The 72,089-nt window shown below is 37.8% G+C and overlaps 1 protein-coding gene across 1 annotated transcript; it reads left to right on the forward strand.

Moving 5' to 3' along the window:
- Positions 1-19,255: 19,255 nt before the first annotated feature.
- On the forward strand, positions 19,256-58,194 carry LOC141638485 (uncharacterized). The gene is made up of 2 exons (XM_074447899.1): positions 19,256-19,397; positions 57,659-58,194. The coding sequence occupies exons 1-2, from the start codon at positions 19,256-19,258 to the stop codon at positions 58,192-58,194; spliced, it is 678 nt and encodes a 225-aa protein (XP_074304000.1).
- Positions 58,195-72,089: the final 13,895 nt, after the last annotated feature.

Below are 72,089 nucleotides of genomic sequence, written 5' to 3' on the forward strand. Positions count from 1 at the left end.
TACAATTAAAGGTCTCCAGCTTCTCGACATTCTCAATCATGCTGAGAATGTGTGGGCTAACTAGTTGGCCCTTCTGGAGTCTCGCATCAAAGAAGCGAGTGGTATGCTCATAGGTCACGATTCTCGGTGCTTTCGAGAATTCCTTGGTGAGCGTGGTGAAAATCTTGTTCGCACCATGGGCTATGAAGCGTTTCTGCAAATTGGATTCCATTGCAAAAATGAGTACGTTTTTAATCGCACCCGCTTCCATACAGAAATCGTTAAACTTGGCGATTTCAGCAGCTCTAGCCGTGGGACCTGGGTTTGCCGGGAGGGGCTCCAATAGATATTTGGGCTTCCCATCAGCAGCGGCAGCATTCCGTAATGCCGCCTCCCAATCCGCGAAGTTTGATCCATCATTCTTCAGTCGAGTGGACTGATTCATGAAGATCCGAAGCCAGGACTCACGGTCCAATGTGGCACTTGGCATTGGGTTATCAGTAGAACCAGCCATTTGTTATTAGCAGTTTAAATTAACGTGATCTACACTGAAAAAGAAAGAAAAACAAAAACGAAATAAGCAACTCATCGAGGTGATGTAAGTCTATTAAAATTCATTTTAATCGTGTAGACTCATTGCACTTGTATAATTGATCTCCCTCAAGAATAATACAAGTGATCCCAAGACTCAATTTCCGTAAATTGATAAGCCAACTGTTTAGCTAATTCTTCCGTAAGAACTCTTGGTCGATAGATTTCCGTAAATCCTATCTATAGTCCACCATAGTCACAGGATCGTACGAGTGACCATAGTGTTGAGATAAAATAAGTCAATCAGTTCCAAATTACCCGACGTAGAAGGGGTCATATTATGCCTACCGACGAAGAAGGGACTCATTGGAGTTTGACCTATAAAGACCGTTCTCAATTTTTGTTTATACGAGGAAGATCCCATCAACTAAATTATAATTCATATTATGTGAACGAATAACTAGCGTCTGCGTGAATGAATTTATTTAGGTGATGGCTTAAAAACGTGTGACATGAGAATGTCAATGAAAACTAACTCGTGACCTCTATATGTGTCAGTTTTCATGCAATAATTAGGTGGTTTGGTTTTTAGGCGGAATATGATGCATATTATCGTTACGAAAAATAAATAAATGAATGCAATACGTAAATAAAAATTCCTTGTGTGGCCTATCCTAGTAAAATAAAACATAAAACAACTTTGGAATCCACCGTTGGACCCGAGAAGCTTGTCTTGATGTTCCATCTTGATCCATGTAGCGGGAGTGAGCATCCGGTCTCCATCTTTGGTCTTCTCAAAAATTACAATTTAAAATTTACAAATATAAACCTATTTACATTCTAAATAAAAACTGTAATTAAAAGAAATAAAAATGGAGATACGAGATCTCAAAATACAACCAAGACCGTGTTCCATCATTACGGTAACACGTTCTACTAAGGCCACAATAAGTTACAACCGATTGCAAAAATAAATAAATACGTAATTAAAAGCATTCAAAATAAATAAGAACGATAAATAAAATGCATCAACTAAAAATAAAATTTATTCGTGACATAATTCCGTAATTATGTTAAATTTATCCAAACCACCAAAGATAATTAAAATTATGTGACAAAACCGCTTCATCAACTTAATTTTAATTCGATATAATCCGTTACTTTAAATTGTTTTAAAGTAATTTAATTGTTCGTGGGTGAACCGTTTCACCATCAAGCGAGAGCATAAAAAAAAACGTTTTATGCTATAAAGGCCGAAAAAAAACTTAAAAAAATTTTTTTTTTTTTTTTTTCTCTGTACTGCTGTACGTGAACAGTACAAAATTTTTTTTTTATTTTTTTTATTTTTATAGGGCAGAAATGCCGAGAGCATCAAATGGCCAAAAAAAAATAAACGGCTCAAAATCGTGAGCAACAAGAGATCAAAACAAAACGGTTTGAAAAAACACAATTGCAATTTTAATCTAATCCGTATAGAAATCAAACTACAATTGTTAATCTTCAACATATTGCAATAATTATCGGTTAAAATTACAACATGTGAAGAACGAATGAAAACAAGAGATCGATTGATCTAACAAAATTGTGTAGCACGCAAAACGATGCAAAAAAAAACAGAAAATCAGGCCGTGAACATGAAGGCCAACACGGTTTTCCAAAAAAAAATTTGCCGAGACAAAAATTTTTTTTGCCACACGAAATTTTATGCAAACATTTGATGGATCTTTCGCATATTGCAATGAATATCGATTACAAAACATTATGCAAAGATCTAAATGAAAACAAAAAAACAACCAACGTCGTGTATACAAGACACGGTTCCCCATGAACCCAAAAAAACGCAGCAACAACAAAAAAAAATTTCTGCCGTGTAAAAAAAAAAGTGGCTGCCGAGACAATTTTTTTTTTTTTTTTGAACAAAAATACATCGATTCATTTCGTTTAATGAAAATTACATAGAAAAAATTACGTGGCCTCGCTCTGATACCACTTGTGGGGTAATATCCGTATAATACCCTTTAATTGTAGGATTATAATGCAAATTTCATATGTAATTTATAGTCATAAAACGAAAATAACAAGAAAACGATAAAGATTAGAAATAACCTTCGGTCCTAGTGCAAAATGGCAATGAGAGATCAAGGTAGATCTCCTCCTAAACGATGCACCCAAGATGGTCCGAGAAATGCCCTTGTGCTAGAAGGAATCCTCTAATTGCCTTGCAATATTGAGAGGATTGTTATTGTGAGTTTTGTTGGATGAGAGATCCGAATTCTGAGAGGCACAATTCCCAAAACCCTAATTTTGTTTAGCAAATGACAAATTAGGTTAGACAAGAGGAGAAGCTCTCCTTTTGTCTATGAAGGGCTCGGCCAAACCGAGTGAGAGGAGAGCTCGTGGGCTTTTTAATTTCCTCTTCACTTAAACTCGTGGTACGACCCGAAATGCGCTAAATGTATATGACACGGTTTGATTATAAATCGTCATCGGTTATCGATTATTAAAGCATCAACTAATAAGACGGGTTAGTTGAATTATTAATACATGTCCGACAAAGACAATATCGTATAATTATATTCAATATACATTTAATTAAATATAAAACGTTTATATTCAATTTTACGAATTAACTGCTTAATTCGCCTTAGCCATTATTATTTAATCCGTATTAAATAAAATATCTCAACATCACAATTTTGACTTATTATTAGTCAAATAACTCGGACTAATTGGTTAGTCAATTTTGGCATCTACATGACTGTATTTTCATACCGTCACATCTCTCAAACATATCCTATAGGTGTGACTTTTAGGGACCAGTTGATCACCGCCATCTGTATGACAATAACGTCAAACTTATCTAGCAAGCCAACCGTTATTGATAAACGTGGATCAACTGATAATAATACCAAAAGTATGCCCTTTGATCCTTTTAGAGATTTATAAGTCCTTGCACTAACTGTTAAGGACACCAACCCCAACATAGACAACAAAGAAACTTAAGCAACATGTCAGGGTGTGAGACTAAAAGAGTCGAATCATAAAGATAACTAGTTAACAACCAGTAAGAGATATTAGAATTAGGGAGGTATTCAAGACAAGGAAATAACGAGTAAACTTTTATACTTAAGAATCAAATCCAACCAAGGTATGAACGAAAGGGAGGAAAACGATTAATGGTACGAAAGAAGATTTTAAGGCTTAATCCATACGCTTCCTAAAATTTAAGGTTCTCTCTAACAAGGTGACGCCTATTAGGGTATTGTACCTTCATGACAAAACGACCAAATCACATTCCCAATCTCTACGGGATTGTTAACATCTAAAAATGGGTTTTCTTCCAAATTCATATTCTAAACTTATCTCATGTTTACTCCTAAGGTGACGACGCTCAACCTACTAAGCTTTCAAATCCCAAACATAACCAACAAAGCCAAGTTCTATAACTTTAATTACATAGGCAACTCATTCCTAACACAAAGAATCCACCAATCGATTATACTCACTTTGTCAAGGAACTAGGTTAAAGAATCACTAAGTATGTCTCATCACCTTACCTAAGTCTTTCTAACATCACGACTTCTCAAAGCCAGGGTTAAGGGTCAAACACAAACAATCTCCTCAAGAGTCAAGTTTTCCAACCAAGGTCAACATTCCTCACAAGAAAGAGTACTATCAAATGGCGTTAAGGGAAGATAAGCAAGGAACAAAAGACAAGTTAGGAGGATACAAATGTAACTTCCTAGGAAGAAGAAAAGAGAGTTTAGAAAAAGGATAGGCACCAAGAGGTAAAGAGTAAGGCAAGATACACAAAGAATAAGGAACATCTTCAAGGAAGAAAAAGCATTCTTCAATACTTGAACAAATCTTCAATCTTCGGCAGTAGGCACCAAGTCTTGATCTTCGTAAAATATAAGTGTCCTTTCAATGGAACGGAGATACTCTTGGCGATCACTCAAGAACATCAATATTCCAATTCAAAGACATAAAAATACATTTTTACACCAACAAATGATAAAACTAATTATCAGACGTCTCCAATAACAAGCTTTAACACTAATTGACGTTAAAACCAGTGAAAAACATTAAAATATTTTCAAAAACTTTAGTTCAATTTTTTTTTTTTTAATAAGGGTAATAACTCCATTAGCTATAGATAAGCTCACGGTCATTGATCCAAGAACGCAACAATTTTTAAATGACAATCAACAAACAGGTTAGTACCTAACAAAGAGCAAACACAAAGAGACTACAACATAAGATCCTAAATCTACCCATCCTACCCATCTCTCAAGTTTATTATTTTAAGGTCAAGTTATTTATATTGGGGTGCACAAACGTGCGTCGGGAGCAAATATGCTCTGATACCAACTGTGACACCCTCATATATAGCGTTAAATAAACACGTAAATTCTACAGAAAAACTGACAAGATATGTTTGTAATTGGTTCAACTAGATAAAACCTGTAATTTTTAAAACTTTTCTAAACCATTCACAAACATTTCCAAATGAAGAGTGCCAAAACCTGCAAATACTAACATACTAATTTACATAACTATGCTAAAGCTGCGAGAATAAAGTGATACAAACCAAAGAAAAAGAGGGAGACATATGTCCCTAAAATGTATGAGAAATAAAAAGGGTTTAAGGGTCACAATAAAATAAAACCAGTCTAGGTTCCAGGGTTACTTTACTCGCTAGCTCGTCCGTGTACCCCATATATGCATCACCTACCCGTCAATCGCATTTTATACAAATACGAAAGCCACAGTCAGTGGGGAGTAACTCCGAGTTCTCCCAGCCACGAAATGTCGTAATTAATATAACATGTAAACATAAGAATATGAATACGAATCACACATAGCCTTAGCATATAGCTGCTAGACAATAGTGCTTATCATGTGGACAACAATATAACAACACATAGTTCTAGCATGCGAATACTAGACCGACTCATATTACACGATCATGTGAATCACATAACATCCAGGAATCCAAACTCTATCAACCATAGCCGGCTTGCATCTCACCTTCTATGATTCATAGAATCATCAAACAAGAAAGGGCAATATATCAAAGACAGGCATAAGTTCTTAGCACCGTCAATAGTCACTCTGTAACTCGAGTCTATACCACGAGGTAGGGAAGGTAATCGAACCGGTATCTTGGCTTAGAGGTTCTATCACAACATGGCCAAGACACAACACAACCTTAGCCTAAAATCTGCGCAGACCTAGACATGCGGATACACACCACCGCACCCAAGACCCACAATTTTTCTAAAACAAAGTGAGTACCCTAAGGAGTCCACCAAAGGGTTGGCTAGTACTTAAGCTGACCACTTACTCTCAAAATAAGTAACGAGGCCATGCCCCAACTTGGATATAAACCCACCAAGTCAGGAACACAAAGGCTATTAAGCAGTGAACATATACTCGTCAAAGACTATAAAGACCTATCTATGATGAAGGCCGAAATACTCACCTAGGACCTAGTCCCAGCTAGTACCAGTTTGAATACTTTAGCCCACACCACACAAACAAGTAAGACACCCACTTAACTATAAGAGGACAAAGAGTCCAACTTACCAACATAAATGCTAACATTCTATCATGTGAAAGGCTATATAAATGTCTATTCAGCAGACAATCCAACAATATCCTCAATATCAATAATAATCCAAATTCCAGCTAACCGTTAATCTCATAATTCATGAGAACAAGCTAAAATGGCAACAAGGCAAGAAGACTCAAGTATAAGGCATCCAAAGCATCCAACAACCAACATGTGAAATGATAATTACAAATATCAAGGCATAACATAAAACATCCAATATCACCTCAAAGACAAACCCTCGATCCGAGTCCCGCGACGGGTCATCGGTCAAATCGAGGCTGACCGGTTTAAACCTAGTTTGACCAAACTCGTTCGGTCAACGGCCCACTCGTAGTCTTGGCCTACTTTGGCCCAAATCACAAATTTTATCGCAATACTATTCTCATGCTATTTCCAATTTCTATCATGTAAAAAAACGAAAGTAATACATTATCAATCACCTAAACACTTATCAAACAACAAACACAACATCAACTACTAATGTGACATTAAATCGTCGAGTAACTCGGAAAAGTTACCTTAAGCTAGCAAAGAGACAAGTAATAACTTGAGAAAGCTTCTAAAACCCAAAATTATTCTTCATCTTCAACCACATATGAGTCACCTAAAATAATTATGTGAAAGGACGATATTAACGAATTATCGTTATATAAAATATGAGACGGAAATTAATTTAATTATATTTTAAATAAACCAAACTAGCGTCAAAATAATTTATAGATACGGCCCAAACTCGCGACTTAGCTAGGCCACGGCCAAGCTACAGCCACAACGAGTAACCATGAGAAGAAAACATGAGCATTTTTGAGACGGTCATTTAAATAATTAAATGGTGGGATTTTATAAGTATAAACCATAAAAGAAAGGTATTAAAATGAACAAATTTAACGAATTGCGTTTTATAAAAAAAAAACACGAGACGGAAATATAATTTAATTAAACCTGAACAAAATATTTCACGGATAAAAGTTAACTCAACCGAGGCTACGGCCTAGCCATGACCAGCCCAACCCGGCCACGGCCTGGCCGCACACCCGACATGGTTCAGCTACGGCCTGCAAGGCCTGGCCCCTGTACAGACCAGTGCACGGCAGCAGTAGTGGTGACCAAACAGAAGCAATACGATACATACCACGAAATAAACACAAAATAGCAATGTTATAAAAAAAATACCACTCCATTATCAACTAAATTGAGTCAAACTTTGTAAAAATCAAAACCCAGTTTTTCCAAAACTACTCGCTCAACTCCATTCATAGCCAAAACACAATTTTTCAAATTCTTAATTCATGGATAAACTTAGGTGATAAATTATACTAGTATATATAATATGAAATTAGACTAAGATTTTGATGAAAATCCACCCTCCTATTTTTACACCATTCAGTCTACACTCAACAGCATCAAACTTTGTACCACCATAATTTATACTACAACCGTAATATGCCATTATTAGTGCTAAACTACTTTATAAAACTCGTTTATAAAACAAAGGATTTAAAAGTTAAATATTTGTAAACCAACCAATTAATGGTCTTAGACCATTCGTCTAACACCCAACCATCCAAATCCAATTTTCATCTTTAAGTCATATTCTTTATGACAATTGCTAATAATGCAAAATTACACCCACACAATCAATATAAAATTAAAATCATTCATATGCAACTAATTTAAATCAATTACCTTTGACATGCAAACAATTATTCAATCATTAATAAGAGAAAAGTACAGAGGACCCAACTTTATCACAGAAGAGTATATAAAACGACCCATAAGACGGAATTTCGACATTTTTGTCGAGTAACCTATCACCGTTACCTTATAACTTCCTTAATGAGCACGATTTCCGACTCAAACTGCTCCGGGTCTTCAAATCCTTCATAAAAGGGCAAGAAAACGGAATAAAGAAGCTAAAAGACAACACTTTTATAAGACGGCGAAAGACGAAACCACTACAAAAAGGAGACTTTCTTACCTTAAAAGAACGAGGAAAGGACGAGGAAGCTAATGGTACAAAAATAATGGAGTTTGGTTGAGAAATGAAGGCGGGATCTGGGTTGAATGTCGACGGAAAAATGGTGATTTGGGGTTCTGTTGATTGTTGTTGCTGCTGGTGAGTTCGAAAAGGAAAAAAAAAGAAAGGGAAAGGGAAAGTGAAGGGGGTGGGGACGGGTAGGTTAGTAATAATAATAATAATAATGAAACACCAGCTAGCTTGCTAGCTACTAATTATACGTACGTTTCTTCATCGTTAAGTAATTTCGCTCGTTTTTAAAACCGTCTCGAGTTAATAAAATCGGTTTTTAGTAAAAGTTTCAGTAATAAAACGGAATTAATAATAAATAAATTTAATGAGTGAAAATAAAATAAACTCAGCTAATTAACGTAAATAATACAATATCAGCTTGAATCGGAATTATTAGCGATTTTTACGAAACTAACAGATACAACAACAACAACATCAGAGCCTTAATCCCAAAATGATTTGGGGTCGGCTGACATGAATCATCCTTTCGAACCGTTCATGGGTGAACGCACGCCTCAAAATGCGAATAAAAAAGGGAAGATGAAAAACAAAAGGAAGAACGAAAATGTAATGGAAAGTCAAGGTAGACTTAGGAGTTTTAAAATCGAATTCCGTCTTTCTTTTATAAAAACTTAAAATTTAAATCGAGAGAAAAGATTAAAACGATTTTTAAAAACCGAAATAGAGTTAAGGATCCGGAATGAACCAGGTAAAATCTATAAGAAAGGTAAAATCTATAAGAAAGTGGTTTGTAAAAAAGTGTAATAAAGGAGAGAAGAATAAAATCTGTCAAAAAACATCAAATACTGAAAATCCACGTGTATCTTTTCCCTCCATTGTGCCCTCTCCGTCACCATACTCTCCTCAAGCCCCAGAACTCTCATATCGTGCTCTATCACTCTCAACCATGTCTGTCTCGGTCTTCCCTCGCCTCTAGGGACCTTTTTTCGTTCTCCAAGTCTCCACCTCCTAATCGGGTGCGTCCATAGGTCTCCTTCTCACATGGCCAAACCATCTTAGTCGGTTTTCCATCATCTTGTCCTCTATTGGCGCCACTTTTACCTTTTCCCTAATCACCTCATTCCTTAACCGATCTTTCCTTGTATGTCCGCACATCCACCTCAACATGCGCATCTCCGCCACACTCATCTTTTGAATGTGACAATGCTTCACGGCCCAACACTCGGAGTCGTAAAGTAGGCAGAGCCTAATTGCCGTGCGATAAAATTTTCCATTTAATCTTTGGGGCATATCTTTATCGCATAGAAACCCTGAAGCACTCTTCCATTTCAACCATCCCGCTTTAATTCTGTGAGCCACATCTCCGTCTAACTCCCCATCTTTTTGAATAATAGATCCTAGATATCTGAAGAAATCAGACCCCTCAACAACATTCCCATCGAAAATAATACTCCCCGCCTCTGTCGATCTCAATCCCGCCACCTTAGTGAATCGACACCTCAAATACTCGGTCTTACTCCGCTCGTCCCGAACCCACGAGTCTCTAAAGTCCGCCTCCACAATTCCAACTTTCTCTCCACCCCTCTTTTGTCTCATCAATCAACACAATATCATCAGCAAACATCATACACCAAGGGATGTCGTCCTGAATATCCCTTGTCAACTCATCCATAACTATAGCAAAGAGAAAAGGACTAAGTGCGGAACCTTGATGCACCCCGATGGTAATAGGAAATTCTTCCGTTCTCCCAACATTAGTGCGAACACTTGCACTAGCCCCCTCATACATGTCCTTTATGAGGTCAATATATTTTCGCGACACACCCTTTCTCGCCAAAGCCCACCAAAGTACTTCTCTTGGTACCCTATCATATGCCTTTTCCAAGTCAATAAAAACCATATGTAAGTCCTTCTTCTTGTCCCGATGGTATTCCATCAACTGTCTCATGATAAAAATCGCATCCATAGTCGATCTCCCGGGCATAAATCCAAATTGGTTATCCGAGATGTCTACACACCTCCTAAGCCTTTGCTCGATTACCCGCGCCCATAACTTCATCGTATGACTCATAAGTTTAATTTCCTAGATAATTGGAACACTCTTGAACATCACCTTTGTTCTTGTACAAAGGGACAAGAGTGCTTCTCCTCCAAGCCGATGGCATCTTGTTGCTCCTCCAAATCTTGTTGAAGAGCATGGTTACCCATTCGATCCCTTTCTCCCCGAAGCACCTCCAAACTTCTATGGGTATACCATCCGGTCCCTCTGCTTTCTTTGACCCCATCTTCCTTAACGCCTTTCTAACTTCACTCTTTTGTATTCTACGCACAAATTCCCGATTAACCATGCTTGGTGTTACCTCTACATCCCCAAAACCTTGTTCCTGATGTCCATTGAATAAATTATCAAAGTAAGAACTCCATCTAGCCTTTATTTCGTTATCCTGAACCAGAACCTTGTCGTCCATATCTTTCACACACCTAACTCTCCCAATATCTCTAGTCTTTCGGTCTCTTATGCGAGCCAGTTTATAGATATCCTTCTCTCCTTCTCTCGTGTCCAACCTGGCATACACTTCTTGGTTAACTTTTGCCCTCGCATCCCGTACGGCCTTTTTAACGGCTCGTCTAGCCTCCTTGTACTTTTCAACGTTCTCATCACTCATGCATTTCCCCAGAACCTTATAGCATTCACGTTTAGTCGTTATATATCGCTTGTCTCACCACATCGTTCCACCAAGATGTGTCCTTACTTGATGGTCTATTCCCTTTAGATTCCCCTAACACCTCCCTCGCCAAATCCTTTACAACATGCTCCAATTTATCCCACGTTGCATCAATATCTTTCTCCTCGCAATCCGACCAAATATCGCTACTTCCAACCTGATATTAATAAAAATTGCTAATTTAGTGAAATAAGCTCAAAATAGCTAATTGGACGGTTTTGTTCCCAAAATCCATCTCGGGTTCACTTAAAACAACTTTCATAAGGACTCGTAAAGAAACGGAAATTATTAAATAAACAAACTCGAACTAACTTCAATAAACTTGAACTAACTTTAAATAAACTTATTAATGATTATTAAAATTAACGTATCGAATTATGAAGAAATTAATTAATTAGCTAAGCATATATATATAAATCGTTAAATGATGTAATTAAATTCAAAATAGCAATTAAAAGAATTTTATCCAACTTAATAAAATACGGGGTGTTACATATGTTCCTTTGACTTAATTGGAAATTAAAAGTGAGTCAGTTTTTACCTTGAGATTTTGCACGCCAGGATCTATACATACCTCGAGTTCAGCTATCACAGCTTCATATTCAGCTTCATTATTTGTTGCTTTAAACTCGCAGCTGATAGCCTGGGCTATTAAGTCTCCCAGTGGTGATTTTAGTACTAATCCTAGGCCAGTTCCTCTCATATTTGTTGCTCCTTCTACGTGTAGGGTCCATTCCTGGCCTAGGTTTTGGGTGTCTAGAAGATTGACCTCTTTTATGAGGTCAGGTTCTAAGCTAGGACTAAATTCAGCCACAAAGCCTGTTAAGGCCTGGGACTTAATTGCTGTCCTGGGTTAAAATGTTATGTCATAAGTACTTAGCTGTACTGGCCATTTTGCCATTCTGCTTGAAAGTTCATGTTTTCTCAGGACAGATTTGATAGGCAGGTTAGTTCTGACAATTATTGGGTGACTCTCAAAGTAAGATCTAAGTTTTGTGCAAGACATAATTAAAGCAAGTACGTATTTTTCAAGTAATCCATACCTTGTTTCTGTATCCAAGAGACTTTTACTTACATAGTAGACAGGGTGTTGTTGGCCTTCAACTTCCTTGGTTAGGACTCCACTTACTCCAGTTTCACTAACTGATAAGTAAACCGTCACGGGTTCTCCTTTATTAGGTTTGGCCAGTAGTGGAGGAGTAGCCAGGTAGGTTGTTAAATCTTGGAAGGCTTTTTCATATTCAGTCATCCATTTGAATGACTTGTTCTTTCTGAGGAGGTCGTGGAAGGATCTGCATCTTACAGATGATCTGGATATGAACCTGTTCAGGGCTGCAACTCTTCCTTTAATCTTTGGATATCTTTGACTGATTTGGGAGATTCCAATTTCAGGATGGCTTTTATCTGTTCTGGGCTGGCTTCAATCCCTCTTTTTGTCACCATGTATCCTAGGAATTTGCCTGAGGAGACTCCAAAGTGGCATTTGGAGGGGTTGAGTTTCATGTTTAATTCTTCCAGGATTTTGAACGCTACTTCTAGGTGTTTTACATGATCTTCTGCCTTCTTTGATTTGACCTCCATGTCATCAATGTAGACCTTCATTATGTCACCAATTTGATCTTTGAACTTCATGTTTACCAGGCGTTGGTAGGTTGCCCCTGCATTCTTCAGGCCAAAGGGCATTGCTGTGTAATAATATATGCCCCTTTCCGTGATGAATGCAATGTTTTCCTGGTCAGCTGGGTGCATCTTGATCTGGTTGAATCTACTTGAGGCATCCATAAATATTAGTAGTTTGTGCCCTGCTTTAGCATTTACCATTGCGTCAGTGTGAGGGAGTGAGAATGGATGTTTTGGGCAGGCTTTATTAAGGTCTGTGTAGTCTACACAAACTCTCCACTTGCCAATATTCTTTTGTACCACAACCACATTAGCTAGCCATTCAGGGTACATCACTTCCCTGATCATTCTCATGTCTAAGAGTTTGTCCACCTCCTCATTAATGATAGAGTTGCGTTCAGGGGCAAACTTTCTCCTTTTCTGCTGGACAGGCTTAAATGAAGGATCAATATTGAGTTTATGAGAAATAATGTTAGCATCTATGCCAGTCATATCAAAATTGGACCAGGCAAAACATGAAGGTTTAGTTTTAAGAAAACTTACTAGTTCTGGTCTGGTATTGTCAGGGTTATCACATCCTACCAGTACGTGCCTGTCAGGATACTCAGGGTCTAAAATTACCTGATCTGTTTCCATTTGGGTTTCTGCCACATAATTACCCTGACAGGGTACTGTAATGGCTAGGCGAGAGACTTACCTGCCTTGGAAGGTTTTAAGGATTCAGTATAACACTAGTGTATATCCCGCGCAAATGCGTGGTAAATATAGGCATTTTAATTTTTAGTGTATTAGTTATAAATTTTAGATTTATATCTCGCGAATTTTTATAAAAAATAACAAATATTAAAATTAATAAAAAGAATTCAATAATTTCATGAATTATGTTTTTTATGAAAATATTTTAAATACATCAATTTTTTTTTTAAAATCTTTTTTCGTCACGAAGTTAATAATAGGAGATACAATTTTTATGTATAGATTTTTTAAATGGAAAATTAGTTTAATAAATGAAAATCTAATTTGTTTCCATGTATAAGTTTGAGCACTTTGGAGGGAAAATTTTAGAGAAGTTGTATTCTCTTAGTATATAGGAGGATTTATACTTTTAAATTTGCACCCCATTAATATTTATCAGTTCACTCCATTGTATTTTGATATGAAACAAAAAAATTGAAATGGAAAACTAATAAAAACTTTTATTTAAGTTGTGAATTTTTTTTAGTGAATGTTTTTTGTCACGAAGTTAATAGTAAGCATGTGTCAAGTTACTCTACAGTAATAATTATTGCATTACTGAAAAATTTAGCTACTTATACTTTATAATTTAATATCAATTTTATTTTATTTTAATGAAAAATTCATAATTATGAATTTATTTAAAAAATTAGAGTTTATTTATAAGAATATATTCATTGAAAATATAATAATTTACACATTTATTTGGTACCTTCGCTGTTGCGTTTGCCTGAACAATTTGACCAACTCCAACATACTTTTTTAACAACATCTTTTCAAAACAAAATCTTTTTTTAAGGCACTCTTTTTAACTTATTTTGATACCGAGTAGTCGCATAACAAGAATACCGTCTCAATAGTCATTTACCTCGCAAACATAATAACATGTAAGTTTGAGGGTGCAAATATCCCACTTATTTCATGTTGTACTTAATGTTTTTATGATATTATAAACTCGAACAATGCATAACACGATCCAAAAGTAGGAGAAATGAGCCAAAACCGGATTTCGGTCTGAGATAGAGGCTAGTGTAGCAGGGGAGCTCGCGCCCCTATGCCCACTGAGGCCTTAATCCAGCCATGTTTGCGCTCATTCATCTCTTCATCTTTTCTTTTTATTCCTTTTTCCTTCTTTTTTTCTCTTCTTTTCTTTTACGACTTTTATCATTTTATTTTATTTTTTACAACTAATTTTTTACCACTTCCGAAATCATCCTTCGTTAATCATACCATGTCGGTTAAACCCGTGTTCCGATAATATTTGTTGGTTAATTACAAATCCATGTGTATTTTAAGCACCTTTTCTTTTATTTACCAAATTTTCATTTATTCACATTTGCAAGCACTTTTAATCATATTCATAATCATCCTTGGTTTATATATACCATATTGGTTTAATCCGAGTACGATCACAAATGTCGACTAATTACAAAATAATGAACTTAGCATAATTAGTTCATATTAAACATTTTTATTTCATATTAAGCATTTTCATTTCATTTCATTTTCTTTTATTTTCATTTTTTCTTTTCTTATCTTGACCATATTGCATATCATCCTTGGCTAACACATGTGACATGTCGATTTAATTCAAGTACGTTGATGAGACGGTTAAGCATACACATTTTACACTTTTATTTGTAAATTATTCAACAAGCTTGCAAATCCAAATCCGACATTGAATATTACTAATATAATAGTAATTATTCCGAGTCATGCAAACCATATTTAAAACATTTAACACAATAGAGGTTTTTACAACTCCTTAAATAACCAGGAGACGCCCATTAGGTCGCCCCATGGCTCGCGCTCCAAGAGGCCGTTTGTTTTAACATTTCAAAATATGAGCGGAGCCCGTTGCATCGCCTCATGCATATGGCTCGCGCCCCTATTGGGTCGCCAGAAGCCGTTCTGTCTCGTTTTCAGCATTTGTGTAGGACGATCCCCATTTCGGTTAACCCGATATATTACGGATCCGAATGATAAGTTAACACACTTTTACACATTTTACCGTTTTATCATTTTACCCTTTTATATTTCCATTCTAACAATAAACGGACTGTGTTATGCAAAATAACCCGAATTTGGTAAATGGTTGTTTAATTTCCGTTTCACATGCAAATCAATCTAAGTCCAACTTTGACACCAATTTCTTGGTAATTGCATAAACAACCGATTTAGCAAATACTAACATATTAGGTTAAACCGTTGGATGCGCATTAATGCGTTTAACCCGCTTTATAAACTTTTGCACTAGAAACCACGATCGATTAATAGAGGCCGCTAACACAGGCGGGATTGGTTGTCCGATTAAAGGGCTTCCCAATACGTACTCTCACCCCATACTCAGAACCTTTGGACAGTGGATGACCGTATCCATGGCAACGAGAGTCATTCTAGACATAGAATGCAAAAAGGAGACGAGTCCTTATCTTTAGTATCTGCGTTAAGCACCGCTTCATAATTTGTTTGACCAAGGTATAAAGTGGATCTCAAACGGTGTCCAAGCACTCCACTATTGCTTGGTGGCGACTTTGAACATCTTTGCATCGTCTCGAGACCTTCACCGAGACGAAACCATCCGATCTAAAGCGATCCGGTCGAAAGCACTTTTACGTCACCGAACGTGCCTTTTCAGATTGCCGTAACATTCATAGATTGGCGTGCGGGTGGAGATGTCCACAGATTAGCGACTCTACTAGGGAAGACTAGGACACACTTATATCTTTGTGATCCTTAGAAGTGAAACTCGAACGAGGTCGTGGTTAAAGTGAATTAATTGATATTACGGTCATAAGTTGGATTCCTTGTCCGGGCCCACAACCTTTATCGAAAAATTGGCTCGTCCCGTCGACTTGAGTTTTCTCATCCCCGCGTTTCAAATCCCGATTGCATCAAGCTTGCCATTGACGTTACACTGTTTTGTTTCATCAAAGAGCTTTCACTTGCTATGTAAACGAGGTTAGGCCGCCCTCCTTACACATTTTGTTTTGATGGCATCTCTCTCGAAGATCGGGGTTTGATCGCTTGGTGTGTAACCACCCTTATCAAACCAAAACATGTGTCAGCATTATGCATAATATAATGAAACTGCGAGTGCTTATGTGCTATGTGATCATAAGCCCTTCCGTGTCATTTTCAAAACTTAAAAAACACCTTTTTACGCCGTTATAATGGCCATTTCAAACCTCGGTCTTTTGCCGTTGTAAATCACCCTTTTTATGCCGTCGTAATGACGATTTCAAAACTAGGTTTTTACAGCCTTTCAAAACGCCTTTTTACGTCGTTGTAATGACGTTTTCAAACCTCAATTTTCGCAACCGTTTCAAGGCACCCTTTTTATGCCATCGTAGTGACGATTTCAAAACCCGGTTTTTTACAACTATTTCAAAGCACCCTTTTTATGCCGTCGTAATAACGATTTCAAAACCTGGTGTTTTACAACCGTTTAGAAACACCTTTTTATGTCGTCATAATGACGATTTCAAAACTCGGTTTTTAAACCATTTCAAAAAGCACTTTTGCGCCAACATAAATGGACATTTCAAATCCCGAGAAAAACGCACCGTTTCGAGGCCATTTCAAATCCAGAGAATGACACACCATTTTCAAAAACCATTTCAATCCCGTCTCCAAGAACAATGCACCGTTTTTGGGACCACAACAATTTCAAACTTTTATTAACTTAATTTTCAAAATCAAAACGCATTTTCCGAAGCCGTCGTAATGATGAATTTTACTCTCGATCAAAATTCAGAATCAATTATCAAATCGAGAAACAACGCTTTTCCAAACCGTCGTAACGACAATTTTAATTCCCGCAATTCTTTCAAATCCCGTTGTTTTTAATTAAATTTAACATTTTTCCAAGGTATCGTATCGACAATTTCACTTCCCCGAATTTCCAAACTTCAACCCATCTTTTTAGAAACCCAATTTATCTTTTCTAAGCTGTCGTAATGATGAATTTAGTTCTCACATTTTTCGATTTCCATACCATCTCTCAAAGATCATAATCGTTTTCTAATCCGTCGTAATGACGAATTTAATCCTCACTATTTTCAATCCAATTTCAAATCTTTTGAAAAGAAATTTGACCATTTTCAAATGTCGATTTAAAATTGAATCTTTTGAAAACAAATTAAAACGTTTTCAAATTTTCAATCCCAATTTCAATACCTTTTGAAAACAAATTTAATCAATTAGATTTCAAATCTTTTGAAAACAAATTTAACCGTTTTCTTCGCCGTCATAATGGCAATTTCAAGGCTCGGTTTTCAAACCATTTTGAAATGCACTTTTTGCGCCGACATAACGGCCGTTTCAATCTCCGAAACCTTGATTTTCAAACCGTGAATTTGAATTTCGAAAACCGTCTTCGAAAATAATGCACCGTTGTCTAAGCTGTAGCCACGCCGATTATTCTAAAACCGTTTTCTTAAAACAAAATTAACCATTTTGAAAAGACAATCCTTAGCAAATCTCACTTTTTGAAATTTTTTAGTTTCGAAAATCCTCTTTAAATAATAACATCCTACATATCAGTCCACCTATCCGATTCAGCCTCGAGTCAAGTCGAGTTGAGTTCGAATCAAAGTCGTCTAGGTAACGTCGAGTCTTCGCCGAAGTTAGTACCTGCCCTCTGTTCTAGGTCGTGTCGCCTAATTGTCGCGACATCCTCAATGGCGTAGCTAGTGTCGAAACGGGTCAGGTCTTAAAACCGTCATTCCCCTATATTACGGGTCATACGTCAAGTTTGTATACATGTCTTGTCCAATGGCGTCTCGCCATCAACAAACCTCCAAATCTCGTCAGAAGTCGTTCGTCTAGGCATCACCTTGCCAAAGTCGATACTCGACTCTAAATTCTAAACCGTCCACGATGAGGTCAATCGCGAGAACTCATCAACAATTTGTCAAGAATTCATAATCTAGTCACACCGCGTCGTCTACACGATAAAACTTCCTTTTGTACAAATGTGTTGTACTTGCCTACGTTTGTACAATATCTCGCCAAGGCAAATTATAACGCTTGTTGTTATGTCAAATAGGAATCCCTTGGGTGCCATTGATCGTCAGCAAGAAACTCAAGAAGTCGATCAATCTTCATCCGCCATTACTTCCGCCGAAATCAGCAACCTGGTCCTATGACTCCTAGCTACCGTGGAAAACTTGAGCACTCGTCTCTTCCATGTTGGGGACAAACTTTCAACTTGGAAATTTCCTTCTTCTGATATTGAGCAAATGGTTAAGCTCCTCGAAAATCAGTTGCTTGCCAATAGCATGACCAACCCTAATGGAATGCAACCAAAATCACTAAAGCCAACTCCTTAGGTGCTCGACCAAACAAAACAAGACGACCCCGTCCTTCCCTGTTTTGGGCATACCTTACGTTACCCTAATCTCTAATGGAAACCTCAAGCCGATTGGTCGAACTCTGGACCTCTCCCAAACAAGCGAGGGCGAAGATGGGACGGAAAACTATTTTGTCAGTATCACCAAGATCGCGGAAAATATACTGAGATGTTTCTCCCTCTAAAAGGCGTCATCCTTGGTATTACTAAAAAGGGCGAATTACCACTACCTCCCTCAGCAAAAAACAAGAACAAGGCTCGTGAAAACCCTATTAATGACAGTAAGGATAATTCATGTAATTGATGAGGATGGCGTACAAAGCGGTATACTTATGCTCTCTGTCACCATCAACAACATGTTCTCAAAGCTGCAAGTGGCTATTGATCATGACTTGAACACCCTAATGACTAATTTGGAGAAAGGGTCTGGTAAAACGAAGAATGATGCTAAAATAGACCACCAAGGACAAGACCAACTTTTTATTCACCTACCAATAATGAGTACTGAAAATGAGGAATTATCTGATGGTTCCCACAACCATGAACCCACAAACAAAGAAGATGAAATTGCCTCACCAAAATACCCTTCAAAATAGCAAGCAACATCCCAAAGACTTTTCGATAATGACCAAATCCTGTTTCCGCCCAGCGTTGACAAAAATAAAACTCACAAAAACATCCATAAAAAAACCAATGTTGGAACCATGGGAAAACATCAGAGGTCATTCACAAATCTGGAAATGCCATACAATACCGCTCTCGAGATACTTGCTTTAAAAGGGCTACTACAACTTGGCGGTCCGACTCCAGACCCACCAGAAGACAAGAAAATTCGATTCTGGGAAGGTAATGCATACTGGATGTACCACCAAGGCCGAGGTCATAACACAGGGACTTGTTTTGCTTTGAAACAAGTTATTCAAGATATGACTCAAGCTGGTAGAATCTTATTTGCTACTTGCAGCTAAGACAATCCTCCTGGATGTCTTAAGTCAAACGAGAAAGTTGAACGTCCTAAAAGGATATTCACTAATCTCGGCACAATTAATGCCGTAGCTCTTCCAAGGCTTATGATTGAAGGGACGCTACAACCTATTGGTCCCATTCCAGATCTAAAACCAGAAAACATAACCCGATTTTGTAATGGCTGCGCATATTGTCGATATCACAGAGGCAAGGGGCACAACATTGAAGCGTGCTACGAGCTCAAGCACGCCATACAAGATGGAATTGAGGAGGGCATGTTTTTTGACTTACTTCTAACTATTTCAGACAAAGAGACCGGGCGGCCTTATAAAAGATGGAATCGATTTAGATGATCGAGAAGATGAGCATTCTACCAATCATTTGGTTAAAAGGAGAAAGGTAGATTCACCACCATCCTATTAATCAGGAGTGGGAGCCTTATTTTAATATGTCATTGACTGCCTTCACCCAAATTATGCATCCCGTTTGAATAGTTGTAACATTAAAAGCGTCAAGCACCTATCAGCAAAAATTGCTCGCATCGATGAAATCATTAAAAGAGGTTCAACTTTTGTGACAACTCCCGATAAGAAGGCCTTCCGCATCACTAAAGTAAAATATGCGGAACCTTCGCTAGAAAGGGCTACACACCCACGAAGACTATTATCAGACTTGGGCATGCCTTATGCCGTTGCTTTTAGAGGGATTCTCTCTGAAGGACTAATCCAACCAATTGGCCCCATTCCAGACCCTACACTCGAGAAGAGAGGACACTTTTGGGACAGTTCCCAATATTGCCTATTCCACAGGGGTAATGGGCACGATACAAAGATGTGTTAGAAGCTCAACCATATCACCCAAAACATGCTAGATCGTGGCAAGTTTTCATTGTCAACCCTAGATCATTTAATGGAAAAGAATGGTCCCCATGGGCGTCCTACTCTGCGAAAACAGGAAAGCCTTCTAGGATCTTATCCTTCTACCATCCCAAACAACGGCAATGAAGTGCTCAAGTTGATCAATGCTCAAGACCGAACATTCAAGCCGCTGGATACTGAGAAGGGGATCTTGGAAGAGGAAATTGATGACTAGGAGTCCGTATCTGAGATCAAGTCAAAGTCCGAATTCGAGTCTTAGGCTTTCTCATATTTATCCTAGTGTCTGTCTTTCTATTCTTAAGCAACAAACTGGGGGTTATCCCACAAGTCACGTGTATTGCTCGAGTCTATGTTAACCTCTTTTTTATCTAAATTAAAGCAAAAATTTTAGCTCATATATTCTTTTCTCTTCCTTTACTATTTCCCGTGACAACGAGAATTGATTTGTGAATTGATTTTAAAACCACACGTTCCAATTCAATGTGAGTACACTCAAGTGACATTCCGTACCGGGTCATCAAAGGACCCGAAACTCCGTGTCCATTTCTTTACCTATTCCATGCCTGGCAATAGAAACCTTACATTCTGACTGAGTTTAGAACGAGCATTTATCAAAAGGATTCTATGACGAACCCAGAACATCTCCCTATTTATGATCAATGATTAAAGGCAAGCTTATTCCCCACAAAACATCTCATCACAAGGTACCAACCTCTCACCTCTTGTACGTCTCTAACTGTACCTTCGCCATCCTCGAGCGAAGAACAGGAAGTACGAATAGACCCAAGCCTTCCAATCTCCAACCAAATCCAAAGCCAAAACAAAACCAAAGCCAAAGGCGTTTGATTCACCGAAGGTCCAAATCCAAAGCCAAAAGCCGAAACCAAGGCCAAAATGTAATTCAGCCAAAGCCAAAGTAAAAGCAAAAGCTATTCACCCAAAGCCAAAACCAAAGCCAAAGCCAAAGCCAAAGCCAAAAACTACTCAAAAGAAAACAAGACTAAACCCTTTTCAAAAGGTTGAAGTCCAAAGAAAGCACCAAAAATCCAGAACCAATAAGCCAAAAACATCAAAACACCGAAACCTAAGATCAAAGAGCTTTGAAAAAAAGGCTCGGGACTAGTAACCAGCAACGCATCTAACCTTTATTCACACCAAAATCCGGGACCAATAAGTCCAAAACACCAAGACACCATAACACCAAGACTTGATGTCAAAGATCTAAAATAAGAGCTCAAGCCTAGCCAACTAACAATACACCCAACCTCTCTTCACCCCTAAGTCCTTCTTGAGACTGTTACAGGGAGACCTATCTAGGATTATGCGGATTCCCCTCAAGCTCGTAATATCACACCTTAACCTTTCACTACCAAATACGGAAATCTGAACCAGCTTTATGATGTGACTCATATTTGAGCATATTTAGTCCCCGAATTAGCCTCGTTCCTATGCTTTTTAGTTCATAATTGGGTCATTTACTATCTTTAGTTTCCCATTTTGCATATTCTTTGAGGTTTTGTTTCCTTGGTAGGAGAGGAGTGCAAACCTTGCATTTTCATGGCAAAATAGAGCTAAATTGATCGAATTCAATGACCAAGCATCAAAGGGAAGACGATACTAGAAGGCCTATATATGTAGATAATAAAGTAGATTGGGCAATGATGAAAGGATCCTTGCATCCTCAACAAGATCCCCGAGGATTGTTGAGGAAAGAAGAGAAGAAAAGTGCCTGACCCAGGATTCGAGCGGCTCCCTGCCAATCCGAGCGTCATGCCTTGCCACAATCCGAGCGTTCCGATGCCAAGACGCTCGTCTTGAGGCCAACCAAACCAAGCGTCTCTCCTCTGATCCGCTCGGATTCCCTTGCAGACTCCACCGTGCCTACTGCCTAGACGCTCGGGACGAGCGTATTTCCTTGGGACTAGCAAAACGGAGATGAGCATCTCCTTGGAGAGGAGCACTTCCTCAACTTTTCTTAAGGGTCTTAATAGTCATTTAAGCCCTTAGTAACCCTAATATTTGTACCTAATCTCTGGTATAAATACCCCATTGTACTACCTAGATTAGCATCTTATCTTAATCAAGTCTTAATACTCTTTTATGTCATCTTAATACTCTCTTAATCTTGTAATCAACTCTTAATCTAGCATCAATACAAATCTCATTTCTTAATCTTTCCTTAATTTCTCTATTGTTCATCGTTTATTTTGGGTAATTAGAAGATTACTTGGGTTTATTTGTAGGATTGACAACCTTCCATCAATCATCAAGTACTTCTATTATTCTTTGCTTTATTATTTGGAATAATCTTTATAGGTATAATTCTCTCTTAATCCTTTTTAATTAATGTTAATCATCTTCATTTGTTTATCATGTTTTGCCTTGCTAGTATGATTGACAACCTTGTTAGCATGTTAAACTTGATAATGAGTGAGTAGTTTCCTTAACTAGGGTTAATGGGAAATTAGGGGAAACCAACATGGGGATTGATTCATGCTTAATCTAATATGTTTTCATAATTAATTTGCTTACTTGTTGTGATTCCAACTTATGCACATGTTATGTTTGATGAAATACGAGCCTATGAATCCTTGCATTTTTTACCCATCACTTACCTTTTCAATGAGACTTGTAAGACATAAACCAACTCGAGTCTCATTAGACCATGCATATAGTTGGATAGGGAGGATTAAGTCGACTTGTAGGTGTTGTACAATCTAATTGATTCGGCTCCGGGACCCAAACCTTCTTAGGGATTGTAAGATATACACTAACTCGATCCCATCACAACAATAAGTGCTTCCATCTAGTTGAGAACATGTTTGTATGATCAAATCCCAAGAATCCCCTATGAACCCATGACACCCTAGTGCTTTTAATCAATTGTTTACATCTCATTTTAATCATCTTGTTTGTTTTCATTACTTTATTTACATTGTTGTTTAGTTTAGTTGATCTCCTATCTCAACCCAAATTGTGACACCCTTAGATACAACCATTTGCAATCGAAAATCCTACATCAATACCCGTCCCTTGGGATCCGACCTTTACTTACCTCTTTACTAAGAGTAGAGTAGTTTGTGAAGTTATAAATATTGTTTTGGTCAAGGTAACTTTTGACGACAAGTACAAAACCGACGAACCACATTATTTGCCAACCCTTTCTTGCTCAGGCCACATCAAGCCTGAGACCCCATTCTGTACCACATCACAAGTTGTAACCCATCAAACTAAACACCACAAAAATACAAGCTTCAGATTTTTATCTGTCAAACAAGCCTCTTATTACCAAGATTCACATTCCAAATATCCCAACCATTTTCACCCTGACCCAGATATAGAGTCTTCGAATACTTTTCTTTTCGGAATGGGACATGCCTAATTCATTCATAGGGTCCACTTTTTAGTGTACTCACATGACAAGGAACATTTTTACAAATTATGCCTCTTCGATTAATGATCAAGGGGCAATTCTCTTTAATCAATTTCTTCAGTCCACAAACGGGATTAACCGTCGTGACCCTCACACTATAAAGGTCTATCAGCTAGCTTAGGCACACACACAAGAACTACAGCCTGGTTTGATTTTGCAACACGCGAATACGTAGGCAGTCCTATTACAAGTACACAACCACACCCCCACACACCTTCATTTTACAATCCATTTTTTCACACCATCAAGAACTATGATCTGCTTTAATTTCGAAACACGCGAATACGTAGGCGGTTCTATTAGAAGGATATAACCGCATACTCCGTTCACAACCGCACACCACTTTCACAACCGCACACCCTTTTTACAACCGCACCCCTTTTACAACATTCCAACCCTCGAATAACCAGCTCAGAACTACGATCTGTTTTGATTTCGCTTAAACGCGAATACGTAGGCAACCCTCTAACGAGGATACAAACATCCCTTTCAGACATCACTCTCAATCCATCACTTACGACCATCCCTTTCAAAATGCCTCTTTCAATCCATCATTCCCAGTCCATCACTTTCAATCCTTAATTATAATCTCTTATAAAAAACCCCTTTCGATCTCAAGCATCACCATAATTCCTCAAAACCAGCCCACCCAGCTGCAAACTTAATCTTATGCCTCTTTACTACGGGCTCCTCCTTTAAGACATCGCCCAGTCTTCCTTTCGCTAAGTTGTCGTCTTTTCACTCTAGGGGCTTCTCTTTCAAGACGCTGCCCGTCTTTCATCCTCAAACACCGTTTGGGTCTCAACTAATATCAAAAATAAACCACCTTTAGCCTAGTGCTCAGTTTGGACGGTGGCAAGATGTTGGTTCTGCTCTCCGACTCATCATACCTCGTGAAGGGATATCAAACTAGCAAGCGGTACCAAAGATGTCCGAAGAAGATGTTTGATTCGTGCTTTTGCAATTCCTCTGGCGAGTAGAGCTTCAACCTCAGCAATTTGATGCGCGTTATCACCCATTCTTGGCTAGGAGTTGGACATATGTAAACAAAACCTGTCCAAGTCATCCCCGTCTCGTGTTAAACCTAAGCTTGTGTCACGTCTGTCTGTCAGTCTACGTCCATGTTAGTCAATCTCATGACAACGCATTTGTCTCTAATCTATCGAATCATAGATCTATGACCAACAAATTCAAACTCTTAACAGCTTTTAGGTTGTTTAGCCTATGCACTATAAATCCCCTTAGACTCTTTAATCTTTCCTTAGTTTTCTTGACCTCTTTCGAACTTTTTTGGAGAAACCTCTCTAGACTCCTTAAGCATATCCAACATCAACCTATAATTTAAACTCTCTATTTTCGTCCCTTTGGTTTGCCATACATTAAGCCAGTAAGAAGTTCCCTAAAGACTCTAGGTCTAACCCCTTAGACTCCCTAGGTTGTCAGATATCAGCATGTTGCCTAAATTCTTTTGTCTAGACCCACTCGATGTTATCCAATATGGTCCCTAGAAATCATCCAACATGAATCCTTCAGGAGGTCCATATCTTCCTAGCCTCTCCCTTAGATTTACTAGTCTAACCCTTCGATGATCAAGTCTCTACTGTGCATCCTCTAGGAGGTATCCCAGGTATGATCTCTTCTTATGGCCGGCGAACCTCTGTCATCGCCTCGGGGAAGGACGGCATCTCCATAGACACCGTAGTACCAGCTGGACCCGCTGATGTGACTCATATTTTTACACTTTTAGTCCCCTAACTAGCCCCGTTCCTATTTTCTTGCATATATTAGGGTCATTTCTTATCTTTAGCTTCCCACTTTGCATATTATGTGAGGTTTTGTGTCCTTCGTAGGAGTGGAATGTAAGCCTTGCATTTATGGAGCAATTTGAAGCTAAATGGATCACATCTAACGACCAAGCATCAAAGAGGAGACCGATACTAAAGGCCTAAGTAGATAGAACAAGTATAATGGGCAATAATGAAGACCCCCACGACCCCTCAATGATCCCCACGGATCTTGAGGCAGTCAAGAGAAGAGAAACCACGCTGCCTAATGATCCGGGCGTCCCAGAGCTGCCCGAGCATCCTGAAGCTCAGACCGGGCGTCCCGAGGCTCAAACCGGGCATCCTGAGGCTCAACCCGAGCATCCCACAAGCAGGACGGGAGGCTCTCTATAGGAAGGTCGTGAGGCTCCTTGAGGACTTGCAAGGGGTTAATTTCATTTTTAGGGACTTAATCGTCATTTAAGCTCTTAGTTACCATAATACTTGTACTTAGTATAAATACCCCCATTGTGTTACGGGATTAATCATGAAGTTAATTTACCAATTCCTAATCTAGTTTAGTAGAGCTTATTAGTTGTAATCAGATAATTCAGTATTAATCAAATCTTAATCTCTCTTTAATCATTCAAGTGTTCTTAGATTTAGTTGGGTAATTTGAAGACTATTTAGGGTTTATTGAAGAATTGACAACTCTTCATCATTCATCATGTTTTCTTCTATTATTATTTGCTTATTAATTGGATCATCCTTAAGTTGGTATAATTCCTTTTACCCTTGCTTAATTATTGTTCATTGCTTTACTCCAACCAAATCCAAAGCCTAAACAAAAACCAAATCCAAAGGCATTCGATTCACCGAAAGGCCAAATCCAAAGCCAAAAGCCGAAACCAAGGCCAAAATGTAATTCAGCCATAGCCAAAGCCAAAGCCGAGATACAATTCACCCAAAGCCAAAACCAAAGCCAAAGCCAAAGCCAAGAACTACTCAAAAGAAAACAAGACTAAACCCTTTTCAAAAGGTTGAAGTCTAAAGAAAGCACCAAAAATCAAGAACCAATAAGCCAAAAAAATCAAAACACTGAAACCTAAGATCTAAGAGCTTTGAAAAAAAAGGCTCAAGACTAGTAACCAGCAACGCACCCAACCTTTATTCACACCAAAATCCGGGACCAATAAGTCCAAAACACCAAGACACCATAACACCAAGACTTGATGTCAAAGATGTTGGAGTTAGTGTCCTCCACAATAGTGCGTTTATATAATAAATCTCATTAAAGGAATATCATCAGATATTTGATTATTTGATCCTCGTCAGTTGATTAACGTAAATCGATAACGGTTGGATGACTAGAGTTTGACGTTATTGTCGTGAGACGGCGGTGATCAACTGACCCCTTTCGGTCACACCTATAGAAACGAACCCCAATTGATAACTAATTAATTGTATAAGATACAATTTATTTAGTCCCTTGATTTATTGACTAATAGGTTAGTCGATTATTTTTAAAGAGATTTCGAGTTGCGAACTCGAGGCACGACAGTTATTATTTAATTATGCGATAATTGAATAATAAATTTTGGGAGACGGGTTTTAGTTAATTAATTGTTAAATCACTAAAATTGTACTAATTGATTAATGTGATTAATATTAGTACGTAAATAATATGTGTAGCGGTACACGTATATTTACGGAGTGATTTGGACGAAATTAATTGGAAACATTTAAACATGAAACGATGTTTAAATAAAATTTACACGTATTTGTGCGACAAATATAAGAACCAAAATGGACCCGTAAATGGGACATTGGACCGTGTAAATGGAGTGTAGTCGATGATTATAATCATAATCATTTCACTTTACTTGTTTTTCTTCCATAGGTTGTCATAACATCATTATGCATGTCATAAAGATTGGACAAAAAAAAAAAAGAAAAATCACTCCCTCACTCCACCTCACTCCACCTGCAATTTCTTCCTTATATACTCCAAATTGTTGTTCATTTTTACACACTACACTTTGAACATTTTGCATGTGTACATCTCTCATCTCTCTAAAAATAATAAAACCCATTATTTACTAAGTTGTTAGTAAACAAATAATCACTAAGATTGTTAGTATTATTTACATATTATCAAGGGTTAATTTTACAAGTATCTAGTTAATACTTGTAAGATTATTTTGGGTGGTTTTCTTGGGTGCAATATGAAGGAGACGTTCTTGTTGAAGGTTTTTCTAGTAGGATCATCCACCTTTATTTAGCTCAAGAATAAACAGGATAGGTGATCTAGTTTGTGCCCATTTTTACCATAAAAATCAATGTAAGGAAATTATTTTTCCTTAATCTTTATTTTTATGCTTTTATATTTGCATGCATGTTACATAGATCACTAAATGAACATATTATGAGATAATTTGTTACTAATTAGAGAGTCCAATTAGGATCTATGATCTTTTAAGTGGTATCAGAGATAGACTTGTAATTTGCATGTTGCTTTTAAGCATATTAATAAATTATGAGATAATTTATAAAAACTCAAAAATTATGTTAGATGCAGTTTTAGCATGAAACGTTTTGGGCATGCATACCTACTGATCTCAAAAGATTTGTGGTAAATTTTGGTGATTTATGAAGTTATTTTGCTATTTTTAATGATTTTTGGTAGAAAATCGAGTCAAAATGCCGTATTTTAGTTAAGAGTTGACTACAAATAGTTAAAAGTTGATTTGGGTCATGAAATTTGATACGTGCATTTTATATAGTCTTTTTAGCCTATTTTATGCACGTATTTCCATGCTTTAATCGTAGTTTTATGCTACGAAATGCCCCGAATATGCTACTTTGGGTTATTTTGTCTTATTTGCAGGAATGAACCAGAAAGTAGTGAAATCAAGCCTTTTACCGTCCGTTTAGCATGCATTTGGAGGAAGAGTGAATTTGGAGCGGGAATGTAGCTATTTTGAGATGCGCAAAGAAGAAAGATAGCTAGGCGAGCAAAGGAAGAACTTCAAATTGCTAGTGCCAACTTTGAAGAGCTATATCTAGAGTTCTACAATAGATATTCAGGTGATTCCAATTGGAGATGAAATCTTGTCCTCTTAGCTTTCCAACTCCACCGGAATCGCCCTGTTTGCCCAAGTAACGAAGAAATGGCAGCCGTTTGAAGTTCAGTGCGCAAAGCAGGAAAAGTACTCGATCGAGTAGATAAATCACTCGATCGAGTACTAGCTACAGCGAGAAGATATTAGTCGAGAATAATTAGATTATATCTTAGTTTTATCTTATAATTAGATTAATAATAATTATCTCTCATTATATAAGAGATACTAAGTTAGACCTAAAGTATTCATTCATTCCCTGGAGCCAGTAGAGGGGACGTACGACTGCTTGTTCTTCATTTTCTTTATTTTTCGGATCAATTGTGACTGCCCTTTGGATTTTGTTCTTCCCTTATACTTTTGCTACTCGGATTCAGATTGTATTGGTATTATTATCCTTCTTTAAATCTTTAATCCCTTCTATCGCTTTAATCCCTTCTTCCCTATATTAGTTATCGTAATTATTCTAATTCAATTCTCTTTAGTCTTTTATTATGTTGAATTTCAATTATCTATTTCTGGTTATTGTTAATTCGTTGGCCATGAGTAGCTAATTTTCTTATGCTAAGACTATAGGGGATCCATAATTATGAAGGGAGAGTGATCGATTTATTGGGTTAATGCTAGTATAGTCTTTGTTGATTAAATGCTACAATTAACTGTAACCGTCTAATTGAGTCGACGCAATTAGACCTTTAATTCTTAGTGATCCTTGACCTGGACCGAAAGGTTGGAAAAGGCGAGACTAGTAGCGAACAATAGGGTATTGCAGTGAGGGCGAAAGTTAAGCTGTTTACACTTTAGGGTGAATTAAGGACCGAAAGGTGACGTTCACTACCCCTTAGACCGTATTTGCATTGACCTGAGACCTAGATTACTTAACTGAATGATTATGGTGAACCGTCTGTCTTAGCTGTTCCTTCTTTTTTATTTCCCTCTCCCTTATTCTCTTTAGTTTAGAATATCACTTTTAAAACCCCCATATTGTGACCCGTTACTCATAGACTAAAATTAGACAGATAAATCTTATTTTTGCCTCCCTGTGGAGATCGACCCTACTTGCCGCTGACTTCTGTTAGTTGTAACTTAGGTATTTATTTTTGGTACTGAAACGACTGTATCAAATTTTGGCGCCGTTGCCGGGGAGGCAGCGTAGTTTTATTTGTTTTTATTTAGTTTATTTCTTGTCTCAAGGAGCTTCGGTTCCTTGAGACCGTTATTATGTCTTTCGTTCTTCTCTTTCCGCAGGAAGAGAACGAAATTTTTGGTACTTATTTAGCCAGGTTTTTGGAGTGGCTCGAGCCCAGACGAGATGCATTTTCTGAACTCCAATTGTGCTGGACTATCTTCCGGGGTATGAATGACCCTACGCGAGCATACCTAGAATCTATTGGTAAGTGGGATTTCGAAGGAATCCCCGTAAATGAGGTATTAGAATTCTTTAATTGGTTTGCTGCTGAATCTCTTAAACCCAACTTTTCTCTTCATGTTGACTCAAATGAGGGGGTGGGTGAGACCTTAGAAACCAATCTAGGAAATGCTGACGGAGACATAGAGGAGACCATTAGCGTGGTTGACAATCCTTTTTATGAGGATAGTCTAGAACCCCTTTATGATTCTTGTAATGTTAGTGAGGACGATTTGGAGGCTCTCTTTGAGAACCTCCATCTTGACGAGTCTAGCGATGAGGAGAGTGATAGTCTAGAGGCTAAATGGGATACTTATGATGATATCGATGATGAGCCCATTTTAGGAGACCCCATTGACCCATTTGACTTTACCGCCCCATGCATTTGGGACGATTATCCACCTTCTCCCTTAGTTGACCAGACTCCTCCACCTCACAGTTCATACCCGTCTGAGCATCTTAATTCTACTCGCGTTATTTTTGAGTTAATTGCTCCTGAGCTCTCTAATTTTCCACCTGCGGATAATTTGAGCTTTTATATTCCGCCCTTAGCTGGAGGGCAGAATTACCTTGTGAATGATTTTAGGAGCTATCATAGGAAATTTGTTAGGCTTAAATGTTATTATATTTCAATTTCCTATGATATTACTATATTATGGTGCTACTTACAGTTTTGTGTAGCACATGCGCAGAAGTTTGACAGGTTGCTGCGAGCTTTGAGCTGCTTTGATTGGGTTCAATTGGAGTAGTTGGCTGAAAAAAGAGGTCGAGCTGGGACCTGTCTGAAACTAGCGCTACCCGGGAGGCAACCCGGAGATTTATTTTTAGTTGTTTTTCAAACATTGCATTTTATTTCAGTTGTGTGTAATAATTGGTCTTCGTACCATAGATTATATCAGTATGCTTGCTTTGTTAGTTTTGCGGGCTGTTTTTGTTGCGTCTTTTGCAGGAATATACTAAGGATCACTCGATCGAGTACTTTTTGTACTCGATTGAGAGCTTTTTGCTGCTGAAATCACTCGATCGAGTACATATATCACTCGATCGAGTACCTGAAAAAAAAAAAAAAAAAAAAAAAAAAAAAATTTACTCGATCGACCGGTCTTCCTCTCGATCGAGCTGTTTTGGACGGCCATTGCTCGACTTAGCTTCTTGCGACGATGTTTCGGAGCTATTAGTGACCTCCCATGTTGCTGGCTGGTTTGGGGAGGTCCCTTTATTCGCGCAATCTTGTGAGTTTTCCGCATTTACTCTCTTTTTCCTTTAGTTTGCATTTCCTTTCCATGTTTTGGTACAATGAGGGCATTGTACGGTTTGGTTTGGGGAGGTTTTGCATCCATATCTGTGTCTGCATCTTGTTTTTATTGCATTTCTGTTATCACATTTAATTTATGTCTGCATTGTTGTTTATTTCCATAAAAAATCAAAAATCTCATAAAAATTTAAAAATCCAAAAAAATTTCACGTTTATTTTTGCATATAGGTTGAGTCGGAACGGTAGATTTCCATGATGATAATGCACTATAACTTGTCTTTTTGCTTGAGCCTTGCACTTTCATTGATAGTTATTAGCTTTGTCATACGCATAATCTACGAGTTTCTGTTCAAATATAGCTGACTGTTTAGACTTGACCTGATAAATTGGCAAACTACTTAATAAATTCTGAGTTTTTAGAGCCCATAACTGGTGACATTCATGACCAGTTCATTAGGAATTGAGAGTAGTACTCCTTGCATAGCATGTTCGTCTCTTTTGCACTTTTATGACATTCAATTTCTTGTCAAATGCACATATTCGGGTTTGTGGTTGGTGTCACATGCAGGGAGGTGTTTGCAAATTTCCCTTTCCTTATATTTTTCACCCATTTAGCTCCACATTAGCCAAAACTTGCTTTTTTGACCCATTAGCTACATTCCAAATTAAGCCTGCCTAGTCAAGCTAGTTTAGTATGTTCTTTTGTGGTATGATTTTCCGTCTGCAGTTGGCCCATGTGTATTTTGTTTGGAGTTGGTGGAGAATAAGGGAAGGGAGTATGAAAAAAAAAGTATTGAAAAAGAAAAAAATAAAGAGAAGAAAACGTGAAAGTGAAAAAAAAAAAGAAGAAAAAGAAAAACCAAGGGTTGGAACGTGATACAGGATGAAAGAAAGGAAGAAATGAAAAGAATTGAAAGAAAAAAGGAAAAAAAATCAAATATCACGTTCACAGGAAGAAACCAGAGGAGGCAAAGTTTGGAAATTTTTTGAGGTGGTTTGATTTTTGAGTCCGTCTGTGCCTATTTCTATCTTGTGACGGTCTCACTCCTCCGTTTTATTCATATTTTTTGAGGAGATAGTGTTTTTGGATAGTGAGTTTTGTGCCAAAGAAGGGCACTTGTGTTTATTTCTTAGTCAGTTGAGATTCGGACGGTCTTATATGGTCCTGTTTAGAAACTAGCTTGACGCTTTTACCTCCACATTACCATAACTTGTTTTGCCTTTTCTCACCTGAACCTCACTATTCCCATATTATTTGTAAGCCCTCGGTTGTGACGAACATTATTGGTTGGAGTGTGTGCATAAGTACTTGAATTGTCTTTCATTTTTGTTGCATGCATGCTATGTAGGTCGCAGTTAGGTGAGTGACTGTCCTTTCTTCTCTCTTTTACATATAAACATTCACCCTTTGCTTCATGAGAGAAGAGTGACCACGAGAGAGTCCGATTTTGTTGGTCTTGCAAGGTCGATAGGTTGGCTATATTTTCGAACGACTTATAATTCGTTTGCGTCTCGACCGCTTAGCTTAAACTGTTAATCTTTGTTGCATTAAATTGGTTCAAGTAGACAAGTTAAGCTAGCTCTGAGTTATTTTTCCGTTCCATTAGCATATAGTTTTGAGTTTACTCAAGGGCGAGTAAAGGTTTGATTTGGGGAGATTTGATACGTGCATTTTATATAGTCTTTTTAGCCTATTTTATGCACGTATTTCCATGCTTTTATCGTAGTTTTATGCTACGAAATGCCCCGAATATGCTACTTTGGGTTATTTTGTCTTATTTGCAGGAATGAACCAGAAAGTAGTGAAATCAAGCCTTTTACCGTCCGTTTAGCATGCATTTGGAGGAAGAGTGAATTTGGAGCGGGAATGTAGCTATTTTGAGATGCGCAAAGAAGAAAGATAGCTAGGCGAGCAAAGGAAGAACTTCAAATTGCTAGTGCCTACTTTGAAGAGCTATATCTCGAGTTCTACAATAGATATTCAGGTGATTCCAATTGGAGATGAAAGCTTGTCCTCTTAGCTTTCCAACTCCACCGGAATCGCCCTGTTTGCCCAAGTAACGAAGAAATGGCAGCCGTTTGAAGTTCAGTGCGCAAAGCAGGAAAAGTACTCGATCGAGTAGATAAATCACTCGATCGAGTACTAGCTACAGCGAGAAGATATTAGTCGAGAATAATTAGATTATATCTTAGTTTTATCTTATAATTAGATTAATAATAATTATCTCTCATTATATAAGAGATACTAAGTTAGACCTAAAGTATTCATTCATTCCCGGAGTCGATAGGGGACGACGATTGCTTGTTCTTCATTTTCTTTATTTTTCGGATCAATTGTGACTGCCCTTTGGATTTTGTTCTTCCCTTATACTTTTGCTACTCGGATTCAGATTGTATTGGTATTATTATCCTTCTTTAAATCTTTAATCCCTTCTATCGCTTTAATCCCTTCTTCCCTATATTAGTTATCGTAATTATTCTAATTCAATTCTCTTTAGTCTTTTATTATGTTGAATTTCAATTATCTATTTCTGGTTATTGTTAATTCGTTGGCCATGAGTAGCTAATTTTCTTATGCTAAGACTATAGGGGATCCATAATTATGAAGGGAGAGTGATCGATTTATTGGGTTAATGCTAGTATAGTCTTTGTTGATTAAATGCTACAATTAACTGTAACCGTCTAATTGAGTCGATTTAATTAGACCTTTAATTCTTAGTGATCCTTGACCTGGACCGAAAGGTTGGAAAAGGCGAGACTAGTAGCGAACAATAGGGTATTGCGGTGAGGGCGAAAGTTAAGTCGTTTACACTTTAGGGTGAATTAAGGATGAAAGGTGACGTTCACTACCCCTTAGACCGTATTTGCATTGACCTGAGACCTAGATTACTTAACTGAATGATTATGGTGAACCGTCTGTCTTAGCTGTTCCTTCTTTTTTATTTCCCTCTCCCTTATTCTCTTTAGTTTAGAATATCACTTTTAAAACCCCCATATTTTGACCCGTTACTCATAGACTAAAATTAGACAGATAAATCTCATTTTTGCCTCCCTGTGGAGATCGACCCTACTTGCCGCTGACTTCTGTTAGTTGTAACTTAGGTATTTATTTTTGGTACTGAAACGACGGTATCAAAATTTTTATGGTGTTTCGTGCATGTTTTCTATAGATTTTATGTTAAATTTCGAAGGTTGGTTTGAAGTTTTGCATGTTTATTGATTTTATGAGATAAAAGTCGATAAAAGTGAAATAAATTAATCATATACTTGAACCAATTGTTCCTTCCCTTGATAAATTTATGTACATTTAAAAATATTATTTAAAAGTTAAATGTGAAATTTAAAACTGTGATTTCACCTTGTTTTGATGTTTATTGGTTTTAGTGGTTAAAAACCAATAAGTATCGATCTTTTTCTTCATAAATTGTATCCGAATTTTTGGGCAAATTTTCTGACATTTTGGTGTTCTTGAGAGTGTTACAGAATACTAAAAAAATTTGTTTTAATTTTTTTGGGTAATGTTTCAATTATTTTGGATTTATACTTAGAAGTTATGATTTTACCGATTAAATTAGCAAAATATCACCAAATCAAACTAACTATTCATCATTAAATTAGTGAGGACTAATTTTGAGGTCCAAAACAGTTTGGACAATTAGTTTGGACTTAAATGAGACTTAAGAGTTGATTATTGATTTTTACAAATTAAAAATCGATTAAATCCACAAAAACGAGATGGATACCAACGATTGATTGATAGGGCGATTTTGGCATCATTTTACTGCATTTTAAGTATATTTATTTAAGTTTAATGAATGATTGTCATTTATTTAAAGTATTTATCTTGTTGTACCTAGTATGACCTAGTTTATTTTAATTGTTATTACCCGAAATGAATGGGAATATCGATTTGTTTGTAATTAAATACGATCTCATATCGTCGGTTTGTAATTAATTAATATTTTTATTTTTTTATTAATTAATGTATAATAGGAATAGCTATGTAATTCAATTGTAATAGTTATTCTTACCGGCGTTTCCAAAAGACGGATTACATCGAGACGGAGTCTATTTTTGGAAGGTGTTCCAAATCCCAGAAGAAGGATCCACTTTTGGAATGAAGAGGCAAGGTACCAAGGAGTTGGTTTCCGATATGTACTAGTTTAGTTTATTTTAACTAGGTGGCCATACTAGAATTATTCGTATGCTTACTTGCTTGCTTGTTTTTATTTTCGCGCATGCTAAAATCGCCATTCACATGCATTTTATTTTCGCGGTTGTCAATTCACGTCATTTATATTCACCGACTTAGTTCACTTATAGGGAATTTATGACTAAATTGACAAGACCTCTCACATAACTAAAATTGAGATTAGCCTTACCAATTAGTAACACCTATGAATCCCTTGTTCATTAGAGCCACGCTCGCCCAAGCGGGGTGTTCTCGTTTTACCTTGGCTAAGTAGGGTGGTAAACGGTTATCACGCGCCAAAATTGGTTGGACTCAACGGGGTATAAGACGGTCTTGTATTCCGGGGCTAGTAGATGAATTTAAGGAAATTCGTCAACCAAGAGTTTTAGAGGTAGAATTAGTCAACCGTTGACTTACCGAATTTACACTATTATGGGATGTTTCGTCCAAGCGATGCTCATTTTTTTTAAATAATTGGGTCTTGGAATCATTTATATAATTTAGTGGGAGATCACTATATAAATGCTAAAACTTGTTAAACATGTTTTCACAAGTAATTTTAAAACAATGGATGTTAATTTTTTCCTTATTTGTTGTAGAATTTTAATTCGCAATGGCAACTTCTTCAACTCCATCGACTACTTCACTAGGCAAAGATTCATGGCTAAGGTCCGTAATGGACAAATGTATCTTAAAAGATGACGGTAGTAAATTTCTTGAATGGGAATCCAATATCAAAAGCGCCGCGTTGTCCGACAACGTGCTCACTTACTTAACCGATGCTCCTCCCATCGAGCCCGGTCCAAGGGCTTCATCGGCGGTGCGGACCGCCAATGATGACCATGTGAGGATGTCGAATGATATCAAAAATGTGTTGATATGGTCGATGTCCCCAATGGTCAAGCCATCATGCATTTATTTAAATGCGTACGAGATATTCACTCGTATGATTACTATGTTTTCACAAACACCTAAAGTCCGTCAATGCGATACGGCGGCACGCTTCTTTGAAGCTAAGCTTGAGAGGGGCCAAAAGGTTGGTCCCCATGTACCCAAAATTGTCGAATATGTCGACATCCTAGAGCGTCTAGGGTGTAAGATTCCTAAGACTCTTGTGGTGGATCGTATCCTCCACTCACTTCCCACCAAGTTTACCCACTTTAGGGTAAACTCAAACATGAATGACATGGATAAGAGTTATCATAAAATTCATGTACTCCTCACCCAAGCGGAGAGGGATATGGAAGCTAGTGGAAGTGAAAAAGGGGATGTTCTAACCATGAAGTTAAAGAACATGTCCCTTGGAGTTAAGAAGGGAAAGCAGAAGGAAAAGTCCCAATTCTAAAAATCGTCAAAGAAACAAGACAAGGGAAAGGGGAAAGCCGTTGAGAACGGCAATCCCAAGGCAAAAGGTGTCAAACTCTCCGAGCCTGAATGTTTCGATTGTAATGGGAAGGAGCATTATAGGAGGCGTTGTCCCAAATACTTAGGAGGATCTCAAGGAAGGGCGTGTGACGCCCATTTTTATGATTTCCTCTCTCTATGTGATAGACGTTAATTATGCTTTCACTTCCACTTGGGTACTTGATTCCGGATGTGGCTCTTGTTGGAGTTAGTGTCCTCCACAATAGTGCGTTTACATAATAAATCTAATTAATGGAATATCATCAGATATTTAATTATTTGATCCTCGTCAGTTGATTAACGTAAATCGATAACAGTTGGCTGACTAGAGTTTGACGTTATTGTCGTGAGACGGCGGTGATCAACTGACCCCTTTCGGTCACACCTAAAGGAACAAACCCCAATTGACAACTAATTAATTGTATGAGATACAATTTATTTAGTCCCTTGATTTATAGGCTAAAAGGTTAGTCGATTATTTTTAGAGAGATTTCGAGTTGCGAACTCGAGGCACGGCAGTTATTATTTAATTATGCGATAATTGAATAATAAATTTTTGGGAGACGGGTTTTAGTTAATTAATTGTTAATTCACTAAAATTGTACTAATTGATTAATGTGATTAATATTAGTACGTAAATAATATGTGTAGTGGTACACGTATATTTACGGAGTGATTTGGACGAATTAATTATGGAAGTATTTAAACATGAAACGATGTTTAAAATAAAATTACACGTATTTGTACGACAAATATAAGAACCAATATGGACCCGTAAATGGGCAAGTGGACCGTGTAAAATAGAGTGGTGGATGATTAGGAACATAATCATTTCACCTTACTTTATATACTACCATAAGTTATCTTATATAGATTTTGCATGTGATGTGAGATTAAAAATATAAGACAAATTGAACACTCCACCTCACCTACCCTCCCACCGGTTTTCCTCCCTTTATAGGCAAAATTGTTGTTCATTTTTTCTAGTGTTCACTTGTACACTTTGCATGTGATATCTTTATTTGGTCTTCCTCTCTCTAAAATAATATACATCTTTACTAAGATTGTTAGTATACAAATTAATATTTACTAAGAGAGTTAGTAATATTAAAATATTATCAAGGGTATAATTTTAACAAGTTTCTAGTTAAATACTTGTTAGTATTTTTGGGTTAAGTTCTTGGGTGCATCTTGAAGGAGATCTTCTCTTTGAAGATTTGTAAGGAGGATCATCCATTTGTTATAAGCTCAAGAACAAACTAGTAAGGTGATCTAGTTTGTGCCCATTTTACCATAAAATCAATGTAAGGAAATTGTTTTTCCTTAAACTTTCATTTTTATGCTTTTATATTTGCATGCATGTTACATAGATCACCTAAATGATAAATTATGAGATAATTTAATTTTTATTAGAGAGTCTAATATGGATCTATGATCTTTCAAGTGGTATCAGAGCATAGGCTTGTAATTTGCATGTTGATTTTAAGCATATTAATGAATTATGAGATAATTTATAAAACTCAAAAATTGTGTTAGAAGAGGTTTTAGCACGAAATTTTTGGGGCATGCATACCTACTGCTCTTAAAAGGTTTGTGGTTAAGTTTGGTGATTTATGAAGTTATTTTGCTATTTTTAATGATTTTTGGTAGAAAACCGAGTCAAAATGCCGTATTTTAGTTAAAATTGACTAAAAATAGTTAAACGTTGATTCGGCCCATGGAATTTTTATGGTATTTCATGCATGTTTTCTACTGATTTCATGCAAAAGGTTGAAGGTTGGTTCGAATTTTTTGCATGTTTATTGATTTTATGAGATAAAAGTCGATAAAAGTGAAATTAATTAATCATAATTTTGAAACAATTGATTCTGCCCATGATAAATTTATTTAAATTTAAAAATATTATTTAAATGTTAAAATTGAATTTTAAAATGTGTTTTCACCTTGTTTTGATATTTATTGGTTTTAGTGGTTAAAAACCGATAAATATCGATCTTTTCTTCATAAATTTTATCCGGATTTTTGGGCAATTTTTCTGACATTTTGGTATTCTTGGGAGTGTTCCAGAATACGCAAAATTTTTGTTTCAATTTTTTGGGTAATTTTTCAATTATTTTGGATTTTTACTTAAATACTATAATTTTACCGATTAAATTAGCAAAATATCACCAAATCAAACTAATTATTCATCATAAAATTAGTGAGGACTAATTTTGAGGTTCAAAATAGTTTGGACAATTAGTTTGGACTTAAATGAGATTTAAGAGTTGATTATTGATTTTTACATGTTAAAAATCGATTAAATCCACAAAAACCGAGATGGATACCAACGATTGATTGATAGGACGATTTTGGCATGATTTTACAGCATTTTAAGCATATTTATTTAAGTTGAATGAATGATTGTCATTTATTTAAAGTATTTATCTTGTTATACCTAGTATGGCCTAGTTTAATTTTAATCGTTATTACCCGAAATGAATGGGAATATCGATTTGTTTGTAATTAAATAAGATCTCTTATCGTCGGTTTGTAATTAATTAATAGTTTTATTTATTTTATTAATTAATGTATAATAGGAATAGCTATGTAATTCAATTGTAATATTTATTTTTACCGGCGTTTCCAAAAGACGGATTACATCGAGACGGAGTCTATTTTTGGAAGGTGTTCCTGAAAGAAATGTAGATCTATATACATATTTAACATACTCATATATGTCTAATTAATTTGTCATAAAATTAAAACGGATTTTATGCATGCAAACATTAATAAAAGAGAAGAGAAATAATGTCCTTACATTGTAGTATTTCGGTTTAGAGGGCACAAAAGAGATCACCTTTCTCTCTTGTTCTTGAGCTTATCCTTATGGAAGAACAAAGATCTAAGTATAAGATCTCTCCCTATGTATTATACCCAAGGCTTCTCTTAATTTGATTAATATTACAAATACTAGTATAATATTAATCTTATGAAAAATTGAACCAAAAATATTTGGTTTTATGCTCCTAAAACCGGGTAGGAGAGGAGAGATTATGGAGGATTTTTCTCTTTCTAAAACTCTTATTTTAGATGAATAAGAATAATAATTCACTAGTATTTTTCTCTAAGTGAATAATAGGTAAAATAAGAAGAAAAATCACTAGGATTTTTCTCTTCCCAAAACCGGTGGGAGTGGAGGAGAAGGAGAGCCAATGCATGCCCATATTTGTCTTCACAAGATGAATAGGGTTGCATGGCTATTATAGCTTTTTCATCATTATGTTTTCCATTTTAAATATAAACATAATTTTAGCCTAATGCTCCTCCATTATTTCGGCATTTTGACATAATATGGATTCCATATTATTTTGTCAATTGTCAATATGTCACATGTCATGTGTGACATAAATTTGTTATGTATTTTTAACATATTAAAAATCAACGTATTATTAAAAATACGTCACATACAAAAATGACTTAGTAATTTCATAATTACTTGTGCCAAAATATTTTACCATTTATAAATCACAACAGATTGTATTTATATCAATTCATTCAAATTTAATTGTTACATTAAACAATTTATTTCATCCGAGTAATTATACAATTTAATTACTCAGACCGTATCTCATTTAATCACATTTCAATATGATACGTAAATTTTACTTCCAAAATCGTCCGTCAATTTTCAAGTAATTTAATTAACTCGTAACATTATACGATTAATTAAATAATCAATTAAGAGTGTCGCCCTTTAGGTATGACCTAGGGGGTCAACTGATCACCACCGTCACACGACAGTAATGTCAAACTCTAGTCACTCAATCATTACCGATATATGTTGACCAGTTGACAAGTAACAATATTACTTCCCAATTGTATTCATTTTAATGAGACTTAAACATGTGATCATCATGATCAACGTCGTGATCGCATTATTGTCGGAGGACACATATTCCAACAATCTCCCACTTGTCCTCGACAAGTGTGCGTCACCAATTCTCTTGTCCTATTACTATCTCCCACTCAATGCAAGGTGTCTTTCGGTCGTACTTGCAAGTGATCATATCGAGAGTGGTTTCCTCGATCCGGAGAATAAGCGATTGACCGGATTTATCCACACCGGATACCTTCCGAGCGTGGCCACGCATTTCCGATTCATTACTCCTCGAGTGGCCCCGAGATATTGTTATAACCCCGACTAGGGGTGGACAATTCCTATCGCACTCATTCCCTTCGACTAGCCACAGCCATCATAACCCAAAATATGCCCATTTGACCCCATTTACGAAGGTCGTAGTAACATAAATCAAAGTTAATCTGAAACTGTGCCATCTTAGGAGAATAGTCTTTAGTCAAAGAATCGACTCATTTGAATACTATAGTAGCTCTTGCCACGACCAGGCTATATAAATTTGCCAGAACTCTATAAGCGGTCATTAGGCCCGACAAAATGTTCCTAACAGTCTGCCTATGTGATCGACTAGCCATCTCACATGACTCTATGGCACTTGAACTTGGCATCAATCGCCTCACACTCTAGTCACTTCGAGACGTCACCTCATACAAGTGACTATGGGCAAATACTATGTTAATCCGTGTTCACTTTAACGGGGTTCAATTGTCTCTACAACCCGTTTGGATGTAACAAAGTATAAATTAAAGATAAAAGACAAATGTGATTATGAACATGAACAAAAACAACACTTTTATTTCATTTCAAAATCTAACAGAAATTTGGTACACGTTTAAGTCCCATGGACGTAACATGCCCATCATGCTTAGCCTGCGATAAAGGCTTGGTGAGCGGATCGGCTATGTTGTCATCCGTCCCAACCTTACAAATCGCAATTTCCTTTCTTTCAATGAAATCTCTTATTACATGATATTTTCTAAGTACATGTCTAGATCTATTACTAGACTTCGGCTCCTTAGCTTGGAAGATCGTCCCACTATTATCACAATAGAGAGTGATGGGATCATCGGCGGTAGGTACTACTTTTAGACCTTCCGTGAATTGCTTGATCCACAGAGCTTCCTTGGCAGCCTCGATCTTTGCTATGTACTCAGCCTCCGTTGTTGAATCCATGATTCTGACTTCCTTGAAGCTTCTCCACTTACGGCACCACCATTGAGCATGAAAACAAAACCAGCTTGTGATTTCATGTCATCTCTATCTGTTTGAAAACTTGAGTCCGTGTATCCAGTAACACGCAACTCATTGTCTCCTCCAAATACAAGGATAGAGTCCTTAGTTCTTCTCAAGTACTTAAGGATGTTCTTGACAGCAATCCAGTGACTCTCACCTGGATTTCCTTGATATCTACTCGTCATGCTCAAGGCATACGAGACATCAGGACGTGTGCATATCATGGCATACATGATTGATCCAACAGCGGAAGCGTAAGGAATCAACTTCATGCGTTCAACATCATGGGGTTCGGAGGGACATTGAGTCTGGCTCAATATCGTTCCGGTTACCATAGGTACCAAACCCCTTTTGGATTTGTCCATGCTGAATCGTCGAAGAATCTTATCAACATAAGACTCTTGACTTAGTGCCAATATCCTCTTGGGTCTATCTCTATAGATCCGGATACCTAATATGCGTTGTGCCTCTCCTAAATCCTTCATTTGGAAGTGGTTACCTAACCACTTCTTAACGAAAGACAACATCGGAATATCATTTCCAATGAGTAGTATGTCATCGACATACAAGATTAGGAACACAACATTGCTCCCACTAAATTTCATGTATAAACATGGTTCCTCAACATTTCGAGTGAAACCATTTTCCTTTATAACATGATTGAATCGATGATTCCAACTTCTAGATGCTTGCTTAAGACCATAAATGGACCTCTTAAGCTTGCACACTTTGTTAGGATTTTTAGAATCAACAAAACCTTCGGGTTGTATCATGTACACCTCCTCTTCTAAATGCCCATTTAGAAAAGCGGTTTTGACATCCATTTGCCAAATTTCATAATCATGAAATGCAGCGATCGCTAACAAAATCCGTATGGATCTTAGCATGGCTACGGGGGCGAAGGTCTCATCATAATGGAGACCTTGGACTTGGGTAAATCCTTTTGCCACTAGCCTAGCTTTGTAGACATCGTCATGTCCTTCTATGCCATTTTTGACCTTGAATATCCATTTGCATTGGAGGGTCTTGCCCCTTTAGGCAAATCTACCAAGTCCCAAACTTGGTTTTCAAGCATAGAATCCATTTCGGACTTCATGGCTTCAAGCCATAGGGTGGAATTAGGACTAGAGATTGCGGCCTTGTAGGTGGCGGGCTCGTCACTTTCCATAAGCAACACATCGAGTGTTCCATCTTCCTCGATAAGTCCCACATATCGATCGGGATGGCGAATTACTCGGCCCGTCCTTCTAAGTGGAGGAGGTATTACCGCGTTAGACGACGAAGGAACATCTTCTTGCATCTCTACCTCGGTTTGTGGCTCTTGAACTTCATTAAGTTCAAAATTTCTCCCACTCTGTCTTTTAGAAATAAATTGACTTTCTAAGAAGACAGCCTCACTAGACACAAACACTTTGTTTTCTTGAGGTTTGTAGAAGTAGTATCCTCGACAATGCGAGGGGTAACCTACAAAGGTGCATTTTTCGGATCTTGGGGCAAGCTTATTGTCGGCTTTAGTTTTGACGTAAGCATCACATCCCCAAATCCTCATATAGGATATATTAGGAACTTTTCCTGTCCACATCTCATATGGAGTCTTTTCGGTGGATTTAGTGGGACTATTGTTCAAAGATCTAATTGCGGTTTGAAGCGCAAATCCCCAAAACGAGTTCGGTAACTCGGTTTGGCTCATCATTGATCGAACCATATCAAGTAGGGTTCGATTCCTCCTTTCGGCAACACCATTGAGTTGTGGTGTTCCGGGTGGAGAAAGTTGTGATATAATACCACAACCTTTCAAGTGTGAATCAAATTCAAGGCTTAGGTATTCACCACCACGATCGGAACGTAGTGCTTTTACCTTTTTGTTCAATTGGTTCTCTACTTTGTTTTGAAATTCCTTGAATTTCTCAAACGCTTCACTCTTATGTTTCATCAAATAGACATACACATGTCTACTTAAGTCGTCGGTGAAGGTTATAAAGTAGTCATAATTACCACGAGCGGTGATACTCATTGGTCCACATACATCGGTGTGTATGAGTCCCAATAGCTCACTAGCTCGTGTCCCTTTACCACTAAAAGGATTACGAGTCATCTTGCCAAGTAGGCAATATTCGCATGTACCAAATGATTGATAATCAAATGGTGTAATCACATTAGTAGAAATTAATCTTTTGATGCGATTCTCGTTTATGTGACCTAATCGACAATGCCAAATGAACGCTTCACTTGGGTCACTTGTTTTGAGTTTCTTTGATTGAATGTTATAAATATCATTTGTCGGATTTGAGGTCTCTAAAATGTAAATGCCATTAATGGAAGAAGCTTGGCCAATAACCAAATCATTCCTAGAAATAGAGCAACGATTGTTCTTAATGACAAAACAAAAACCGTCCATGTCTAGCATGGCGATTGAAATAATGTTTTTAGAGAGCGTAGGAACATAAAAACAATTATGCAAATACAACTCAAAACCGTTTGGCAAAGCTAGAACATAAGTTCCTTTGGATTCGGCCGCTACCCGAGCTCCATTTCCAAGTCGAAGATCCACATCTCCCTTGCTAAGCTTCTCCACATCTCTTAAACCCTGTAAATGATTACAAAGGTGAGAACCACAACCGGTATCTAGTACCCATGTCGTAGTGGAAGTATAATTTATATCAATAACATAAATTTCTTTAGGAATTGTACCTTTTGGAGTAATGAGTCCCTCCCTTATATTTCGCAAATACATAGGGCAATTCCTTAGCCAATGTCCCATGCCATAGCAATAATGGCACTCATCATTAACTTGCTTGAAGTTCTTGATTTTCTTTCCCTTCTTCTTGAACCTCTTGCCCTTTGACGCAAGAACTTGATTGCTAGAGCTCCCACTAGCTTTGGCATCTTTATCTTCCAGAGACAAAGACCCTATAGATCGTATGAGGTAGTCTTCCTGAGACGGACTCACACGAGGTCTAGTAGTAGTGGGTGGTTTAGAAGAAGTGATGAAATTAAGGTTTCCATCCGAACCTATCCCGAAATGAAGTTCTCTAGTTGTATCGAAATTATTGTTGGAGCATACGTCGTCAAGAACATGGTGATATGACTCAATGGTTATCGGTGCGGTAGCATTTGATGGATTCATTGTAATGCACTACAAAATGGAGGAAAGGAAATATAAACATTTGTCTTTTTAAATCATACTTGCAAATTTAACAAGATATGAACATTTATATAGTGACCTCTACCCAACTATAATAAATGATTCCAAGACCCAAATTCATATCGACTTAGGCACGGTATGGCCGATGAAACCCTTATCAATATAACTCGGTGGATTAACGTTTTAATCGATTCTACTTTTAGAACTCTTGGTCGATAAATTTACTCTAATATTTATCTATAGCCCGGAACACATGCAACTACGGTCGCGAATACTTCCGTTGAGCTCAATCCAAATTTCGAATAAATGTGTCCATTATCCAAATCCACATCAACTTGGGCACGGTATGGCCGATGAAACCCTTATTAACATGAACTCGGTGGATTAACACTCATCACCCACTTCCCCTACGTAACAAGGTTTGTACCCCGGTAGGGCCGAGTGCACTCCCTCGCAAAATAGGTTTTCATGGTTTCTACTATTTGGTAAGGCTATGTCTCAATTGTTTGTTTTAGCGAGAGGTCATGTCAATTTATTATCTATCACGTTTTAAGTGAACTAAAGCGGTGAACTACGATAATTCTAATTGACACGGTCGATAAACTCGATAGAAAACAATGCATGTTAAGTTATGGCGATTTAGCGATGCATGTGACATAAAATAAAAGGCAAGCATAAAGATAAAAATCCTAGTATGGCCTTTCCTAAAATAGAAAAACTATTAATCTATTACATATTCGGAAACCAACTCCATTGGTCCCTTGAACTTCGGTTGTGGCACGCATCTCGAGGTAACACCGTCTTTATGTATCGTCATTCTTGAAGAAATCCGTCTTTTGGAACTCCGGAATGAATAAAATTACATAATAAATTACATAATTTCCTATTATACATTTGTAACTAAAATAAAATAAATCTATTAAATATTACAAAACGGTGATACGAGATCACAATAAAAATTACAACCGAATCGATATTCCCATACATTTCGGGAAATACCAATTAAAATCTAAGGCCATACTAAGTAAAATTACATAATTCAAAATTACATAAATTAAAAAAATATGACAATCATAAGGAAAATGCAGCATTATAATATGTATGAACATGCTCAATTTTTTATGCTAAATCGCCTTTTAATTAGCCAATATCGTATATTACTCGGTTTTTACGGATTTGCGTGATTTCAACATTTTATAATCACAAAAATACATAAACTCATATTTATGCATAAGTTAATTACCCTAACATCTTAGGACTCAAAATATAGTCTTCACTAATAATTTGACCATAATTAACTTTTATTTACAAATTTGTTCATAAATGGACCAAAATTACAAAAATAAGCTATTAAACTTCAAATAAATCACAAAATTTCAAATAAATTCAAAATTTGAAATTTAAATTCATGAACATTCTGGAAAAATTCCATGACACTCATAATGTTCAAAATATTAGGTTAAAAATTTCGAAAATTTTTCGGAAAAACAATGTTGCGGTTTATCGATATTTAATAAAATAATCATAAAAACATGGAAAAATTATTTTCATTAACTTTTCAATTTTAGATCTGAAAAATATAATAAAATGCAACATTAGACGTTTTTCCTAAGTCATAGATTATGTTTTATTAATTTTTCACTAATAATGTCACTATTTATGTCATTTTTCTTCAAAAATTCATAAATCATGCTAAAAGACTTCTTTATAGCCAATTATTTTACACACATCTTGTAAAATTGCATGTGACAACATATAAATTTTCTATGACCAGATTCGAAATTTAACTCATATTAACCTATTTTTCTCTTAAATCCGAATTTAATAATGAAAAATTCATTTTTCGAGCATAACAAGTGCAAAAATTATGAAACTTTACAGGTTATCTCAAAATAATATATGTAACAACATATCCAAAAACCAAGTGAAAATTCGAAGTATAGCTAATTTTCGACCAAAAATGACATTTTTACTCATAAAATCACATTTAAATGTCATTATTATTAAATATGAACAATAAAAATCCGAAAAATTAACCAAAATATCCTAAAACACTTTAGGACCAGAAATATTAACATGCATGTAATTATTTCGTGATATATCATAATAACACAAATTTTACAAGTTTTATTTTGTTATTCATATAACTCGGAAAAACTTTTAACCAATTTGCATGCAAACAACCGTGGCTCATGATACCGATTGAAAGAAATGTAGATCTATATACATATTTAACATACTCATATATGTCTAATTAATTTGTCATAAAATTAAAACGGATTTTATGCATGCAAACATTAATAAAAGAGAAGAGAAATAATGTCCTTACATTGTAGTATTTCGGTTTAGAGGGCACAAAAGAGATCACCTTTCTCTCTTGTTCTTGAGCTTATCCTTATGGAAGAACAAAGATCTAAGTATAAGATCTCTCCCTATGTATTATACCCAAGGCTTCTCTTAATTTGATTAATATTACAAATACTAGTATAATATTAATCTTATGAAAAATTGAACCAAAAATATTTGGTTTTATGCTCCTAAAACCGGGTAGGAGAGGAGAGATTATGGAGGATTTTTCTCTTTCTAAAACTCTTATTTTAGATGAATAAGAATAATAATTCACTAGTATTTTTCTCTAAGTGAATAATAGGTAAAATAAGAAGAAAAATCACTAGGATTTTTCTCTTCCCAAAACCGGTGGGAGTGGAGGAGAAGGAGAGCCAATGCATGCCCATATTTGTCTTCACAAGATGAATAGGGTTGCATGGCTATTATAGCTTTTTCATCATTATGTTTTCCATTTTAAATATAAACATAATTTTAGCCTAATGCTCCTCCATTATTTCGGCATTTTGACATAATATGGATTCCATATTATTTTGTCAATTGTCAATATGTCACATGTCATGTGTGACATAAATTTGTTATGTATTTTTAACATATTAAAAATCAACGTATTAATAAAAATACGTCACATACAAAAAATGACTTAGTAATTTCATAATTACTTGTGCCAAAATATTTTACCATTTATAAATCACAACAGATTGTATTTATATCAATTCATTCAAATTTAATTGTTACATTAAACAATTTATTTCATCCGAGTAATTATACAATTTAATTACTGAGACCGTATCTCATTTAATCACATTTCAATATGATACGTAAATTTTACTTCCAAAATCGTCCGTCAATTTTCAAGTAATTTAATTAACTCGTAACATTATACGATTAATTAAATAATCAATTAAGAGTGTCGCCCTTTAGGTATGACCTAGGGGGTCAACTGATCACCACCGTCACACGACAGTAATGTCAAACTCTAGTCAGCCAATCATTACCGATATATGTTGACCAGTTGACAGTAACAATATTACTTCCCAATTGTATTCATTTTAATGAGACTTAAACATGTGATCATCATGATCAACAGTCGTGATCGCATTATTGTCGGAGGACACATATTCCAACAGTTCCAAATCCCACAAGGAAGAGCCACTTTTGGAATGAAGAGGGAAAGGACCAAGGAGTTGGTTTCCGAAATGTAATAGACTAGTTTTTATTAACTAGGTGGCCATACTAGGATTTATTCATATGCTTAGTTGTTTGCTTGTTTTATTTTCGCGCATGCCAAAATCGCCACTCACATGCATTTTTATTTTTCGCGGTTGTCAATTCACGTCATTTACATTCACCGACTTAGTTCACTTATAGGGAATTTATGACTAAATTGACAAGATCTCTCACATAACTAAAATTGAGATTAACCTTACCAATTAGTAACACCTATGAATCTCTTGTTCATTAGGGCCACGCTCGCCCAAGCGGGGTGTTCTCTTTTTACCTTGGGTATGTAGGGTGGTAAACGGTTATCACACGTTAAAATTGGTTGGACTCAACAGGATATAAGACGGTCTTGTGTTCCGGGGCTAGTAGATGGATTTAAGGAAATTCGTCGACCAAGAGTTCTAGAGGTAGAATTAGTCAACGTGACTTACCGAATTTACACAATTATAGGATGTTTCACCCAAGCGATGCTCATTTTTGTTTAATATTTGGGTCTTGGAATCATTTATATAATTTAGTGGGAGATCATTATATAAATGCTAAAACTTGTTAAACATATTTTCACAAGTAAATTTTTAAACAATGGATGTTAATTTTTCCTTTTTGTTGTAGCATTTTAATTCGCAATGGCAACTTCATCAACTCCATCGACTACTTCACTAGGCAAAGATTCATGGCTAAGGTCCGTAATGGACAAATGTATCTTAAAAGATGACGGTAGTAACTTTCTTGAATGGGAATCCAACATCAAAAGTGCCGCGTTGTCCGACAATGTGCTCACTTACTTGACCGATACTCCTCCTATCGAGCCTGGTGCAAGGGCTTCATCGGCGGTGTGGACCGCCTATGATGACCATGTGAGGATGTCGAATGATATCAAGAATGTTTTCATATGGTCGATGTCCCCAAAGCTCAAGCTATCATGCATTTCTTTAAATGCGTATGAGATATTCACTCGTATGATCACTATGTTTTCACAAACACCTAAAGTCCGTCAATACGATGCGGCGGCACGCTTCTTTGAAGCTAAGCTTGAGAGGGGCCAAAAAGTTGGTCCCCATGTACTCAAAATGGTCGAATATGTTGACATCCTAGAGCGTCTAGGGTGTAAGATTCCTAAGACTCTTGTGGTGGATCGTATCCTCCACTCACTTCCCACCAAGTTTTTCCACTTTAGGGTAAACTACAACATGAATGACATGGATAAGAGTTACCATGAAATTCATGCACTCCTCACCCAAGCGGAGAGGGATATGGAAGCTAGTGGGAGTGAAAAGGGAGATGTTTTAAACATGAAGTTAAAGAACGTGTCCCTTGGAGTCAAGAAAAGAAAAGGGAAGGAAAAGTCCCAATTCAAGAAATCGTCAAAGAAACATGACAAGGGAAAGGGGAAGGCCGTTGAGAATGGCAATCCCAAGGCAAAAAGTGTCAAACTCTCTGAGGCCAAATGTTTCCATTGTAATGTGAAGGGGCATTATAGGAGGATTTATCCCAAATACTTGGAGGATCTCAAGGAAGGGCGTGTGAGGCCTATTGGTATGATTTCCTCTCTCTATGTGATAGACGTTAATTATGCTTGTACTTCAACTTGGGTACTTAATACCGGATGTGGCTCTCACCTTTGTAATCATTTGCAGGATTTAAGGGACGTGCAAGCACTAGCAAAAGGTGATGTGGATATCCGCATGGGCAATGGAGCTAGAGTAGCCGCCGTTTCCGTGGGGACCTATGTGCTCACTTTAGCTAGTGGTTTAGAGTTGTATTTAAAAAAGTGTTATTTTGTACCAACTTTAACCAAGAACATCATCTCCATTTCCGCGTTAGACGCGGAAGGCTTTTGTTTTATGATTAAGGACAAGTGTTGTACTTTTTTGTTTTAATGATGTGGTTTATGGCAAGGCCATTTCAATTGGAGGCATTTATGTTTTAAATGATGTTAATGACGTTTATCATGTGGAAACTAAAAAGCTCAAAACGGGTGATCCAAACGAATCCTACCTTTGGCATTGTCGTTTAGGCCACATAAACGAAATACGCATTAAGAGACTTACTTCATCAAAAGTGCTCAAACCATTTGGTTTCGAATCTTATGGTACATGCGAGTCTTGCCTTTTAGGCAAGATGACTCGTGCACCTTTTGCGGGAAACGGGACACGGGCTAGTGAGGTTTTGGCTCTCATACATACGGATGTGTGTGGACCATTAACCATCACCGCTAGAGGAGGTTTTCACTACTTCATTACTTTTACTGGTGACTTAAGTAGATATGGGTATGTCTACTTAATGAAGAACAAGAGTGAAGCTTTTGACAAGTTCAAAGAGTTTCAAAATGAAGTAGAGAACCAATTGAATAAAAAGATTAAGACCCTACAGTCCGACCGTGGTGGTGAGTATCTAAATATTGAATTTGATTCACACCTAAAAGATTGTGGTATAGTATCACAATGGACTCAAAATTAAGACACCGCAATTAAATGGTGTGGCCGAAAGGAGAAACCGAACTTTACTTGATATAGTTCGGTCTATGATGAGTCTAACTGAGCTTCCTAGTTCATTTTGGGATTTTGCCCTCTTCTCTGCAGTATTTTCACTAAATCGAAGCCCGATTAAAGCGGCTGATAAGACTCCATATGAGATATGGACAGGGAAAGTCCCTCATTTGTCATTCATGCGTATTTGGGGTTGCGAAGCGTACGTTAAGATCAAGTCTGACAGTAAGCTTGCACCCAGGTCTGACAAATATATTTTTGTAGGATATCCAAGGGAAACACGTGGCTATTACTTCTACAATAAACATGAGAACAAAGTGTTTGTGGCTCGTGATGCTGTCTTCCTAGAAAAGGAATTTATTTCTAGGAGACAGAGTGGGAGAAAATTTGAACTTGAAGAAGTTCGAGAGCCACAAACCGAGAATGAGGTAGAGGAGAACGTGGAGGATAGCATTCCCTCTTCCTCTGAAACGGTAATTGTTCCCAGAAAGTCAAGTAGGATTTCTAATCCACATGACCGCTACCTTGGTAACATCGAAGAGGATGGTGTTTTGTTACTTTTGGAAAGTGATGAACCCACTACCTACAAATCGACCATGTCTAGTCCCGACTCCTCGCTTTGGCTAGAAGCCATGCGGTCCTAAATGGATTCCATGTACGAGAACTAAGTATGGGACTTGGTGGATTTACCTGAGGGAGTGCGACCCCTTCTGTGTAAATGGATATATAAAATTAAGCTCGGCGTGGATAAACATGTGGATGTTTACAAAGCTAGATTGGTGGCAAAAGGTTTCACCCAAGTTCATGGTTTACACTATGACGAAACCTTTGCTTCAGTCGCTATGCTTAGGTCCATTAGGATAATCTTAGCGGTTGCCGCATTTCATGATTATGAGATTTGGCAAATGGATGTCAAAACTGCCTTCTTGAATGGGATTATAGAAGAAGAGGTGTACATCATACAACCTGAAGGTTTTGTGGATACATCTAACCCTAAGAAGGTGTGTAAGCTCAAGAAGTCCATTTATGGTCTTAAGCAAGCATCTAGGAGTTGGAATCATCGCTTTGATCATGTTATTAAACAATACGGTTTCACTAGAAGTGTGGAAGAACCGTGTTTATACATGAAGTTTAGTGGGAGTAAGGTTGCATTCCTTGTCCTATATGTGGATGACATATTGCTCATTGGGAATGATGTTCCATCACTCACTTCCATTAAGGAGTGGCTAGGGAAACACTTCCAAATGAAGGACTTGGGAGAGGCACAACGAATCTTGGGTATCCGGAGCTATAGGGATAGGTCCAAGAGGATACTAGCATTGAGTCAAGAAGCGTATATTGACAAAGTTCTTGACCGGTTCAATATGAAAGACTCCAAGAGAGGATTTCTACCTATGGGCCAAGGGATTACTTTGAGCAAGTCACAGTCTCCCTCCACCCCTAAGGAAATTGAACACATGAAGACCGTCCCTTATGCTTCCGCTGTTGGGTCTATCATGTATGCTATGATTTGCACTCGTCCCGACGTTGCGTATGCCTTGAGCATGACAAGTCGTTATCAAGCCAAGCCCGGTGAGAGTCACTGGATAGCCGTAAAGAACATCCTTACGTACTTGAGAAGGACTAAGGATTCGTTCTTAGTGTTTGGAGGAGAAACTGAGTTGCGTGTAAGAGGTTACACGAACGCAAGTTTCCAAACCGATCGGGATGACATGAAATCCCAATCCGGCTATGTGTTTATGCTAAATGGAGGAACTGTTTGCTGGAAGAGCTTTAAGCAAAGCGTTACCGCGGATTCTACAACAGAGACTGAGTACCTTGCAGCGTCTGAGGCTGCGAAGGAAGCTGTTTAGATTAGGCAATTCATGGAGGGACTAGGAGTAGTCCATTCCGCCAAAGATCCTATCACTCTATATTGTGATAACAGTGGAGCTATTTTTCAAGCCAAAGAGCCGAAGTCTAGTAACAAATCTAGACACATTGAAAGGAAATACCATGTAATTAGAGATTATGTGGAAAGGAAGGAAATTGACATTTGTAAGGTTGGGACAGATGATAATATTATTGATCCTTTAACCAAGCTTTTATCAAAGGCTAAGCATGATGGTCATGTCGTCACTATGGGATTGAGACGAGTACCAGATTTTCTTTAGATTATGGATATGTAATAATTGGATAGTGTATCTCTTATTATATATATGATAATCACATTCATTGTTTTCGCATTCATTCTTTTATGAATCTTTTATTTAGTGTGACTAAATTTTAAATACCTTGTTTATCTGAATAAGTTGTGGAGATAATGTTGAACACTATTCAAGTGAATAAGATGAACATTGTATTTTGTCCCTAGTCACTTAATGAGGTGACGTCTCGGAGAGACTAGATTCTAAGTCGATTGATGGTTGTTCAACACCATAAGGTCATATGTGATGACTGGTCGATTACATAGGCAGGGTGTATGACACTTTACCGGACAGTGACCATTTAGAGAGTCCCTAAGTTCTATTATAGACGCCTAGTCGTGGCGGGGATCTCTAAGATGTTCTAATGAGTCGATTCTTTTGACTGGAGACTATTATCTGAGCAAGTGCAGTTTCCGAGTGACTTTGGTTTTTGTCCTAGGTAATGCCGTGAAAGGAGGCCAAAAGGGCATTTACTAGGTCATGGTGAGCTGTATTGTGCAATAGGATAGATAGGGCATACAGGAATTGTCCACCCACGTTGGGTAACTATATCTCAAGGCCACTCGAGGAGTTAATGACTATAAATGCGTGGCCACGCTCGGAAGTAATCTATGAGAGATTTTTCCGGTCAGGTAGTCACTCCCGATCGAGAAAACCACTCGCGATATGTTCGTGTGCAAGTGCGACCTGAAAGACACCTTGGATTGAGCGGGAGATTAAAACGGACAAGAGAATTGGTAGCGCGCAACTTGTGTCGGACAAGTGAGAGATTGTTGGAGTTAGTGTCCTCCACAATAGTGCGTTTACATAATAAATCTCATTAATGGAATATCATCATATATTTAATTATTTGATCCTCGTCAGTTGATTAACGTAAATCGATAACGGTTGGCTGACTAGAATTTGACGTTATTGTCGTGAGACGGCGGTGATCAACTGACCCCTTTCGGTCACACCTAAAGGAACGAACCCCAATTGACAACTAATTAATTGTATGAGATACAATTTATTTAGTCCCTTGATTTATAGACTAAAACGTTAGTCGATTATTTTTAGAGAGATTTCGAGTTGGGAACTCGAGGCACGGCAGTTATTATTTAATTATGTGATAATTGAATAATAAATTTTTGGGAGACGGGTTTTAGTTAATTAATTGTTAATTCACTAAAATTGTACTAATTGATTAATGTGATTAATATTAGTACGTAAATAATATGTGTAGCGGTACACGTATATTTACGGAGTGATTTGGACGAATTAATTATGGAAGTATTTAAACATGAAACGATGTTTAAAATAAATTTACACGTATTTGTGCGACAAATATAAGAACCAATATGCACCCGTAAATGGGCAAGTGGACTATGTAAAATAGAGTAGTGGATGATTAGGAACATAATCATTTCACCTTACTTTATATACTACCATAAATTATCTTATATAGATTTTGCATGTGATGTAAGATTAAAAATATAAGACAAATTGAACACTCCACCTCACCTACCCTCCCACCGGTTTTACCCCCCTTTATAGACCAAATTGTTGTTTATTTTTTCTAGTGTTCACTTGTACACTTTGCATGTGATATCTTTATTTGGTCTTCCTCTCTCTAAAATAATATACATCTTTACTAAGATTGTTAGTATACAAATTAATATTTACTAAGAGAGTTAGTCATATTAAAATATTATCAAGGGTATAATTTTAACAAGTTTCTAATTAAATACTTGTTAGTATTTTTGGGTTAAGTTCTTGGGTGCATCTTGAAGAAGATCTTCTCTTTGAAGATTTGTAAGGAGGATCATCCATTTGTTATAAGCTCAAGAACAAACTAGTAAGGTGAATTAGTTTGTGCCCATTTTACCATAAAATCAATGTAAGGAAATTGTTTTTCCTTAAACTTTCATTTTTATGCTTTTATATTTGCATGCATGTTACATAGATCACCTAAATGATAAATTATGAGATAATTTAATATTTATTAGAGAGTCTAATATGGATCTATGATCTTTCAGCTCTCACCTTTGTAATCATTTGCAGGGTTTAAGGGACGTGCAGGCACTAGCAAAAGGTGATGTGGATCTCCGCATGGGCAATGTAGCTAGAGTAGCGGCCGTTTCCGTGGGGACCTATGTGCTCACTTTATCTAGTGGTCTAGAGTTGTATTTAAATAAGTGTTATTTTGTACCAACTTTAACCAAGAATATCATCTCCATTTCCGCGTTAGACACGGAAGGCTTTTGTTTTATGATTAAGGACAATAATTGTACTTTTTCATTAAATTATGTGGCTTATGGGAAGGCCATTTCAATTGGAGGCATTTCTGTTTTAAATGATGTTAATGACGTTTATCATGTGCTAACTAAAAAGCTCAAAACGGGTGATCCAAATGAATCCTACCTTTGGCATTGTCGTTTAGGCCACATAAACGAAAGACGCATTAAGAGACTTGCTTCATCAAAAGTGCTCAAACCATTTGGTTGCGAATCTTATGGCACATGCGAGTCTTGCCTTTTAGGCAATATGACTCGTGCACATTTTGCGGAAAAGGACACGAGCTAGTGAGGTTTTGGCTCTCATACATACGGATGTGTGTGCCATTAACCATCACCGCTACATGAGGTTTTCACTACTTCATTACTTTTACTGATGACTTGAGTAGATATGGGTATGTCTACTTGATGAAGAATAAAAGTGAAGCTTTTGACAAGTTCAAGGAGTTTCAGAATAAAGTAGAGAACCAATTGGATAAAAAAATTAAGACCCTACGATCCGATCATGGTGGTGAATATCTAAATTCTGAACTTGATTCACACCTAAAAGCTTGTGGTATAGTATCACAATGGACTCCTCCTGGCACACCACAATTAAATGGTGTGGCCGAAAGGAGAAACCGAACTTTATTAGACATGCTTCGGTCTATGATGAGTCTAACCGAGCTTCCTAGTTCATTTTGAGGTTTTGCCCTCTTGTCTGCAATATTTTCACTAAATCGAAGCCCGACTAAAGCGGCCGATAAGACTTCATATGAGACATGGACAGGGAAAGTCCCTCATTTGTCATTCATGCGTATTTGGGGTTGTGAAGCGTACGTCAAGATCAAGTCTGACAATAAGCTTTCACCCAGATATGACAAATGTCTTTTTGTAGGATATCCAAGGGAAACACGTGGCTATTACTTCTACAATAAACACAAGAACAAAGTGTTTGTGGCTCGTGATGTTGTCTTCCTAGAAAAGGAGTTTATTTCTAGGAGACATAGTGGGAGAAAATTTGAACTTGACGAAGTTCAAGAGACACAAACCGAGAATGAGGTAGAGGAGAACGTGGAGGATATCATTCCCTCTTCCTCTGAAACGGTAATTGTTTCTAGAAAGTCAAGTAGGATTTCTCATCCACCTAACCGCTATCTTGGTAACATCGAAGAGGAAGCTGTTTTGTTACTTTTGGAAAGTGATGAACCCACTACCTACAAATCGGCCATATCTAGTCCCGACTCCACGCATTGGCTAGAAGCCATGCAGTCCGAAATGGATTCCATGTACGAGAACCAAGTATGGGAATTGGTGGATTTACCTGAGGGAGTGCTTCAGTGTAAATGGATATATAAAATTAAGCTCGGCGTGGATACACATGTAGATGTTTACAAAGCTAGATTGGTAGCAAAAGGTTTCACCCAAGTTCATGGTTTACACTATGACGAACCCTTTGCTCCAGTCGCTATGCTTCAGTCCATTAAGATAATCTTAGCGGTGGCCGGATTTCATGATTATGAGATTTGGCAATTGGATGTCAAAACCGCCTTCTTGAATGGGATTCTAGACGAAGAGGTGTACATGATACAACCTGAAGGTTTTGTGGATACTGATGCGAGTCCGTTCGTGTTCACAATTAAAGATGTGGTCGTTGGGTCACGGTCGAATCAAAACACAATTTATAACATCACAAACAACTCTACAATTAGTAAAGAGGCAAGTAAAGGTCGGATCCCAAGGGACGGGAATTGAGATGAGATTTCGATTGAAACTAGTGGTGTCTTTGGGGTGTCACAATTTGGGTTGATGTAGAAGGTCACTAACTAGAATAGTAATGAAAATAAACAATCTGGCTGAATGCTGATTCTAAATGGCTGAATGCTGATGGCTGAATGTTGATGTGCCCTACACAGTTCAATCTGGTTATCATTGGCTCAGAATCAAAGCACCAAAAGTTGAGTGGAGGCATATTTGTTGGAACCAGCTGAATGTTCCTAAATACTCTTTCATTTTCTGGTCTTTTATGCACATTCGTCTTCTGACTAAGGATAGGTTGGTCAGAATGGGGATTACCCATGATCCCTTGTGTGATATCTGTAGGCTCCATCCTGAAGACCATCATCATTTGTTCTATGCGTGTGAGTATGCTCTTGCCTGTAGTAGAATGCTTCAGAATGCTATGAAGATCTCCCTTCCTGGATCTGGTCTAGTTCAATGGTTTTCACGAGCAAGAAGGTCAAAATTTCAACGCAGAGATATTGGGGCTTGCTATGTTGGCATGTTTTATTATATCTGGAGGATTAGGAATGAAGCTCGAATTGATCATTGTATTAGGGCTCCTGCACAGGTGGTCAAGCTCATTATCTCAGAAGTGCAATCCCGGTTTACTAGAAGGAACTGCAGCAAACTGAAGTCTAGTGATATTGCATGGTTGAATAGTATTCGCTAGTTTGTTGTATGCCTTTATGTTTTTTTGCAGTTTGTGTTAATGTTGATGTAATAGTGTGGTTGATGCAAAGTTGTACATAACTCTATTCTTTGATTTATATTACTTAACCTTTCCCAAAAAAAAAATGAAAATAAACAAGCAAGATGAATTAAAAAGGGGTGTAAACAATTGATTAAAAGCACTAGGGTGTCATGGGATCATAGGGGAATCATGGGATATGATCATACAAACATGTTCTCAAATTATAAGCAAGCAATTATTGTTGTGATGGATTGAGTTGGGTTATATCTTACAATCCTAGGAAAGTTTGGGTCCCGGAGCCGAATCGATTAGATTGTACAACACCTACAAGTCGACTTAATCTTCCCTACTCAACAACATGCATGGTCTAATGAGACTCGATTTGGGTTATGTCTTATAAGTCTCATTGAAAAGATAGGTGATGATAGTAAATGCAAGGATTCATAGGCTTAGCATTTCATCAAACATAACATGTGCAAGAGTTGAGATCAAAACAAGCAAACAAATAAACCATGAAAGCATATTAATTTAAGCATGAATCATTCCCCATGTTGGTTTCCCCTAATCACCCATTTAACCCTAGCTAAGAGACTACTCACTCATTATCATGTTGATAATGCTAGCAAGGTTGACAATCATACCAACAAAATGAAACATGATGAAAAATGAAAGTAATTAACAATAATTAAAAAGGGATTAAGAGATTATACCTACTAATGATTCCAATAATAAAGCAAAGATAATAGAAGTACTTGATGTTTGATTGAGAGGTTGTCAATCTCCCAATAATAACCCAAATAATCTTCAATTACCCAAAATAAAGGATGAACAAGAGAGAGATTAAAGAACTAAAACTTGGATTAAAACTTGATTAATACTTGATTACAATATTAAAGAGAGATTTGATTGATATTAACTACACTAATTATTGATAAGAAGAACATGCTCCTCTAATTAGACTAATGGGGTATTTATAGTGGAAATTAGGGAGGATGCATTAGGGTTAACTAAGGGCTAAACTAGTAATTACACTTTTTATATTGAGCAAGGAGGAGCCGGTATTTTTCGAGAGAAGGGCTTCTTTCTTTGTAGCTTGGAGAAGAGGAAATCGTGCTGTGCTGGAATCCGGGCGGAATAAGGTCGGGACGGGCGGATTCTGGCAATGGGGTCCGAGCGGATTCAAGGGAATCCGGGCGGATTGTGGAGGTGGAATCCGAGCGGATTAGAGCAAAGCCGCACGGATTGTGCAGCTGCGGGACGGACGGATTGGTGACAATCCGCTCGGATTGTCACTCAGCAACATATCTTCTTCTTTTCTTCCCTTTTCTTCATAAATTCCTTGGGGATTTCCTTGGGGACTCAAGGATCCTTTCTCAACATTACTCTTCTACTATAATATGTACAAAGGCCTTCTAATCTTGTTTCTCCTTGATGCTTGGTCATTGGATTCGATCAATTTAGCCTTGTTTTGCCTCGAAAATGCAAGATTCTTACTCCTTTCCTACCAAGGGATCAAAATCTCAAAGAATATGCAAAACAAAGAACTAAAGATAGTAAATGACCCAAATATGCACTAAAAAGCATAGGAACGAGGCTAATTCGGGGACTAAATGTGCGCTAATTATGGTCACATCAAATATCCCCAAACCGAACCTTTGCTCGTCCCGAGTAAAGAGGTGACAAAGACTAGGACCAATACTAACCTATCCTAATAATATAGCCGATATGAGACAATTAGCGGGTCTCACTCCACCCCTTCAACTCACAACAAGACAACCATGAGGTAGGGTGCCTTCTTGCAAGGCAAGGTGGGTCTTGCCAAAATGGCGACACATCCAATCATTAAGCACACAAAACAAGTAATGGATGCATCTACAAAAGAATAGCCACTTTCCTCATCTAAGTGGCGGAAATTATCTACAAGGGAAGCAATTCAAGGGTACACACTCCTTCATAGATGCAATTTCTTCAAACTACTAAGCCTAGAAGGATACCAATAAATCACCTCCAAGTTGTGTCAAGCTAGGGTACCTTTGTCCTCAATCGTTAAATGCTTTTGTCAAGAGTAGACTCCCTATGGTGTTAGAAACACTGGAGGATCGCGGAATTCCCCCTCTTGCCTAGACAAGAAGAAGGGTCGTCCCCTCTCTACCATGCACAAAAATGGATACGATGGATAAAGGGATCGATAGATAATTGAGTTTCACTTTTGGGAGTTTGCTTTTGTTGTTGTGTTTCCCCCAATTTCTTGTGGCATATAACATTTGAGAACACTTTCTTGCCATTTCTTTTTGATTTTTTACAATTCAATACTTGACAACTTTCAACTTTTGCATTTCTTTGTGAACATTTTCAAAGTCACCCCATATGTAGTGAGGGTGCCTTATATTTGAAGCTTTAGGAGTTCTATTTTTGCTCCTCTTTTCATTTGATGCATTTTTGCAAACTTTCTTTTCTTTTCTTTTCTTTGTACTCAAATTGATTTTCTTTTTGTTCCCATTCCCTTTTGTTGACAAAAATGTGGTAGAACATGGATGATGGATGGATGGATGGATGCATGGTTTCAAGGGTCACCTTGGAATAAACGGTAGCCAAGGAGTTATCACACCACAAGGTACTCTTGACTAGGCCTTAATCCATGGGTCAAAGGATACTAGCATGACACATCCTAGGGTGTTTTACAAGTATTCTAACAAGCAAAGTCTTAAGAACAAAAAGCATCTACTAGGGCCTATATACACTTGTCAAGCTTCCCAAGTAGACGGTTTCGCAAAATTTTTCTAACATGCAACTACATGCCATGATGCAACTAACATATAAACATCCTAATGCATATGATTCTACCAACTAGTATGCCAAATAATCTAAATGCAAGTCCTAAGTTCACATTGTTATACCGCATCCATCAAAATAAAGCCACATAGTCATTAACATAGAGAGGAAAAAGGAGATTGGAAAGATCATACCATGCGGTCTTCAATATCCTCATGCCTCGGATGTGGCGTAGTCGATCAATGTGAACAAGGATAGAACAAACACAATATATACAACAATATACATGACTATACTACAAAGGAAAAGAACATGTTTTTGGGTTTTCAATTTTCAAATTTTTATGGATTTTCGAAATTTTTCAATTTTTTTTGGATTTTTGAATAAGAGTTAAATGTTAGAATTCTCATCCCCACACTAATATGGGCATTGTCCTCAATGGCCAAAGTGATGGAAATTATGCAAAGATGATGCATGATTTCTACACTAAATGCAATCTACACTAAGCTACACTACGTGATGCATGGTTTTTGTTATGACGGAGAGGATAATTTAGATTACCTCCCGTTGTGTATGCATTAACTTCCCCAAACCGAGTGAGACACTATTGCTAATGTCCAAAGATGGGTGTAGTTCATGCATACACTATGCAATGCATGAAACTAATTTGTCATTTTGGATTTTAAAAATGGGAACAATAGAATGAGAACACCTCAATGGTACCGAGGTGTGAGCCCTTTATGGTGCTAGGACTACTCCAACAATGATCAAAATTAATGAAAATACAAGGTAACAAGACATAAACTTCTTTTCATGAAACATTGAAAAATAAAGAGGAGAGATGAGAAAACTTCACTTGAACTTAGGTGGGCGCCTCTCGCCCGCTCCACCTACTGATGAAGTAGTCTTCTAGACATCGGCATCATCTCCCTCTATATCGCTATCCCAAATATCCTTTGAAGCATCACTCAAACTTGGGTCCATGAATTCATCTTCCTCACTCTCAAGCTTCACCGTGTCACCTCCACAAGAATTGCCACTCTCCTCCTCTTGGCGACCGTTCGCCCTTTCATTAGCCTTCTTCGAGTTTGGGAAGAGTAATTCCATTTGAGCCCATGAAGGGAAAGCTCCTTCCTCACTAATCCGTCCTCTTCGAACCATATCATGGTATTGGGGGTAAAGAGCATAGTAAGTGTCCACGGAGGTCTCGTATTGACGGTAGTGTAAATCTTGCAAAATTCCCGTGACAAAGTCGTCACGGGGGAGGATGAAGGGATTTGGATGGTTATACGGTTGGTAGGGAAAGGGGTAGGGAGGCACTTTTATCTTCTCATTTTGGGTTTGTTGTTCTTGTTGTTGTTGTGGTGGATTTGGAGGCGGTGGTGCATTCCTTGCTTGACTTGGGATGAGATAGGATGGCATTGGAGACAAGTTTCCTCTTCTTGGGGAGATACGTGGTAGGTCGGCCATTGGGAGATAAATCGGATCGCTTCCTTTTGTCAACCACTTTATCCGCTTATCGACCCCCTCAAGGGTTATCCAATGGTGTTGGACGAGAAGGAGATCTTCATTAATTCTCGTGCTCCCCGTAAGTGGAGTGTACTCATTGTTCTCGTTGAACCTTGGGTTGAAGTGCTTTGCAAGCCTAGTTATGAGTCCTCCATTCACTATGTGCTTCATTCCATCATCGTCCCCATTTCTAAACTTTGCCCATTTCTCTAGCAAAACTAGAGGTGCATTGAAGTGATACCCATCTCTCCCTTGAATGTTGAGGTATGATTCCATAAACACAAGGTCTAATTGGTTCACGATTGCCGGATCTCGGCGGGCAAAGAGAGTCCCCGAAAGAAATCGATATGTAAGCCTCAAGATCGGGTTTTGGATATGAAATGCAAGACATTCCTTGGTAACAATGAAATCCCGGCCCGTCATGGCCCTCCACAAAGGTGAAACACTATACTTTTTAGGTTTCGATGTTCGGGTAGGCGAAACATCAAGTCCAAACACATTCGCAAATTCTACAAGGGTCATCATCCTAGAAACATTCTCCAACCTAAACTCTATGCAAATCACTTTGTTCAAGGTTGTAATCTTCAAAAATCTCAAGAATTCAATCACAAGGGACCGATAGGTTGGTTCATACATGCGAAAAAGGGTTGAAAGGCCAAAAACCTCAAAGAGAGCTTCCACTTGGTGAAAAATCCCAAGTTTTCTCAAGGTAGCATGACATAAAAATTTAGTGGGAAGAATATTCTTACTTAGAAGCCGGTGGAAGACTAATCTCTGCACATCATTGAGGAATTCCACATTTGAGAAATCATCAAGCCTTGTGAGGTCTACAATCTCTACATGTTCCCTTCTAATGGTGTTGAGATGGGAGGTAGAAAAACTTCCCATCATCCTTGGTCTTCTTGCACTCCTAAAAGAGGATCTCCTTGGTGCCATTCTTGATTCTTTTGTTGGGTTCTTTTGATTTGTGAAAGGGTAAGGATGTTCCTTGTTGATTGAGTGTTGGAAACCCTAGAAAATTGGGGCTTTTTGATTTTGTGGGTAAAGAGAGTGATTTGGATATGTATGGGAGTCATAAGAAGGTGGGTTTTATAGTGCAATTGGAAGGAGTAGTGATGTGTCACTGTATGTGTGGTGGGGTGTATTTTAATTAGGAAAAAGTCGGGTCAAAACACTGTGAGAAGACGAGCGGATTCGAGCTGAAGACGCTCGGATTTGTGCTCCTCGGGACGGGCGGATTCTGGGCAATACGCCCGGATTCTGTCACAGCGAAGATTTCCAAAATTTGATATCACAAAGACGGGCGTCCCGAGCATGAGACGCTCAGATTCTTTCAGCATGGGACGGGCGTCTTTTCCTGCAGACGGACGGATTCCTTCACAGAAATTTTTCTTTGAAGTGCACAGGTAGAAAGACGGGCGTCTTTCTTCAAATCCGGCCGGATTCTATAAGACGGGCGTTTTTCCTCGTTGGACGCTCGGATTCAACCTCAGTCCAAAAATCTTCAAATTTTCAGCGTAGCTGGACGGACGGTTTCTCCTCTAAACGCCCGGATTCCAGCAGAACGGCCGGATTCCAGGGAATCCGCACGGATTCAGGCTGCGAGTTTTGACTTCTTCTCCTCTCTAAGATGCGTCCCCACACTTGAGAATTTGTTCCTTCCTTCATTCAAAATTCATTAGTAACCCTCCCTTACTTACGCTCATGAAAAGAGTTTATGCTTTTATTAAAACAAATGCAATAAATACAAGTTATAGGGTTAGTATATTTACAAGTGGTGGTTTAGGGAGGACTCCACCAAACTCTCCCTTAGATGGTCCTTTCAAGGGGGAGGAGGCCCGAGGTAGGTTGCCTCGACCTCTCCAACAAACGCTCCTTCATAGTATGGCTTCAACCTTTGACCATTTACCTTGAACTTGCTTCCATCTTCCGCCTTGAGTTCGAAATCTCCATATTTTCCAACTTCAGTTCTCACATAGGGACCCATCCATCTAGAGTTCAATTTTCCCGGAAAGAGTCGGTAGCGGAAATTGAATAGAAGGACTTTGTCTCCCTTGTGCAAGGCCTTTTGTCTAATTCTTTTATCATGAAGCAATTTTGTTCTTTCTTTGTAAATCTTTGCATTCTCATAGGATTGTAGTCGGAACTCCTCCAACTCTTGGATTTGAATCATCCTCCTTTGACCGCTCAATTTGAGATCAAGATTAAGTGCTCGGATTGCCCAATAAGCTTTGTACTCCAATTCAATTGGCAAATGACATTCTTTTCCATAGACAAGCTTGTAGGGGGAGGCTTCTATGGGAGTCTTATAGGCCGTCCTATAAGCCCAAAGAGCATCATCAAGCTTTGTGCTCCAATCTTTCCGAGTCTTGTTCACAACTTTCTCAAGGATTTGCTTGATCTCTCTATTTGAAATTTCAACTTGACCGCTTGTTTGAGGATGATATCCCAAGCCGGTTCGATGTTGAACACCATACTTGGTCAAAAGGGATGCAAGCTTCTTCTCATGGAAATGCGTTCCTCCATCACTAATGATCGCTCTAGGAACTCCAAATAGTGGGAAAATTATCTTCTTGAAAAGCTTGGTGACCGTTTTTGCATCATCATTTGGAGTGGCAATTGCCTCCACCCACTTCGAGACATAATCTACGGCCACAAGGATGTACTTATTCCCATTGGATGTCACAAAGGGCCCTTGGTAGTCGATCCCCCAAACATCGAAGATCTCCACCTCTAGAATGCCTCTTTGTGGCATTTCGTTCCTCCAAGAAATATTCCCCGTTCTTTGACAAGCGTCGCAATGAATGATGAATTCTCTTGTATCTTGAAACATTGTAGGCCAATAGAAGCCCGATTGGAGAATCTTTGCAACGGTTCTCCTTGCTCCATGGTGCCCACCGTAGGGTGATGAATGACATCCTTCCAAGATTCCTTGGATTTCCCATTGAGGAATGCATCTCCGGTAGAGCCCATCACTATACTCCTTGTAGAGGTTTGGATCATCCCAAAAGTACCTCTTCACTTCGAATAGGAATCTCTTCCTTTGGTTATGGTTCAAATTTGGAGGGAGCACTTTTCCAACAATATAATTGGCATAATCGGCAAACCATGGAGTGATGTGCCTCTCAAGTTGCGTTTGAATAGCCATCAAAATATCGTCGGGAAATGAGTCATTGATCGGGGTTTCTCCATTTTTATCATGAAACCGGATCCTTGACAAGTGATCCGCCACTACATTCTCGGCTCCTTTCTTGTCTCTTATTTCCAAGTCAAATTCTTGAAGGAGCAAAATCCATCTCAACAATCTTGGTTTTGCCTCCTTCTTTATCAAGAGATGTCGGAGAGCACGGTGATCCGAAAATACAATTACCTTGGATCCAAGCAAGTAGGAACGGAATTTATCCAAAGCATAAACAATGGCAAGAAGCTCCTTTTCGGTTGTATCATAATTCACTTGAGAGGGGTCGAGGGTCTTGCTTATGTAATAGATGGCGTGAAGAGCTCTCCCTACCCGTTGGCCAAGAACCGCTCCAACGGCGTAGTTGCTAGCGTCACACATAATCTCGAAAGGTAACTCCCAATTCGGGGGTTGAATGATTGGTGCCGAGATTAATGCCTCTTTGATTCTATTAAAAGCTTCAACACACTCACAAGAATTGGAATTGGGCATCTTTAAGCAAAAGTTGAGTGAGGGGTTTTGCTATTTTTGAAAAATCCTTTATGAAACGACGATAAAAACCCGCGTGACCGAGAAAACTTCTCACCCCTCTAACATTCACGGGAGGTGGGAGTTTCTCTATCACCTCAACTTTAGCTTTATCGACCTCGATGCCCTTTTCCAAAATCAAATGACCCAAAACAATTCCTTCATTGACCATGAAGTGACACTTTTCCCAATTTAAAACAAGACTAGCATCTTCACAATTTTGCAACACAAGAGAAAGATTATGCAAACATGAGTCAAAGTCCTTTCCATAAACACTAAAATCATCCATAAAAACTTCCATTATGGTCTCTAAGTAATCGGATAAGACACTCATCATGCATCTTTGGAAAGTGGCGGGGGCATTGCATAAGCCAAAAGGCATCCTCCTATATGCGAAAGTGCCATAAGGGCATGTGAAGGTGGTCTTATGTTGGTCATCCGGGTGTATAGGGATTTGGAAGAATCCCGAATACCCGTCAAGGTAACAAAATAATTTGTTGGAGGCTAACCTCTCAAGCATTTGGTCAATGAATGGTAAGGGGAAGTGATCTTTTCTCGTTGCGGAGTTTAATTTCCGATAGTCAATGCACATACGCCAACCGGTGATAATTCTTGTGGGTATTAATTCATTCTTTTCATTTGTCACTACCGTGGTACCTCCTTTCTTAGGTACCACTTGGACGGGGCTAACCCACAAAGAATCTGATATGGGATATATGATTCCCGCATCAAGTAATTTCATGACTTCTCCTTTGACAACTTCTTGCATGTGGGGGTTCAATCTTCTTTGGGGTTGAATGGTAGGTCTATGGTCTTCCTCTAGATGAATTCTATGCATGCAAAAGTTGGGACTTATCCCCTTAAGGTCATCTAGACTATAACCTATAGCCTTCTCATGTTGTTTCAACACATCAAGCAACTTTCCCAATTGGTCATCAGCAAGTCTATCATTAACAATCACGGGTTTGGTCTTTGAATCATCAAGGTAAGCATATTTCAAATTTGGGGGAAGGGGTTTCAAAGTAGGAGTTTGTACCTTACTTTCCTCCTTTGGAGTTTCGTTGAGAATTTGCTCCATCTCCATTAGACATTCCATTCTCATAGCATATTCAACTTCATTTTCGACCTCATCATATTCAAATTCCATGATGGGTTTCTCTTGCTCTTGAGTTTGTAAAATCTCTTCTAGGATGGATTGCTCATCCTCTATGGGTTGGCATGCTTCTACTAGAATGTTATGCACCAATTCGGATTGTGCACGAGTAAGTTCCTTGTTAGCTAGAGCGGCCTCAAAGAGATCCACCTCCAACTCCCAATACATGCTCTTAGCCTCACTTGCTTCTAAGGCTTCCAATGCTTGCATGGGATCCTTGAAGTAAGGGATACTCAAGTGGTCCTCTACAAAACAATCTATGAAATCCATCTCGCAAAATATCAAACAACTTGAAAACGATTAGAGCAAACCTTGAGGAGTTTTACTTCCCCAAGGCGAAGAAAGACACAACTAATAACAATAAAAAGAAATCTAAATCAAGCTAACACCGTCCCCGGCAACGGCGCCATTTTTGATGCGAGTCCGTTCGTGTTCACAATTAAAGATGTGGTCGTTGGGTCACGGTCGAATCAAAACACAATTTATAACATCACAAACAACTCTACAATTAGTAAAGAGGCAAGTAAAGGTCGGATCCCAAGGGACGGGAATTGAGATGAGATTTCGATTGAAACTAGTGGTGTCTTTGGGGTGTCACAATTTGGGTTGATGTAGAAGGTCACTAACTAGAATAGTAATGAAAATAAACAAGCAAGATGAATTAAAAAGGGGTGTAAACAATTGATTAAAAGCACTAGGGTGTCATGGGATCATAGGGGAATCATGGGATATGATCATACAAACATGTTCTCAAATTATAAGCAAGCAATTATTATTGTGATGGATTGAGTTGGGTTATATCTTACAATCCTAGGAAAGTTTGGGTCCCGGAGCCGAATCGATTAGATTGTACAACACCTACAAGTCGACTTAATCTTCCCTACTCAACAACATGCATGGTCTAATGAGACTCGAGTTGGGTTATGTCTTACAAGTCTCATTGAAAAGATAGGTGATGATAGTAAATGCAAGGATTCATAGGCTTAGCATTTCATCAAACATAACATGTGCAAGAGTTGAGATCAAAACAAGCAAACAAATAAACCATGAAAGCATATTAATTTAAGCATGAATCATTCCCCATGTTGGTTTCCTCTAATCACCCATTTAACCCTAGCTAAGAGACTACTCACTCATTATCATGTTGATCATGCTAGCAAGGTTGTCAATCATACCAACAAAATGAAACATGATGAATAAATGAAAGTAATTAACAATAATTAAAAAGGGATTAAGAGATTATACCTACTAATGATTCCAATAATAAAGCAAAGATAATAGAAGTACTTGATGTTTGATTGAGAGGTTGTCAATCTCCCAATAATAACCCAAATAATCTTCAATTACCCAAAATAAAGGATGAACAAGAGAGAGATTTGATTGATATTAACTACACTAATTATTGATAAGAAGAACATGCTCCTCTAATTAGACTAATGGGGTATTTATAGTGGAAATTAGGGAGGATGCATTAGAGTTAACTAAGGGCTAAACTAGTAATTACACTTTTTAGATTGAGCAAGGAGGAGCCGGTATTTTTCGAGAGAAGGGCTTCTTTCTTTGTAGCTTGGAGAAGAGGAAATCGTGCTATGCTGGAATCCGGGCGGAATAAGGTCGGGACGGGCGGATTCTGGCGATGGGGTCCGAGCGGATTCAAGGGAATCCGGGCGGATTGTGGAGGTGGAATCCGAGCGGATTAGAGCAAAGCCGCACGGATTGTGCAGCTGCGGGACGGACGGATGGGTGACAATCCGCTCGGATTGTCACTCAGCAACATATCTTCTTCTTTTCTTCCCTTTTCTTCATAAATTCCTTGGGGATTTCCTTGGGGACTCAAGGATCCTTTCTCAACATTACTCTTCTACTATAATATGTACAAAGGCCTTCTAATCTTGTTTCTCCTTGATGCTTGGTCATTGGATTCGATCAATTTAGCCTTGTTTTGCCTTGAAAATGCAAGATTCTTACTCCTTTCCTACCAAGGGATCAAAATCTCAAAGAATATGCAAAATAAAGAACTAAAGATAGTAAATGACCCAAATATGCACTAAAAAGCATAGGAACGAGGCTAATCCGGGGACTAAATGTGCGCTAATTATGGTCACATCAGATACATCTAACCCTAAGAAGGTGTGTAAGCTTAAGAAGTCCATCTATGGTCTTAAGCAAGCATCTAGGAGTTGGAATCATCGCTTTGATCATGTTATTAAACAATACGGTTTCACTAGAAGTGTGGAAGAACCGTGTTTATACATGATGTTTAGTGGGGGTAAGGTTGCATTCCTTGTCCTATATGTGGATGACATATTGCTCATCGGGAATGATATTCCATCGCTCACTTCCGTTAAGGAGTGGCTAGGGAAATACTTCCAGAAGAAGGACTTGGGAGAGGCACAACGAATCTTGGGTATCAGGATCTATAGGGATAGGTCCAAAAGGATACTAGCATTGAGTCAAGAAGCTTATATTGACAAAGTTCTTGACCGGTTCAATATGAAATACCTATGGGCCAAGGGATTACTTTGAGCATGTCGAAGTCTCCCTCCACCCCTAAGGAGATTGAACACATGAAGACTGTCCCTTATGCTTCCGTTGTTGGGTCTATCATGTATCCAATGATTTGCACTCGTCCCGACGTTGCGTATACCTTGAGCATGACAAGTCGTTATCAAGCCAAGCCTGGTGAGAGTCATTGGATAGCCGTAAAGAACATCCTTAAGTAGTTGAGAAGGACTAAGGATTCATTCTTAGTGTTTGGAGGAGAAACTGAGTTGCGTGTAAGAGGTTACACAGACGCAGGTTTCCAAACCGATCGGGATAATATGAAATCCCAAACGGGCTATGTGTTTATGCTAAATGGAGGAGCTGTTTGCTGGAAGAGCTTCAAGCAAAGCGTTACTGCGGATTCTATAACAGAGGCTGAGTACTCTGCAGCGTCTGAGGCTGCGAAGGAAGCTGTTTGGATTAGGCAATTCATGGAAGGACTAGGAGTAGTCAATTCCGCCAAAGATACGATCACTCTATATTGTGATAACAGTGGAGCTATTTTTCAAGCCACAGAGCCGAAGTCTAGTAACAAATCTAGACACATTGAAAGAAAATACCATGTAATTAGAGATTATGTGGAAAGGAAGGAAATTGACATTTGTAAGGTTGGGACAGATGATAATATTGCTGATCCTTTAACCAAGTCTTTATCAAAGGCTAAGTATGATGGTCATGTCGTCGCAATGGGATTGAGACGAATGCCAGATTTTCTTTAGATTATGGATATGTAATAATTGGATAGTGTATCTCTTATTATATATATGATAATCGCATTCGTTGTTTTTGCATTCATTTATGAATCCTTTATTTAGTGTGACTATTTTTTTAATACCTTGTTTATCTGAATAAGTTGTTAAGACAATGTTGAACGTTATTCAAGTGAATAAGATGAACATTGTATTTTGTCCCTAGTCACTTAATGAGGTGACGTCTCGGAGTGACTAGATTGTAAGTCGAGTGATGGTTGTTCAACACCATGAGATCATACGTGATGACTAGTCGATTACATAGGCAGAGTGTGACACTTTGTGGGACAGTGACCATTTAGAGAGTCCCTAAGTTCTATTATAGACGTCTGGTCGTGGCAGGGATCTCTAAGATGTTCTTATGAGTCGATTCTTTTGACTGGAGACTATTATCCAAGTTAATACAGTTTCTGAGTGACTTTGGTTTTTGTCCTAGGTCGTGCCATGAAAGGAGGCCAAAAGGACATCTTCTGAGTCATGATGAGCTGTATTGGGCAAAGATAGATAGGGCATACAGGAATTGTCCACCCACGTTGGGTAACTATATTTCAAGGCCACTCGAGGAGTTAATGACTACAAATGCGTGGCCACGCTCGGAAGTAATCTGTGAGAGATTTTTCCGGTCAGGTAGTCACACTCCTGGTCGAGAAAACCACTCGCGATATGTTCATGTGCCAGTGCGACCTGAAAGATACCTTGCATTGAGTGGGAGATTAAAACGGACAAGAGAATTGGTAGCGCACACCTTGTGTCGGACAAGTGGGATATTGTTGGAGTTAGTGTCCTCCACAATAGTGCGTTTACATAATAAATCACATTAAAAGAATATCATCAGATATTTGATTATTTGATCCGCGTCAGTTGGTTAACGTAAATCGATAACGATTGGCTAACTAGAGTATGACGTTATTGTCGTGAGACGGCGGTGATTAACTGACCCATTTCGGTCACACCTATTGGAACGAACCCCAATTGATAACTAATTAATTGTATGAGATACAATTTATTTAGTCCTTTTATTTATTGACTAATAGGTTAGCCGATTATTTTTAGAGAGATTTCGAGTTGCGAACTCGAGGCAAGACAGTTATTATTTAATTATGCGATAACTGAATAATAAATTTTGGGAGACGGGTTTTAGTTAATTAATTGTTAATTCACTAAAATTGTGCTAATTAATGTGATTAATATTAGTACATAAATAATATGTGTAGCGGTACACGTATATTTACGGAGTGATTTGGACGAAATTAATTGGAAACATTTAAACATGAAACGATGTTTAAATAAAATTACACGTATTTGTGCGACAAATATATGAACCAAAATGGACCCGTAAATGGGACATTGGACCGTGTAAATGGAGTGTAGTGGATGATTATAATCATAATCATTTCACTTTACTTGTTTTTCTTCCATAAGTTGTCATAACATCATTATG

The sequence above is a fragment of the Silene latifolia genome, unplaced genomic scaffold, assembly GCF_048544455.1.
Source record: "Silene latifolia isolate original U9 population unplaced genomic scaffold, ASM4854445v1 scaffold_20.1, whole genome shotgun sequence".
In the NCBI taxonomy this organism is placed as follows: Eukaryota; Viridiplantae; Streptophyta; class Magnoliopsida; order Caryophyllales; family Caryophyllaceae; genus Silene; species Silene latifolia.

Bases quoted from the DNA above. Each gene is read 5' to 3' on its own strand.
- LOC141638485 (XM_074447899.1), top strand. From the start codon at position 19,256: ATGGGAAAACATCAGAGGTCATTCACAAATCTGGAAATGCCATACAAT. The intron at 19,398-57,658 runs GTAATGCATACT...TGCCCTACACAG, and splicing joins GAAAATTCGATTCTGGGAAG to TTCAATCTGGTTATCATTGG.